We start from the raw sequence: 72089 nt of genomic DNA, 5'->3' as shown, positions 1-72089 counted from the left end.
TGCTCATTATAAGCCTAAAAAATAAAAGACTTGTTTGAACCTGGACTTTGGGTCCTGCAGGTTCAAATATATATATATATATATATATATATATATATATATATATATATATATATATATATATATATATATATATTTTTTTTTTTTCTTAACTTGGAACATCCTGCGGGCCAGATTGTGGACACTGGCGGGCAGGAGCCGTAGTTTGGGGACTAGCAGCAACACAACAGCTAACCACACAAAGTAGACATTTTTAATAAATGTCCTTGATTTTAAAGGGAACTGCACTTTTTGGGGGAATTTTGCCTATCGTTCACAACCATTAGGAAAGACATGATGACGGACATTATTTTTTTTTTATGCATTCTAAATATTAAATATATGCAATCAAAAGTCCGCTTACAACGGAGCCTATGGGTGCCACGCAATTCCGCCTACGAAGCCCTTGAAAAAGCATCCAAACATCTCCATTGAGGTTATATATACATGATGTAATTATATAAGTACTGTATAGAATTTATTATTTACGTATTAACTCAAGGCTCCAATATTGGTAACGTATTGAAAGTGGAAACTTGTACTGAGACAGCCCTCGTAAATACAGCATTACCATCACAGCCATATTAAATCTAGTATTGTGTTTAATCAATAAATCAATAACTCTCCACAGATCAGTCAAAAGTGGTAATTATTATGTTTGGTAAGCTTATACACTGGATGCTGTCAGGTTACGCAATCATTTTGGGGTGCTTGGGGGGGAGGTTTTAATGCCATCACAAGAAGGTTTGTCCAGCAGATGGCACTGTGGGACTGATTTTCCCACATTGTGGAATTTACTTTCAGAGCACAGTCAACCTCAACCCTGCTGAACAGCAGTGAAGAAACAACAGAAAAATCCTGCTTTTAATTCATGAGGCAACATTTCATGGCAGGTGAAATGTTCTTACAAATGTGTGAGCGTTGCTGTCGGGGTGTGTGTGTACGCATGTGTGTGTGTGTAAGATCTATGTGAGCTTTGTACGACGAGGGCGGGTAAGGGGTCCGTGTGCTGGGTCGGGGTGCGTTTGCAATTTTGTTGCCATCATCCGCCTCGCCATTTAGACTTGGACGACAGCCAGTCGCAAAGATGCGGCGTCTCTGTGCCGCTCTTTCTCTCGCTTTCTCTTTGGACAATTGGATTAGTGCACAGTGATGGAGACCAAAGCCAGAATCGTACTCCCTCAGCCAGCTTCCTGTCCCCGTGCCATGCATTATAGAGTCGCACAAACGGGGACGCACACACAAACCACTGCTGTCGCATCCCGGGGCTGAGCGAGCGACAGTAGTTTGATATCCAGATGGCTTAATTACCGCATGCGTACGCAAAAGTCACACTCGTGTTGCTGGGAATTGAAGGGGACCGTTTTGTTTCGGGCCTTGGCATAAACATTACTCTCTAGAATGTTCTCTGCCTTTGCATTCATTGTTAAGCGTTATTCATGCCCAGAAAAAAAGACATTTACAGTATAGGACACATAAATTGAGTCATATTTTGGAACAGTGCTGTATTTTCAAAGACTTTTAACAATCCTCGGTCTACGTACGACAGGGATATTCAACTAAATTGTTTTGGGGGCCACATTTCCAGAAAGCTTGTAGCATTCCAGTGTTTTTGAGAATCTTCTGCAAAAATATGAATTTTAAACTGAACTCGCGGGCCACCAGTCGAGTAGCCCAAATGATGAAAAACATCCATCCATCCATCCATTTTCTACCGCTTGTCCCTTTCGGGGTCGCGGGGGTGCTGGAGTCTATCTCAGCTGCATTTGGGCGGAAGTGTTATGTACGGAGGGAGTAGACGGCACAGACAGCAGGGGGCATGTTTTGCATTTCCTCAGATGCCTAGAGGGCGCTAACTTTCCAATGTATTTTAAACAATATATCCCGCACTCGTACGGCTTCTAGGAAGTAATGATGTAACTACGTATGTACGAAACATCATCACCTCCATTAGTTGTGGGTGTTGTTAGATAATGGACAGTTAGTGTTAGCGGTCATTAAATGTACAGTAGGAAGGGGATTCATATGGTCACCAGTTGAGTAGCCCAAATGATGAAAAACATTCATCCATCCATCCATCCATTTTCTACCGCTTGTCCCTTTCAGGGTCGCAGGGGTGCTGGAGCCTATCTCAGCTGCATTTGGGCGGAAGTGTTACGTACGGGGGAGTAGACGGCACAGACAGCAGGGGGCGTGGTTTTAAGTTCTATGTTTTATTATATATATGTATAAAATAACAAACAATAATATTAATTAAACAAGGGTATGGAGTGTGACTATATCCAAAAGGGGTGTATGGTGTGTGACTATGTGTGGAGCTTAGCTGTTGTGTTGAGCGAGAGGCGGAAGTCCCGGAGGGGAAAGGCAGGCTCGAATGTTCGTGAGACAGGCAGGTAGTCGGGCAATATAGCGAGGCGTCAACAGGTCCGAGTGTCGGGGATCAAGGGAGGCAGTCAGAAATCCAGTAGGATGTCGAGGCACACAGCTCGATCACGGGAGACAGGGGAAGCACTGCGGGAAACACAAAGGACATAAGACACGGGAACTGGGAAGTCACAGAGAGAGATAATGTACACGGGAGGGAAGCCAGAGACCGGATGCTTACTACGGGAACAGATGATTACGTTCTGGCCCGGGACACAGGTCTGCACCGGCTTAAGAAGGCAGGACCTCTGATCAACCATAGGTTCGCTGATTGATGGTGCTTAATTACAGCTGCCGGCTGCAGCAGGACTGACATGCGCCTGGCGCGCTCCTGGAAGTGCGTTCTTGGAGGTGCGCTCATCAGAGCGCACAGATGAGTGCGCATTGGCATGCCCCCAGGCCGTGACAGGAAGGTGGGGTACACCCTGGACAAGTCGCCATCTCATTGCAGGGCCAACACAGATAGACAGACAACATTTACACTCACATTCACACATATGTTAAGTCAAAATGTCAACAAGCTAACATGTGAACAAGTCAACATATGAACAAGTCAACATGTTACTGAGTCAAGTCAACGAGTCAACATGTTGACATGTCAACGAGTCAACATGTCAATTAGTTAACATGTCAATATGTTAACAAATCAACAAATTAACATGTCAATAAGTGAACATATCAACATGTCAACATGATGAAAAACAGAGGACCTAAAATGGAACCTTGAGGAACACCACTAGTCGCCATTTGTTTAACTTCTTTAGCTGAAGTCAAACAAATGACTGCAGTGTATAAGTTAACATTGTAAAGTTGTTCTCCCTGGTCTGATGTCATGTCACTTTTTACGGTGTGTTTGAGTGCGGTCATGTGACTGGAATGCTCTGTCTGATTGGTGAAATGGAGTCAAACGTCACTCATGGGGTACGTTGGATTGGTGAAATACAGTCATGTGACCATGGATGAAGTCTCTCTGGCAAGCCAAATGTGTTTGCAAGCAGTAATCGATAGATATAAATTAATATGATATAAATACATGTATCATCTTTGCTCTGCTGCTCAAGCACGCATTCGGCACGTCAACAAAGGAATCTACCTGCGAAACAGATCAGACGGCAGGCTCTTCAACCCCTCCCGTCTCCGGGCCGAGACCAAAACCTGCGACGTTCTCGTCAGAGACATGCTATTTGCTGACAATGCGGCTGTAGCAACACACAGAGCAACAATTACGGTTCCTGGTGATCCGCTTCTCCCAGGCCTGCAAGGACTTCGGTTTAAGAAGACCAACATCCTTGCACAGGAGTCAGAGTCACAGCCAGCCATCAACATTGACGACTACCAACTTGATGTCGTCCAGCAGTTCACATACCTCGGCTCCACAGTCACCGACAACCTCTCCCTTGACGCTGAGGTTGACAAAAGAATCGGGAAGGCAGCCACCACACTTGCACGCCTTGCAACACGAGTGTGGACGAGTGGTGACTGTCGTGACCAAGATGGTAATGCCTGTGTCGTCAGCACACTGCTGTATGGCAGCGAAACCTGGACAACTTATGCAAGACAGGAGAACCGTCTCAACACTTTCCATATGAAAAGCCTGCGACGCACCCTAGGCATATCTTGGCAGGACAGGGTGACTAATCCCGAAGTCCTATCCCGCGCCGGTTTCCCCAGTATGTACACCCTGTTGAGACATCGCAGACTCCGCTGGCTGGGTCATGTTCACCGCATGGACAACGGAAGAATCCCAAAGGATATTCTCTATGGGGAGCTGGAGTCGGGAAGGAGGAACATTGGGCACCCAAAGCTGCTCGACAAGGACGGGCTAAAAAGAGACATGAAGGCTGTTGGTATAAATACAAACTCTCGGGAAAACACAGCAGTCAACCGTTCCAAGTTGAAGTGCAGACGACGCAGTTCCAGTCAAGCAGTCAGCCAAGACTCGGACACTATCCATGGTCAACACTGACCGACAGAGGCCTTGAAATACATGTAGCTATCGGAATGAAACTCAATGTAACAAAGTAAAAGTAGCGTTTCTTCTTTCCAAAAATACTCAAGTAAAAGTATTTAGAGTAAAAATATTTTTAAAAAACCTGAAATTAATTGACATGTATTATTCATTTATAATTGGAATTAAATGCACAAATGTGTTATTATATGTGTCATTCATTTCTTTAGTACATTCAAGTACATTAAATCATAGAATTATCTAATTAGTTACTTCAAAATGTCATTATTTAATCATTGGATAAATGTGTTATGTTACAATTTAATTATTTCACAACTTAACTATTTCATGATTTCATGATTTATTAGATTTTTTTTATGAACCTATGTGTCAGTGCTTCATGAATTAATTATATCTGTCAAACTCAGCAGTCCAAGTCAGTGGGCGGGCACTTCCACTTGTCTGCGGAACTTCGACCAGAGAAGCGGAGGAGTACTGGATATCTTGGTCTGAAAGTGTGGAAATAACTCAGACAACTCGAATACATTTGTTTACTTGGTGCTCTGGATAAGCAGACATGGGAAGGAGATGACACCACGAGGAAGATCAGGTAAACAGGTTTATTTCAACCATTGATGAGTGTGTGGGAGGTGTATGCTACTCTAAGTGTTTGGTGCAGGACGATGTGTAATATTAACAATGTAAATGTTACCAAGAGTTTTAAGTGCGTGTTGGATGAAGAGGGGCGAGGCAAAGAGGGGGTCCGTGGGCAGGCGAGCGGTCAGGGGCTGGAGAGAAGCAACAAGGTCTGTGTCCAAGCGGGGGTCGAGGATCGAGGGAGGCCGTCCAAAATCCAGAGGGAGGTCGAGGTACACAACTCGAGCACAGGGAACATGCGAAGAGTTAACGACGTTACGGCGTAGGCTCCATGGGTCCACTGGTTTTTATGCTGCTGTCTTGATTAGCCCCAGGTGTACAGATTACAGATTGCCTGCAGCTTCGCCGTTGCCTGGGCGTGAAGCGCCCGGCACGAGCAGGGGCGTGTCCTGGCATGCTGCCAACATAGGTGCTGGAAAAACTTGCTGCCGATGAAAAGCGGGTTCGAGCCCGTGCCGTGACATGTCGCTTCCACATACTCCGCAAACTTTAAAATATCTACAACCCAACTCCCCAAAAAGCATACTGAAATAACTCATGATTACATTTATATGTACTTTATATAAGATACATTAATGGGAGATTTAATAAAACATCTATGTATTTAATTAAAATTATAATTAGAGGGTGTGTTTGCAGCCCTGCGATGAGGGGCGACTTGTCCAGGGTGTACACCGCCTTCCGCCCGAATGCAGCTGAGATAGGCTCCAGCGACCCCGCGCGACCCCGAAAGGGACAAGCGGTAGAAAATGGATGGATGGGTCTGTTTGCAACATTTCCACAGATGCCTAGAGGGCACTAACTTTCCCATGTTTTTTAAACAGTATATCCTGCACTCGTACGGCTTCTAGGACGTAATGATGTAACTACGTACGTACGTAACATCATCACCTCCATTAGTTTTGGGTGTTGTTAGATAATGGACAGTTAGTGTTAGCGGTCATTGAATGTACAGTAGGAAGGGGATTCATATGGCCCTGGTCGTTGTGGTTTACCTGACACATGAAACGTGGAAATTTGGGGCGATGCACTATCCACTTAAGCTGCCAGATGGCTTAAAATGTTTTTGTGTCAATTCCAACTTTGACCATCATTTTCAGCAGACTGCATTGCAAAATGATTAACGGGGCCATATGAATCCCTTCCTGATATTATATATATATATACATATATATATATATATATATATATATATATATATATATATATATATATATATTTTTTTTCTATCATAACAACAACATGATTGCACATTGTTCGTTGCTTCTCTTGGACTGCTTTTGTATGCGTGCCCGCACCCCCTGTGCACGTGTTGACAAGATTGGGTGAGTGACAGCCGTAAAAACCAATTATTTTTGCTAGGGTTGGAAAAAAAAAATTAATTCATAAACTTAGTAACTGTGAAAAATGTTGACAGTTTTAAAACAAATGTCTTAGACTTAGACAAACTTTATTGATCCACAAGGGAAATTGTTCCACACAGTAGCTCAGTTTCAAAGGATGGAAGGGTAAGGATGGAAAGGATAATGCAGGTATAAAGTAGACTAATAATATACCATAGTATATGTTCTGTTAAACCACTAATTCCTTCTTCAACAGTGGGGCGGGCCCCCCTGAGGGGGGCGCGGTGCAATGCCAGGGGGGGTGACTCGCGTGTGATCTCGGGGAACATGCTTTTTTTGCTGTACAAGAATATGATGAAGCGTGTGTAGCACTTGGCTTCACTGTAACCACAGTGGGAGATGAGGAACGACTGGTGTGTTCTTTCCTTTAATGTTAATAAGATTACAATGTTATGCGGAGGTATAGTTTAGACAAATTAAACTATTTATAGTCACTGTGGAGAGTGGGGGGACACAAAATATTTTCTTATTCCTAGGGGGGGCATAACAGAAAATATTTGAGAAGCACTGGGCTAGCTAGTTAATGGGGCTTTTGTTATTCTTTTTGTTATTCTATTGTTTGAAAATTCTAACTGAAATATTGCCTTTAATTAATGAAACGTTCAAGTACTTACTGAAAGGTGTATTTATTTATTGTTGCGCCATTTGACCGAAAAATGTATTATAAATACAAAACCCAAAACCAGTGAAGATGGCACGTTGTCTAAATCGTAAATAAAAACAAAATACAATGATTTGCTAATCTTTTTCAACCTATATTCAATTGAATAGACTGCAAGGACAAGATTCTTAACGTTCGAACTGGAAAACTTTGTTATTTTTTGCAAATATTAGCTCATTTGGAATTTGATGGCTGCAACATGTTTCAAAAAAGCTGGCACAAGTGGCAAAAAAGACTGCAAAAGTTGAGGAATGCTCATCAAACACTCTTTTGGAACATCCCACAGGTGAACAGGCTAACACATCTGTGAAGGCACCATTAATGCTGAAAAGTACATATAGGTTTGGAGCAACATATGTTGCCATCCAAGCAACGTTATCGTGGACGCCCCTGCTTATACCAGCAAGACAATGCCAAGCCACGTGTTACAACAGTGTGGCTTCGTAGTAAAAGAATGCGGGTACTAGACTGGCCTGCCTGTAGTCCAGACCTGTCCCCGTTGAAAATGTGTGGCGCATTATGAAGCGTAAAATACGACAACGGAGACCCCGGACTGTTGAACAACTTAAGCTGTACATCAAGCAAGAATGGGAAATAATTCCACCTGGAAAGCTTCAAAAATGTGTCTCCTCAGTTCCCAAACGTGTTGTTAAAAGGAAAGGCCATGTAACAAAGTGGTAAAAATGCCCCTGTGCCAACTTTTTTGCAATGATTATTTGCTAAAAAAAATGTAGTTTCTCAGTTCGAACATTAAAAATCTTGTCTTTGCAGTCGATTCAATTGAATATAAGCTGAAAAGGATTTTTAAATCATTGTATTCTGTTTTTATTTACGAATTACACAACCTGCCAACTTCACTGGTTTTGTGTTTTGTATATAAACGTAACACAAAGTGTCGTAAACAAGGACCGCATGTATACAATCAATGTCAGGCTTTGTAAGGTAACTAATAAACAAGACACAAGCACAAAGAGTTACCCGTCATTTTTTTTTTTTTTTAAAGAAACCAATAGAAATGAATGAATGACCTCGTTCAGGGTGATCGACAAAGGAGCAGAGAATAGTATGCAAAGCACACACACAGAAGAGGAAGATAAGGTGAAAAAGGAGAATGCGAGGAAAGAAGCAAACACTATTGAGGGATGGATACTGATGGGGGGAAAAGGTGCAGCAACTGCAACTGTTATTTCCCTGATGACCGGTCTCTCCCTTGTGACCTACTTCCACTATGGGTTACGTCAGATCCCATCCACTCAGTAATTCATCTCCCTTTAGAGTATATGCCCGTGTGTGGGATTGTTTCAGTTTGTGTGTGTGAGAGGAGGAAAGGACGTAACATTTTTTTTTACGATGCTGTGGACGTGAAAATAACTTTAGTAACAATGCATATACTTACTGTCTGTGTGTCTTATTGCATTCATACGAGTCCTCTCAACAATTACACTATTCAATAGGGGTGTCCCCAGTTTGATATCAACTTGCATGTAGCCACTTAATATTTAAATGTCCTCCATTAGGCACACAAGGTTGGTCTTTTCTTGTATTTTAGGGAAATTATTTACAGCAGAGGTTCTTAATCTCTTTGACCTCGGGGGCAAACTTTTCCTCGACAGAGGGGCCTGGGTCCCATTTAAATATTAAAGGGGAACTGCACTTTTTTTTTTGGAATGTTGCCTATCATTCACAATCATTATGAAAAACGTAGTGCATTCTTAATGATAAATAAAAGCAAATAAAAGCCTGCTTACAGCAGAGCCAATGAGAGATCCTCTATTCCGCCCATAAAATCCAATAATTAACCATTCAAAAAGAGCCAACAATACTCCATTAACATTTTGTAATTTGAATATTAATCAAGTATTAGTGATATTGTTATTATAAGCGATAATTAATTATTAATAGCGGCGCCGTGATCACTTCACATGTTTCCATCATCGAGTGGTCTGCTGCTTCCTTGCTTCCTTGCTCCCTGTAAGTTTATTGTAGATCATAAATCAAGCATCTCACCTGCACAAAAGGAGTCTGAGTAGGGACACTTTGACAGCCATTCAGGACCTGAAAATGGCCAGGATGACTCGAAAAGACGCTTGGTCCCCCTTTCCCCCTACTCCATTTCTTAGTGAGGATTAAGAGACATTCTTCACCTAAATGGGAATATATGAACATCCCAGCAGTGGACATCCTAATGACAGCAGAACTTGTACAGTAAGTGATGTTTTATTATGTTTGTTGGCTCTCATAAAGTCTGCAGTGAGTAATAATCAGTGATGAAGAAAAAACAACAACTCTGTGATGCGTTTTTGAAATGAAGCGTATGCTTAAAATGAGAAAAATACGTAAATATTAAATGCTATTATAAATGTGCCCGTTACCACATTACATATATACTTACATCATGTACTGTATAGAAAACCTCAATGGAGGTGTTTGGATGTTTTTTTAAGGGCTTTATAGGCGGAATTGTGTGGCTCCCATAGGCTCCATTGTAAGCAAAATTTTAATCGCATTTATTTAATATTTAGAATGCCAGAAAAAACATCCATCGTCATGTCTTTAATAATGATTGTGAACGATAGGCAAAGTTCCAAAAAAAGTGTAGTTCCCCTTTTTTGAATTAGTGATCTTACTCTTGACTTTAATCGTATTCAATAATTATATCTAACCTACTTACAGTTTACAACCTTGTCAAATGATATGAAACTGTGTTAATCACAATTTTTTTATTTTTTTAACACATAAACCTTAGGCTTAGGTCAGGCTGATTAGAAAAAAATAAAATAATCAAATGTTCTGTATAATAAGGAAATTATAAATAACTGACAAAAAAAATGATGTTGCACTTTAATAAATAAACTAAATTAATAATCAATTGTTTTCTTTTCTAAACTGTCAATAAAATTTAAGTGCACATTAAAATACAGCTTCACCACTTTAGTCTTATTTTTTGAGCTTAAGAAACTTCTCCAGACTTTTTCTGTTTGTTTGATACTGACATTACTGCCACAAGTGGTGGAAAAGTGTATTACAACTAAGTACCGCTGCAGCCCATTCGACAGATATTTTTTGGCAGCCCTGTAAAGCAGTGGTCCCCAACCTTTTTGTAACTGCGGACCGGGGGAATGGTATTTATTTATTTATTTTGAATTTTATTTTTGGTCATAAAAAAATACAATCATGCGTGCTTACGGACTGTATCCCTGCAGACTGTATTGATCTATATTGATATATAATGTAGGAACCAGAAATATTAATAACAGAAAGAAACAGTGTGAATGAGGGGAGGGAGGTTTTTTGGGTTGGTGCACTAATTGTAAGTGTATTTTGTGTTTTTTATGTTGATTTAATAAATAAAAAATAAAAATATATATATATTTTAATTTGTTTTAATTTTTTTTTATTTCTTGTGCGGCCCAGTACCAATCGATTCACAAACTGTTACCGGGTCGGCCAGGTGGTTGGGGACCACTGCTGTAAAGGACGCCCACGCCCCAAAAATGGTTAAGAAACACGGATTTACAAAAAAAAACATGGTAAGCTATAGACAACTAGGAGATAGCAGGATAAGTAACAATTACTGTATGTATTCATCTAACTATGCAAGTGCTGTATTTGGCTCTAGTGTCGCATAAAGAATGTACACCAATATCCTTTGGGTGCAATGTGTCCATCTTTGTAAATGAACAGGCTCAATAATGACAATCAAAAGCCACATTGATTAGTTGATGGCAGCAGAGGTCACCAATAAGCCCACATTAGCGTCACCTCGCCCAATAAAGATGTTATGGAGCACATAATTAGCATTAATTTATGTGGCTGCCTGACAAGCTAAGTTATTAGCTAAGAAATGTGGACTCAGATGGTCCATGTACATTTTCAATCTAACGTGAAGGCCTGTGTTTGAAGGTTTGCTGATTCCATCTCGAGTTCCGAACAAAACAGCAAATATGGAAAAACAGATGCAGTTATAAAGTCCAAAGTCTACGTCAGGGGCGTACATTTCAGTTTTACCCAGCATTGTATTGTTGGGCTGCCCCGAAGGAAAAGGAAAGGGAGGCGGCATATTCACAGCTGTGCTGTGCTTCCCCAGGAGCTCCGCCCTCAAGTGACAGATTCCAGATGACCCCAATAAGACTAGACCAGTCTGGCCGCCAACGTCGTGAAGGGTTGCTTGGAGCAGGGTCCTAGCCCCAGCCCATGTACCAATCGAGCCACGGAGCTCGTCCATTAATACAGCCCACTTTGCGTCAGGGGCCTCTTGATGGATGGCTGTCCTCCTGGCTGGCCTAAGAACTTCACCAGTCTCAGTCGATTCTTCATTCTTCACAATGAAATGGATGGCACTGGCATAAGAAGTTTCTTTATTGCCAAAGAAAACAAGAAGTAGAACTAAGAAATAGGGGTGCTGCAATGGAAGCAGTGACAAAACCCAGGAAACCGTTACATGTCTTAACGGTAATGTACAACATAGGAAGTTTAACGGTCTATAGTATGAAACTAGGAACAAAGAACAAAGTCCCCCAGGAAAACAACTATACCATCAATAAAACTGAATGAATAAAAAGTGTAAGGCATTATACAGTAAACTAAACTAAACAACTAGAGGCAGAAACACAAACAAAAACAAGCTATTGGCTGACAAACAAAGTGGGACAAAGGACCCTACCAAAGCCCCACCCAAAAATGAAAATAAACAGGGTTAAGCAAAACCTAATCAAACACTCGCACTGGGAAAAACTTTACACAAGAACAAGGTACAAGTAAAAAAAGCACCATTGTTCTATCCCATACCACTGCTGCGGTTAACAAGGTCTGTAAGGAAGACCTGATGAGGTGTGGGCTACTGGTATACCAAATTAGAGGACTAAGGACAAAGAACTGGAAGAATCCTGCCACACGCTCCCCAGGACAAACGTGAAAACAAGTGCCCCACAAACTACCATCGCTGAAATTCTAACCCTTTTCCTTAATCTTCTATGTGAAATAATAAATGTTGACTCCATTTGCACAACCTCTTTGAAATCGCCATAAATGTTTCAGAACTGACACCAACACAAAGTGGGGCCATGTTTACTAAAGACAAGGCTCCACGTGTGACGTCATGTTCTGTGCGTTATATCAATGAAACATTCAGTTCACATTAAACATACATAGAAGTTGCGTATTATTTTGGTTACGTGAACATAAAACATAAACATAAAAAGATCGGATTCATCAAAAATTCAAATTGGGCATTAAACCATACAGAATAGGGTTGGGTACAAATTAGGTACTTTTAAAGGAATCGACCCGACTTCCGTAGGTACTACTGGGCATACTTGCCAACCTTGAGACCTCCGATTTCGGGAAGTGGGGGGTGGGGGGCGTGATTGGGGGCGTGGTTAAGAGGGGAGGAGTATATTTACAGCTATAATTCACCAAGTCAAGTATTTCATATATATATACAGTATATATATATATATATATATATATATATATATATATATATATATATATATATATATATATATATATATATATAAGAAATACTTGAATTTCAGTGAATTCTAGCTATATATATATATATATATATATATATATATATATATATATATATATATATATATTTTTTTTTTTAATTAAATATATACATATATGTATATATATATATATATATATATATATATATATATATAAAATAAATACTTGAATTTCAGTGTTCATTTATTTACACATATACACACACATAACACTCATCTACTCATTGTTGAGTTAAGGGTTGAATTGTCCATCCTTGTTCTATTCTCTGTCACTATTTTTCTAACCATGCTGAACACCCTCTCTGATGATGCATTGCTGTGTGACACGCACAAAAGTGCTTTCATCAAATGCACTAGAGTCTGGAATCTTCCATCTCTCCCGAGTATGGCCCAAAACCGGTCAATCCTTGCTTCCTGAAAAAGATATTCACTGCCAAGCACTTGGTACTCCACTACTTCTTCCCTGAGGCTATCCAGGTCCAATCGCAGCTGCGGCTTGCAACTTACAAGCGTATTTCTTCATCTTACTCGTCGTCGGCGTCGCCATGGCTGTATCTTCCTCGTTCTTCTGCTTCGTCTCCTTGTTGTGTACACAGTTGTGCACTGCACTCTAGCGGACATGAGAACAGGCTGTCGACTGTCACTCAGGTCCGCGTGGAGCTGGAGGGGGCGTTGCCTCCATCGCCAGCTGGAAATCGGGAGATTTTCGAGAGTATATTTGTTCGGGGAGGTTTTCGGGAGAGGCGCTGAATTTCGGGTGTCTCCCGGAAAATTCGGGAGGGTTGGCAAGTATGCTACTGGGTATCGATTCACATAAAAACAAACGGTATCATATTTTGATAAGTTTGTTGCTAATGACATCACGTCCAGTTGGCAGGAAAAAAATCACTCAAGCACTCAAAACGTACTCATCCAAACAGCCTCTAGGTAATGTTACTACTTTTATGTTGTTGCTGTAATTTTCAATGCCAACAAATCAAGTATGCCTGATAGAAAAATGCTCAAACGTAAAGTAAGGCTGCACTTTTCTAAAAATGTGCTAGCTTGATGCGAAATTACCTCGGATATGCCATATACACGCTGCTGATTTCCATTAGCAATTTAACATGGCGATTTCAACACCTCCACATTTGATAATGAAAACTATAACTGAGATGTATGTTAGAATGAAATGGTGTGTAAAAAGTACAATAACACGTAGTAGGGTGCAACATAAGACCACACCTGTCAACATTTCCCGGGCGTGGCCACCGCTGCTGCTCACTGCTCCCCTCACCTCGCAGGGGGTGATCAAGGCTGATGGGTCAAATGCAGAGAATAATTTCGCCACACCTAGTGTGTGTGTGACAATCATTGGTACTTTAACTTAACTTATTAGCATTCCTTAAAATGGGACATTTCCCAGGAAAATGGTAAAAATAAGGGTTTTCATTTTCATCACTGCAGGCATTGCATCGCCGCAGTAGCGGAAATAATGATAAGGATTTTTTTTTTGGTGGAAACTAAAACTTGGGGGAAAAAAACAGTATTTGAAAGCCACCGGTAGAGAAGGAATCTCAGCGGGATTTCCCGGCAAAATTGGACAGCTTATTAGCAAAGACTAATTCCTCACTTGGTAACATATTGTAATCTATACTATCTCTACTGTAAGGTCTTGGAATTTTCAACTGCATGTAAAGTCTGCTTGCAAAAGAGACTCAGAAATGTGATAAGAAAACAAGATAGAATACAACAACTGGACAGCACAATTATCATATGCAGCTCATTTTTAAATGTTACATTAAAAAAAAATTAGGGGCGTCACGGTGGAAGAGGGGTTAGTGCATCTGCCGCACAATACAAAGGTCCTGAGTAGTCTTGGGTTCAAAACCGGGCTCGGGATCTTTCTGTGTGGAGTTTGCATGTTCTCCCCGTGACTGCGTGGGTTCCCTCCGGGTACTCCGGCTTCCTCCCACCTCCAAAGACATGCACCTGGAGATAGGTTGATTGGCAACACTAAATTGGCCCTAGTGTGTGAATGTGAGTGTGAATGTTGTCTGTCTATCTGTGTTGGCCCTGCGATGAGTTGGCAACTTGTCCAGGGTGTACCCCGCCTTCCGCCCGATTGTAGCTGAGATAGGCTCCAGCGCCCCCCGCGACCCCAAAAGGGAATAAGCGGTAGAAAATGGATGGATGGGCATTAAAAATTAGATGTTATTATTAAACAAATAACATTTACTAACACACAAAAGAACCAAGAATTGGTACTGTTGCGATTCCCAACGACCGAGAATCAATCGATCAATCAATTAATTTTTATTTATAAAGCCCTTAATCACAAGTGTCTCAAAGAATCAGTAGAGTATTGGTTCAAATGTGAAAGGTACTCATCCCAAAGTTTGAGCATAGCTGTTTAGATCTGTTTATTTGTGTGGATCCCCATTAGCCGTGCACTTGCTCGTATAAATGCTCGTATACAAAAATAACGTGTTGACAATGAAAATGCCTAGTCAAGGACACTTACAGAGATAATGATCTTTATCGTCCAACAAAAGTATTATTATGTACTGTTGGCGTTAACACACTTTTTGTGTCTTTTTACGCATTGAAATGAGAAAGGACGCACATTTCCGGAAGTCCGCGTGTCGCTGGGGAACAGATTTTTTTTTTTTTTTTTTTTTAGCAATCCGGCCTACTCTGCGTTTTCATTGGTTGTCTTCAAAATAATGAACTTTCAGGTAAAATTTCTTACATTTTGATTTGCCTAAAGTTTTATCAATCACAAATACTGCCTCAGTTTGCACTCGGGACAACTTTACCGCGAGAGGCTATCAAAATAAAGACTTCATATTAAAGACTAAGGTGAGTGTAAAGTCAACCTTTTTAACTTCATCCTGTGCCATGTCTCCAGTAAATGAATTATTTTAGTCTTTGGGAGTTCATGGAAACTTCACTTTTATCTACCGCTGGATCGACATCGTTTGAGGATGGAGACAGGCTAGCTGTTAGCTTCAAGCTAACCAGCACCCGACCAGACCCCTCCACCCCAAAAACATACTTTGTAGGTCAACAAACGGGGCAAATATGTGCCTTTTGAAGTGTTAATGTGCGAGGAGTGTTCAAAAGGAGTCTTTTGGAGAAGTGGCTGACAAGTTAGCAACTGTCGCTCGCATCAGTGACGTCATCACCGCCATCGTTTACTGAAGCAGATATGCTGACTGTGCGTTATGATAAACGCACATGCGTCACCAGGCTCTGCTTTTATCAGATTTAATGTTTTATTATCTATAGCAGGGGTGTCAAAAATGTGGCCCGAAGGCCATTTGCGGCCCGCAGCTAATGCTTTACAGGCCCACGGCACATTCTAAAAATAAACAAAAACATAACAAAAGTGGAATAGAAAAGCTTACAGGTGAAATGTAATTTAGAAAAAGTTGCAACGTTGACTAATACAACAAAGCTGTTTTTTTTCTTTAAAACAGTCATTGCTCAAAACATAATATTGAACCAAAATCCATGTTTTTATGAACTATTGACCTATCCAAGGCTCTGATAACTTCACATCAAATATTCCACTTTGAAAAATATTTTGTGTGTTATCCATAAAAAAACATAGTTTTCTTTGACAAAAAGGGCAGAAAACAAACAAACAAAAAAACAACGTAAAAAAACCCCCAACAACTTAGAATTGACGGATAGATCTGAAGTTGATGTAGACTCTAGAGATTTAAGCGTTAAATAAATAATGTATGTATGCCCTGGCACACCATTATCATCATTTCATGACCGTAGCAACAAACTTTTTACACTTTTACACTGAAATAAATACTTCCATCCATCCATTTTCTACCGCTTGTCCCGTTCGGGGTCGCGCAGGGTGCTGGAGCCTATCTCAGCTGCATTCAGACGGAAGGCAGGGTGCACCCTGGACAAGTCGCCACCTCATCACAGGGCCAACACAGATAGACAGACAACATTCACACTCACATTCACACACTAGGGCCAATGTAGTGTTGCCAATCAACCTATCCCCAAGTGCATGTCTTTGGAGGTGGGTGGAAGCCGGAGTACCCGGAGGGAACCCACGCAGTCACGAGGAGAACATGCAAACTCCACACAGAAAGATCCCGAGCCCGGGATTGAACCCAGGACTACTCAGGACCTTCGCATTGTGAGACACATGCACTAACCCCTGCTGCCCACCTACAACTTATTAAATAAAAATATAGAAAAAACTATCGGCAGCGGTAAAGTTTGGATCCAAGAAGGAAAGAAGAAAGTGAACGAGTGTTTATAACTGAATACATTCACGTATGCATAATAATTTGTTTTCTTTTGTATTTTGTTTTTTAAGAATTAAGTAACGTTTATGACGACCTTCTTCCAAAACACGATATAGAATGTGAGATATAACAGGACAATGCATACATTTATCATTTGTTTTCAAAACGCTTACAAAAAAGTGGGATCCCATAAATTGACTGTGGTACCCCATTTTCATGACTTGATGGGGTCCCTGGTACCCCATTTTGAGAATTCTTAGCACCCACACCGTTATGTATATGTTTGTTTGCCACGCTTAGTGTATAAAAAAAATGCTGGTGACACCTGACTGAATGATGTTAATAGTTTATGATAACAAAGCGTAAATTACATTTCCTCTTTCACATTATCTTTTTAAATGTGATGTCATTGTTTATTAAATTGAAAAACAAATGTCTTAATTGTAAAAATTGCCGTAAATGTTCTAATATCACTTACTACACTCACTTGTCAGGCTGATTGTTTACTCCAGCCTTAAATGTGGAAGATGAAGAAAGTGCTATTACCTTGCAAGCCCTCTTTCTTGCTCACTGCTGTCAGAAATATTCCCTCAAAGTATGTCAGAAAAAAAAGGGATGAAGCGTGGAGGTGGTAATGGTGGCAGGTGTTATATTTGAAGACATGTTTGCCTGTCACTGGGGTACAGGTGTGAGAGCAGTCAGAGAAAACAGCAGTCTCAATCTGCGATCGGCTGATTGGCCAATTAGGGACTGTTTCCATGCGATACACAGCAGTCAATTTACTTTCGCTTTTGACTGTCTCTCACAGTCGCTCTTTTGCTCTCAACCTTAAGTGCCTCCGTCTTAGCCACTATCCCATCTGTCTCTTCCAGTATTTCTTCCCCTTTTTCTTCTTCTCCTTCCATTTGTTCTTGCTCCTCACTTGCCCCCCAGCCGACTCGATTTCACCCCCCCGACAGAACCTTAGACCCCCGACTTGCCACAATCTCAGGGGGTGGTTTCTATTTTTAACCCGTCATGGGCGAAAACCGTGTTGTTTGCCACTTTATTTTGTCCGAACAGCACTAGTTCAATGGGAAAGATTGAGCAAACAACACCCTTACAGGAGTTAAAAATTTGAGAACATGTAATAGCGGTATTTATATCGGAAATCGGTCCGATATCAGCAAAGTATTGGATTGGGCATTGACGTTTACCTGAGCCAAGTTGTACAGCCAGTTAACATCTAAATGTCCTCCAAAGAGTACACACAATTGGTATTTTCTTGTATTTTAGTCAAGTCATTTACAAGGTATGTAGGTAGGTAGTTATATTTATATAGCGCTTTTCTCTAGTGACTCAAAACGCTTTACATAGTGAAACCCAATTTGTAAGTTACAATTAAACCAGTGTGGGTGGTACTGGGAGCAGGTGGGTAAAGTGTCTTGCCCACTATGGACTGGACTCTTACTATTATGTTGGACCCACTATGGACTGGACTCTCAGACCCACTCGACATCCATTGCATTCGGTCTCTTCTAGAGGGGGGTTACCCACATATGCGGTCCTCTCCAAGGTTTCTCATAGTCATTCACATTGACGTCCCACTGGGGTGAGTTTTTCCTTGCCCTTATGTGGGCTCTGTACCGAGGATGTCGTTGTGGCTTGTGCAGCCCTTTGAGACACTTGTGATTTAGGGCTATATAAATAAACATTGATTGATTGATTGATTGAAGGACACAACAGCATTGGGCTAGGTGTTTTGGTTTGGACAGAGGGAGATGACGGCTCGGACACCAGGGGGCTGTAATGTTCAATAATGTATTATATATATATATATAGTCAAGATATATAATAATAAACAATACTAACTAATAAACTACACTAAGGAAATGGAGAGTGTCAAAAACCCAAGAGTGTGTGAGTGTGAGGCTATGTGTGTGATTAGCTGTAGTGTGTGTTACCTAGTATTGTGTTGGACGAGAGGAGGGACAAGGCAGGAAGATAGTCCGTTGGGCAGGCAGATGATCCAGGGCGAGAGAGAGGCGTCAAGAGATCCGTGTCCAAGTGGGAGGTTGAGATCGAAGAGGCAGTCCGGGAAGCAGGGGAACGACGACGAGGAATGACGAGACACACAGCAACGTCAATACGGGAACGGAGGTCTGCAATAGTATCGACACGACACAACAATGAAACACGGAGGGGAAAACAGAAAGAGAGCAAGATTGCATCAAGCATCCGATGATCGCTTACTGTACGCCAACAGAAGATTATATTCTGGCGCGGGATGGCAGGTTGAGCTGGCTTAAGAAGGCAGCTCGCTCATCACAGGCAGGTGCGCTGATTGCCGGTGAATGATTGCAGCTGGCGGCTGCTGCAGGGCGGAGACGCGCCCGGCGCGTCCCTGGATGTGCGCGGCCGTGGGCAGAGCGCAAGGATGAGAACGCATTGGAATGCGCCCTGGCCGTGACACTAGAATGGCATAGAATGGCAGAAGCGGGGATCCAATCTGGAACCCTCAAGTTGCCTGGCACGGCCGCTCTACCAACCGAGCTATACCGCCCAAAAAATAAACATGGTAGGCTATTGGCTACTAGGAGCTGGCAGCTACACAACAGCAAAGCACACAATAGCACACAAGCTAGACATTCGTAATAAGTGTCCTTAATTGAAGAATATTGCAGTTTAGAGCAGCACATTTGCCGATACAAACAAACATCAATTAGTTATAGTTACATATTAGTTACGCATACAAAGTCTCCAAGGCAGAATAGTATTAGAAAGTATCCAGTAACAAACGTGTCTACATCATTCAATTTACTGCATCGTCAAATTACCATAATTAATTATTGTGACATACCTCTCTACTTGGACTGTTTTCACTGCTGGACTCTGGAAAGAGGTTCCACAGCCTCCGTAGCAGAACCTCCAGGTTCTGTAACAGCTTCTTCCCTCAGGCCATAAGACTCTTGAACGCCTCATAATAATCCCCTCAATTTCCCCCCAAAAACGGGTTAACTCGCTGGACTATAAAGACAATATAACATACATCCATAAACCTTGGATGCATATGCAAAAGTGCAATATATTTATCTGTACAGTAATCCATCTATTTATATCTGCACTTTCGTTTGTAAATGCAAACACTCTGCACCTTATTGCTTTTTTTTTTCCTGCACTACCACGAGCTATTGCAACAAAATGTGATTGATTGATTGATACTTTTATTAGTAGATTGCACAGTCTTGTACATATTCCGTACAATTGACCACTAAATGGTAACACCCGAATAAGTTTTTCAACTTGTTTAAGTCGGGGTTCACGTTAATCAATTCATGGTACAAATATATACTATCAGCATAATACAGTCATCACACAAGTTAATCATCAGAGTATATACATTTAATTATTTACATTATTTACAATCCAGGGGTGGGATGTGGAGGGGGTTGGGGCAGGGGGGGGTTAGGTTTGGTCATACTTGCCAACCCTCCTGAATTTTCCGGGAGACTCCCAAATTTCAGTGCCTCTCCCGAAAATCTCCCGGGACAACCATTCTCCCGAAAATCTCCCGATTTCCGGCCGGACAACTATATTGGGGGCGTGTCTTAAAGGCACTGCCTTTAGCGTCGTCTCTCACCTGAAAAGGAGACTATTATAAATGTCTCTGTTATCAATAGATTTATCTATAACCTATAAAGTAGGTAGGCACGGAGCTTTTTCTCAGCGTGTGTTTATTCCAGCCGGCACGTTAATACACTGACACAACAGCCAAATTCCCATCATGCATTGCTTCAAAACTACGGCAAGTTGTAATATCCAAAATTTCTAGCCGGACAAACAATATTGGGGGCGTGCCTTAAAGGCACTGCCTTTAGCGTCCTCTCACCTGAAAAGGAGACTATTATATATGTCTCCGTTATCGATAGGTTTATCTATAACCCATAACACGGTGGCCGAATGGATATAGTCACTCATGAACGGTCAGAGAAGCGAAAGGCGGCGGCAGTGCCGCGGCAACGCAGTATTATGGGCCACCTTGCAAGCAACATTCCGTTCTCATTTGCGGATGTTTTCAACAAATCCGTGAAGGATATGTTCCCGGATTTAGAGATCGCTCGCTAGTACTCAAATGGCAGAACAAAAGCTACTCAAATAGTGAAAGGTAAGTGTTTTTTTTTTTTAAGTAAGCAGCAAGTACAGTACAGTTAGTAGAACAACTGTGTTTTCATTACTGTTTACTGTACTATATATATATGTATATATATGTATATATATATACATATATATATATATATATATATATATATATATATATATATATATATATATATATATATATATATATATATATATATATAAGAAATACTTTAATTTCAGTGAATTCTAGCTATAAATATACTCCTCCCCCTTAACCCCGCACCCTCCAACCCCGCCAACCCCCCAATCTCCCGAATTCTGAGGTCTCAAGGTTGGCAAGTATGGGTTTGGTTGATATCTGCACTTCAGTCATCAACAATTATATCATCTGAGAAATGGACATTGAAACAGTGTAGTTCTGACTTCGTAGGATATGTACAGCGAGCAGTGAACATAGTGAGCTCAGAAAGCATAAGAACAAGTATATACATTTGATTATTTACAATCCGGGGAGGTGGGGTGTGGTGGGGGGAGGGTGTTAGTCTAGGGTTGTAGTTGCCTAGAGGTGTATCTGCACTGTAAAGTTCGAATTTCAATGACAATTAAAGCTGCAAGCAGCGATGGACGGGACCGAGTTTGACGGCACATAAAATCCAAACCAGAGCAGTAGTTAAAACTCTTTGGTCAACTTTTAATCAGAAGGGTTAAATCTGTCTCCTGTGCTAGTTTGAAGCCGACACGACAAACGCGCTCAGAGGAGATAATGTTTGAAAAAAGGTGACCGGTTTTTACAAAACTTTTGTTTTGAAGGGGGAATTGCAAACTTTTTGTTGATTTTTGCTGGGGGTTGCAATATATGAAAGAGGTTTTTGTTTCATGTCTCTAAGACATTCCTACTGGAAGTTACAGGCAGTTTTGTCTTAGTGTTCGTCCTAGGAGCAGTTGTGTCCGTGTTTCTGTATTTTCTTCCTAAGGGGCGCTAGAGCGCAATTTTGAGTTTTGGGGTTGGGTTTTTTATTAGATCGCAATTTTTGCCAGTCCTGATGTGTTTGTCCAGTTTGGTGAGTTTTGAAGCATGTTAAAGCGGTCAAATTACAGCTCAAAGAGGCAAAAGTGACAGTTTTTACTAAATCTTTGTTTTGAAAGGGGAATTGCCAACTTCCTGTTGACTTTTGCTAAAAGATGTTAATGTATAAAATCTAGGTCTAAGGCAGACCTACATAGAGGTTTTTGTTTCATGTCTCTACGACATTCTTACCGGAAGTTACAAGCGGTTTTGTCTGTGTTTTGTCCTAGGGGGCGCTAGAGCGCAATTTTGAGTTTTGGAGTTTGTTTTTTGTATTGATGGCAATTTTCACCAGTCCTGATGTGTGTGTCAAATATGGTGAGTTTTGAAGCATGTTAAGGGGGTCAAATTACAGCTCAAAGAGGCGGCGGAATAATAATCATAAAACCTTACAATTACAATAGGGTCCTCTGTCCCAAAGGGACATTGCGGTCCCTAATAAAAGAAGTCTAAGTCTAAGTTGGTCTAGGTCTAAGTATAAGTCAAGGTTTCTCATTGTAATACCATTGAGTTGAGTATTTTCTTGCCCTGATGTGGGATCTTAGCTTGTGCAGCCCTTTGAGACACTTGTGATTTAAGGCTTTATAAATAAACCTTGATGGATTGATTGAAGGACTTTGAAGTCTAAGTCTATTCCATAAATAGGATAGTATTTGTTATACCTACCATTGTTCTCTGTTTGACTAATTTCACTTTATCATTTTATGTCATGATCCGTGGCCCGGATCATGTTTTTGTTATATTCTGTTAGTTTTGGACTCCCTTAGTTCCTGTTTTTGTGCACCCTTGTTTGTTTTTGGTTGCCATGGGTGATTATTGTTTCCACCTGTCTCTGATTGGTGCTCGGGACGCTCACCTGTTTTCCGAGCACTGATCAGAGGTACTATTTATGCCTACCTTCGCCGATCAGTCGGCCTGGCTTCATTGTTTGCTTCATGCAACAAGTTACGTGAGTATTCCTTGTCTTTTGCCTATGCTAAGTGGTAGCCTTAGCTTCGAGTGCGATCGGCACGTTGTTCCGTCGGCTTGTTTTCTGTTTTGGCACTTGTTTTGTGAATAAATCATGTTCCTACCTCACGCTGTTGTCCAGAGTTGTCCGTCTGCATCTGAGAGGAACGACCCCGCAGTGAGCTGCGACCCCCCTCGTGACACTATAACATTCCACACTAATACTTGAGGCTCCAATATCAGTATCGTATTGAAGTGAAAAAGTTGTAAAAGAAGACCACTATACGATATGATGATGTCCACTACGGATAGAAGCTTTGCATCGCCACACATTCCTGCAACATGGCTGGGAGGCTGTGCAACGTATTAACAAAGACATAAATACATTCACATTATCTGAGGTGACGAGGTTGCACAATCTTCCAAGGACGAGGGCACGTTAAACCAACAATTAACTTTACAGCATTTAATTCAAGCTTCTGCAATGTCATATAATACAGCATAAAGCTGCAGGTACCACATTAACACGGCAATATTCATTATATTAATGCTCTCTTCAAATGCACAATAATGCTGTGATAATACCACAACTTTAGTGTCATTTAGCATTCATGACTCTTATTACGGGGACACAAACAGTGTCCCGAATGACCTTACGGTTCACACATATTATTACATCGAATGAGCATTTGCATTAAAAGTACACTGATTTAATATTCCACTTTGGTGTCAAACCAAAGAAATCAAACATCATGGTAATGCACGTCAATTTTGAGCGATCAACCATATAATTGTTATTCTAATCAGTTGATGATGACTCATTTTCTTACACTATTTAATTGTTTACACTGTGGCACTACGCCAACACGAGACTCATCTGTACTGTAGCTCATCCCTGTGAGTCATTTAATAGGGGTTGCTGATACTGAAATGTTGGTATCGGTACCATACCAAGTAAATACAGATTATTGCCGATACTGTCACCTTTTACTTGAATTCCTGGACTAATATATTTGTCCAATTTACCTAGTCTACTTTTAGTCTGGGTGAAGCACAGGAAGTTTTCACTTCAGAATCATATGTAACCACATGAATAAATGTCTGAACTACATCTACCAGCAGCTATCGTAACCCCATATGCCTTAACTCAGTGATTCTCAAAATGTGGGGTACGCCAAAGATGATTAAAGTACAGCGTGTTATTTTTCTATATTCAAACAGTGTAACTGTTCAAACTGAGTGTAATGGTACAGTGGCCAAACATATTAAATATACTTGTTAAATAAAACATCTGCCTTTTTTTTTTAATGATTACTAAGGCCTACTACGCTACTTTTTTAAAATGTTGGTCATTATGGTGGTAATTGGACAGCAAAGTCATTATAAATGTAACATTGAATGTAAATATTTTGTATTTTGACTTTGACCGGATACAATTCCGCTTGCTTAACATACGTTTCTCTTTGTGTTATCTAATGATAAACACACATTTAATGTGTGTTTTTATTGTCAACCTGGATTGTAGCGGGATTGTCACAATATATTTTATTATTGGCCATCAGTTAGGCAAAGGGCCACAAAATATACAGTCGTGGTCAAAAGTTTACATACACTTGTAAAGAACATAATGTCATGGCTGTCTTGAGTTTCCAATCATTTCTACAACTCTTATTTTTTTTGTGATAGAGTGATTGGAGCACATACTTGTTGGTCACAAAAAACATTCATGAAGTTTGGTTCTTTTATGAATATATTATGGGTCTACTGAAAATGCGAGCAAATCTGCTGGGTCAAAAGTATACATACAGCAATGTTAATATTTGGTTACATGTCCCTTGGCAAGTTTCACTGCAATAAGGCACTTTTGGTAGCCATCCACAAGCTTCTGGCAAGCTTCTGTTAGAATTTTTGACCACTCCTCTTGACAAAATTGGTGCAGTTCAGCTAAATGTGTTGGTTTTCTGACATGGACTTGTTTCTTCAGCATTGTTCACACGTTTAAGTCAGGACTTTGGGAAGGACAATCCAAAACCTTAATTCTAGCCTGATTTAGTCATTCTTTTACCACTTTTGACATGTGTTTGGGGTCATTGTCCCTGTTGGAACACCCAACTGCGCCCAAGACCCAACCTCCGGGCTGATGATTGAAGGTTGTCCTGAAGAATTTGGAGGTAATCCTGCTTTTTCATTGTCCCATTTACTCTCTGTAAAGCACCAGTTCCGTTGGCAGAAAAATAGGCCCAGAGCATAATACTACCACCACCATGCTTGACTGTATGGATGGTGTTCCTGGGATTAAAGGCCTCACATTTTCTCCTCCAAACATATTGCTGGGTATTGTAGCCAAGCAGCTCAATTTCTGTTTCATCTGACCACAGCCTTGCTTCCAGAAGGTCTTATCTTTGTCCATGTGATGTCTGAACTGCACCAATTTTGTCAAGAGGAGTGGTCAAAAATCCAACAGAAGCTTGCCAGAAGCTTGTGGACATTGCTGTATGTGTACTTTTGACCTAGCAGGTTTGGTCAAATTTTCAGTCGACCCATAATAAATTCTTAAAATAACCACATTTCATGAAAGCTTTTTGTGACCAACAAGTATGTGCTCCAGTCACTCTATCACAAAAAAATAAGAGTTGTAGAATTTATTGGAAACTCAAGACAGCCAGGACATTATGTTCTTTACAAGCATACTTGCCAACCTTGAGACCTCCGATTTCGGGAGGTGGGGGGGTGGGGAGTGGGGGCGTAGTCTGGGGGGTGGGGCGGAACGTGCTTGGGGGCGTGGTTAAGAGGGGAGGAGTATATTGACAGCTAGAATTCACCAAGTATTTCATACACACATATATATATATATATATATATATATATATATATATATATATATATATATATATATATATATATATATATATATATATATATATATGTATATGTCTACATCCTGAAAATATGCAAACAAATCTGTGTTTAGATAATTGATACTTCAAACTTGCATAAATATAACATGAATATAAGATAACTTGGCTTCTGAGAGCTTCAAATTGTAATTAATAAAATGGTAAAGTTGTTGATAAACAAGCAATTATTTTAATAATTAAATAAGGTCATTTTAAATGAATTATTATGATAATTTAAAATTAATTTTTTCAAATATGTTTATTTTAATGTACCGGTATAATTCTATGGCTGGATGTAATAAGGGGTCAGAAAAAATACAAATAAAAATACAATTAATTTTGATGTTTTTAGCAAAATATAGTAAAAATTTATTTATTTTTTTAATTTTTTTTAATTAATAAATATATTTATTTAGATAAACATAATAATACAATATATCTCTAGTCTGGATGATTTAGTTCTTGTCACCCTATTGTCCTCCCGTCGTGAAAAAAGGCTGTCCTCACTCAGGTCCGCATGGAGCTGGAGGGGGCGTGGCCTCCAGCTCCGGCTGAAAATCGGGAGATTTTCGGGAGAATATTTGTCCCGGGAGGTTTTCGGGTGAGGCGCTGAATTTCGGGAGTCTCCCGGAAAATTCGGGAGGGTTGGTAAGTATGTTTACAAGTGTATGTAAACTTTTGACCACGACTGTAGTTCAGCGGGCCGAAAGCTTGAGACCCCTGTTTTAAGCATCATTTGTGAACAATTTAAAAACAGTGGTACTTAAATACAGGGGTATATTTATGGCGGCAATCGTTTAACTGCTTTTCTGATAAAGCAAAAAGTTGTTTTAGGAAACTTTGTCACCTATTAAAATAAAACAAAATCCATGTATCTGTGCTTCGCGACGCAAAACCAATTCCACTGTGACGATCTGTCACCTCACTTCTGGTGGTGGTTCCTTGTTTGGTGTTTGTTTCCTGTCTGCGCTCTTATATTTGTTCCCCTTCCTGCTTTTCTCCCTGAGTGCTGTATCCCCCTCACCTACTGCTGATTGGCAGCCCGGGCACAACTGATGTTAATCAGCAGGCTGCTATTTATCCCTGCCTCACCTGTGCCTCGGTGATCGAGGATTGATTGTTGTTTGAAAAACCTCTGTTGTATACATGACTGCTTCTCCTCTGCTAAATATATTCAAATCCTCTTACCTTATTGTTTTATCGTTCTCCTGGTTCCTGCATCTTGGGGTCACAAATACCGCAGCCGTGCGAGTTTGCAACATTAACATGCCTGTTAAAAACAACAACTTTTAGAAAAACATATACATCATGCTATTTTTTAGGACAAAATATATAATGTAATAATAACGTGCAGCATTTACCGTGGAAAGTGGATGTCTATGGTATCTTCTTCCGGTTGCTTACCGGTCAAACACAACATCGGCAGCTTCTCTTTATTTTCCTGGATAAATGTCCACCATTTTGATAATATTTTAACATTTTTGACTGGCATTATTGACTCGATTTGCTTTCGTATGGTTCAAACTTGCAGTGCAATGCTCAAACCGCTTCACTCTTTCTTTCTTCCCATGCTTGTAAAAACAAATCTATGTCCATTTCTAGTTATTAAGTTAAAGTTAAAGTACCCATGATTGTCACACACACACTATGTGTGGCAAAATTATTGTCTGCATTTGACCCATCACTCTTGATCACCCCCTGGGAGGTGAGGGGAGCAGTGAGCAGCAGCGGTAGCCGTGCCCGGGAATCATTTTTGGTGATTCAACCCCCAATTCTAACCCTTGATGCTGAGTGCCAAGCAGGGAGGTAATGGGTCCCATATTTATAGTCTTTGGTATGACTCGGCCGGGGTTTGAACTCACGACCTACCGATCTCAGGGTGCACACTCTAACCACAAGGCCACTGAGCTAATGCTAGCGAGAAAGACCAGATGTTTTGGTCGAATCTTACGTGGTTCACTGTGACGTTGGCTTCGCCAACTTGCAGTGGAGAGTCTCGTAACCCCAATTTTTGCTCGCAACCTAAAGCATACCAAACAACTGAGGGACAGCTTGTATCCCAGAAAAAAACTGTATTTATCTCTAAGCACCCGCTGTTGTCGTCTCCACATTCCAAGAGTGACAGCCAGACAAAAGATGACAAGACATCAATTTGTGATATCAAAGCGGGTCAGAGGGATCCGTAACGATATCAAGACCTCAAACAGGGAGGCAACAAAGATGTCTGCATGCCAATGTGTGTACAACAATCCTGTGAATGTCTGATAACTGTTGCTTTTGAAGTGTTTGAACACCTGTCAACACGCATGTCAGTCGGTGTACTTTCACGAGCATGTGTGTGGATGTAACATCGGAAAGTGTTGAGGCACGTCAGCGCTCTCGTTTTCATATGCACTCATGTGTGCTAAAGGCGAAGAAACCAACACATGTTGAAAGGAGACCTTTACATTGGGTAGACTGTGTGTGTTTATCCATTTTCTATCCCGCTTATCCTCACTAGGGTGCCGGGATAGCTGGAGCCTATCCCAGCTGACTTTGGGTGAAAGGTGGAGTACACTCTAGACTGGTTGCCAGCCAATCGTTACACACATAGAGAGAAAAAACATTCACACTCATTTTCATTTAATTTAGAGTCTAAATGCATACTTTTGGAATGTGAATGGAAGCCGGAGTACCAAGAAAAAAACCCACGCACACACAGGAAAACGGAGATTTGAACTCAGATCTTGTTTGTCCTACAAGTTACATACAAAAGAACACCTCCCCCCACCACATCCCACCTCCCCGGATTGTAAATAACCAAATGTAAATAATCAAATGTATATACTTGTTCTTATGCTTTCTGAGCTCACTATGTTCACTGCTCGCTGTACATATCCTACCAAGTCAGACCTACACTGTTTCAATGTCCATTTCTCAGATGATTTAATTGTTGATGACTGAAGTGCTGATATTAACCAAACCTAACCCCCCCTCCACATCCCACCCCCCGGATTGTAAATAATGTAAATAATTCAAAGTATATACTCTGATGATTAACTTGTGTGATGACTGTATTATGCTGATGGTATATATTTGTACCATGAATTGATTAACGTGAACCCCGACTTAAACAAGTTGAAAAACTTATTCGGGTGTTACCATTTAGTGGTCAATTGTACGGAATATGTACCGTAATGTGCAGTCGACTAATAAAAGTCTCAATCTATCAATCACAATCTACATATTGGAGTGTTGAATGGGTTAATAATGTTTTTTAGTTGTGGATGTCAAGAAATGCTAGCACTCTGCATGACAACAGCCAATTTTAATGATCATGTTAATTTAGTACACACACACTCACAAGTGAATGCATTTGTACATAGTCAACAGCCATACATGTCACACTAAGGGTGGCCGTATAAACAACGCCAACACTGTCATAAACATGTGCCATATAGTGAAACCATACTAAACAACAATGACAAACACATTTCAGGAGAATATTTGCACCACGACACAACATAAACACAACAGAACAAATACCCAGAATTCCCTGCAGCACCAACACTTCCGTATAATATAGTGTATACATACATACATACATACATATGTATATTTATATTTGTGATGTAACATTATCAGGTAATGAGAAGGGACCTTTATTTTAAAGGCGAGTTGCTGCCTCCTCTAGTTTCCGGTAGTAGCCGTACGGCAGTCAGACGCACATTAGTTTACAGCATGTAGCATGTAGCTTCTTAGCTCGCCAGCTCACTCGTCTAAAAGAGGGTGCAATGTTTGTGTGTGTGTGTGTGTGTGTGTGTGTGTGTGTGTGTGTGTGTGTGTGTGTGTGTGTGTGTGTGTGTGTACCAAACAGAACATCAATTTCCACACTTCTATTAGCCCCGGGTCCAGTGGACCCGGACATCTTATACTGTATGTAATAGAAATGTGTAGGGGGGTGTATGGCGTGTGGTCATTAAATATGTATTCTGATATAGTTTTTTCACAGAAAATGAGCCAAAGTCAGTGAGTCAGTAGAAGCATTTAAGTCCCATCTTAAAACTCATTTGTATACTCTAGCCTTTAAATAGCCCCCCTTTTTTAGACCAGTTGATCTGCCGTTTCTTTTCCTTTCTCCCCTGCTCCCCCCTCTCCCTTGTGGAGGGGGAGACACACAGGTCCGGTGGCCATGGATGAAGTGCTGGCTGTCCAGAGTGTGCATCGGTTGGGAACATCTCTGCGCTGCTGACCCGTCTCCGCTCGGGATGGTTTCCTGCTGGCCCCACTATGGACTGGACTCTTACTATTATGTTGGATCCACTATGGACTGGACTCTCACAATATTATGTCAGACCCACTCGACATCCATTGCATTCGGTCTCCCCTAGAGGGGGGGTTACCCACATATGCGGTCCTCTCCAAGGTTTCTCATAGTCATTCACATCGACGTCCCACTGGGGTGAGTTTTTCCTTGCCCTTATGTGGGCTCTGTACCGAGGATGCCGTTGTGGCTTGCGCAGCCCTTTGAGACACTTGTGATTTAGGGCTATATAAATAAACATTGATTGATTGATTGATTGATTGAGTCTCAGTTTGAAAAATTAATTAATTGTATAATTTTTCTTTTAATAAAAAATGAAAACGGGTCCGGTAGAAGCATCTGGTCAGGATGCCACCCGATCGCCTCCCTCGGGAGGTGTTTAGGGCACATCCGACCGGTAGGAGGCCACGGGGAAGACCCAGGACACGTTGGGAAGACTATGTCTCCCGGCTGGTCTTGGAACGCCTCGGGATCCCCCGGGAAGAGCTGGACGAAGTGGCTGGGGAGAGGGAAGTCTGGGCTTCCCTGCTTAGGCTGCTGCCCCCGCGACCCGACCTCGGATAAGCGGAAGAAGATGGATGGATGGATGGATGGATGGATGGATGAAAACGGGTCCCACAGACCCGAACACCACACAAGGGGTTAATCTGGATTTAACCTTAAGTAGGACTTCACACATAATAGTCATATTTACAAAACTGAAAAGTACAGTAGTCTTATGAATAATACAAAAACATTCATCTCGAACTAGTTCATCATCAGGTCAGCTGAATCATGCCTCAAAGTTTCAGCATTCTCCACTCATTCTCATAGAGAGAGAAACTTAACAACACTGCCTACGCTCTAGACATAGTAATGTATTTTACTGTACCAACCAACAGGGAGTCAGCAGTTCCTTGTTCTTTTTAAATGATATTTATTTCATTGTGTTCTCTGACCAGTAAGTATGGAGACACTTGCAGTGTGAGGAAGTTCACATTGACGCAAATAATGGTAGCTGACATATTTGTTTTCATCACCGTTTGAACAGGAATAGCAACTTTTCGACGAAACAGCTCATTTTGACCGAACACCTGAAGCAGCCAATACACGCAGCTTCAACTTACAGTCTGTAGATGTCGATGACTCGCCTGCTAATGGCATCTTATAGTGTCAAAAATAAAAATGTGTCCTCTTCACTTTCTCCCAGGTGTTCACATATTACGATATAGAACACATTAAATTTTTTGTTTTGGCGCTGCCGGTGAGAAATACAATTTGAGCTGTCTCATCACAGAGGGAAAAGCATCTGATTGGCCCACCTTCGTCACTAGCACCCACCCTCTCTCATATAGTACGCTATTAAAGAACTGTGATTGGATTAGCGTTGTCCCGATATTAATATTTTAGTACCAGTACCGGTACCAAAATGTATTTCGGTACTTTTCTAAATAATAGGGACCACAAAAAATTTCATTATTGGCTTTATTTTAACAAGAAAATCTTACGGTTCATTAAACATATGTTTCTTATTGCAAGTTTGTCCTTAAATAAAATAGTGAACAAACAAGACAACTTGTCTTTTAGTAGTAAGTAAACAAACAAAAGCTCCTAATTTAGCAGCTGATGTATGCAGTAACATATTGTGTCATTTATCATTCTATTATATTGTCAACATTATTAATGACAAGTGGTAGAAAATGAATTATTAATCTACATGTTCATTTACTGTTAATATCTGGTTATTTTCTCTTTTAACATGTTCTATCTACACTTCTTTTAAAATGTAATAGTCACTTATTCTTCTGTTGTTTGATACTTTACATTAGTTTTGGATGATACCACAAATTTAGGTATCAATCCGATACCAAGTCGATACAGGATCAGACATTGGTCATATTCAAAGTCCTCATGTGTCCAGGGACATATTTCCTTAGTTTATAAACATAACATACATTTTAAAAACACGAAATAAGATTTTGTGATGCTAAAAAATATCAATGTAATCATATTAGTATCGACGAGATAAGCTGTTGTACTTGGTATCATTACAGTGGATGTTAGGTGTAGATCCACCAATGGTGTTTGTTTATATTGTAGCGTCCCGGAAGAGTTGGTGCTGCAGGGAATTCTGGGAATTTGTTCTGTTGTGTTGCAGTGCAAATATTCTCCCAAAATGTGTTTGTCATTGTTGTTTAGTTTGATTTCATGATATGGCACAGCTTTATGACGGTGTTGGTGTTGTTTAGACGGCCACCCTTAGTGTGACATGTATTTATCCACTTGTGTGTAGTGTGATTAAAGTTAAGACAGTGGTCTTAACACAGTGGTTCTTAACCTTGTTGGTGGTACCGAACCCCACCAGTTTCATATGAGCATTCACCGAACCCTTCTTTAGTGAAAAATACAATGTTTTTGTTTTTTTTTCAAATTCAAGACAAAGTTATGTTTTTGGTAACACTTTAGTATGAGGAACATATTCTAAGTAACAGAGACTTAATTTAGCGTTATTTGGTTAGGGTTACGGCCAGGGTTAGAGGGTTAGGGTTATAATAAGGCCATGACGAATAAGGCATTAATAAGCACTTAATAATGACTAGTTAAGAGCCAATATATTACTAATTTGCATGTTAATAAGCAACTAATTAATGGTGAATATGTTCCCCTTACTAAAGTGTTACCATGTTTTTTTACTGGTGCACAAAATGAACCGTGCATGAACATCACCTTGTTCAAAGAACAAAACCAACACAGTGTCTAAACTCACAACAAATTACACACTTGCAAATCAGTGTGCCTTCTGCTGTTGCCGTATCCGTAATACACTGATAGGGAGAGGTTTTTATTTACACGATGAGTCGGGTGTGTTTTGACCTCCGCCGAACCCCTGAGGCCGACTCACCGAACCCCTAGGGTTCGATCAAACCCAGGTTAAGAACCACTGTCTTAACGGTTAATGATCAGACATATTGTAATCTTGTCTTGACTTTGCCGACTATAGATCAATTTTAACACATCATATATTAGGCTCCGGTAAGAAGACGGGTGAGGGACAGGTACCTTTTAGAGGCGGTATAGTACCGAATATCAGTGCTGGCCCAAGCCTCCATGGGGCCCTAAGCAACATTTGATTTTGGGGCCCTCTATTTCTGCCAATAATATTGATTGTTGATCATTCACACACCTACTATAAACTCATTGCGGCTCTGGCAGTGTTTTTTACATTATCCTATTGTCAGCCTGGCATGTACAAATGACATGTCATTTATAAAGATATGGGGGTGGCCCAGTTAAGAACATAAATAATACCAATGAATGAACGAATGATGTCCAAAATGCCACATATGGTTCCTAATCTTAAAATGTAGAAAACATTCAGCTACAAGAGTGGCCTGGGGTTGAACAGTCCAAGTGATAAAGCTTTGTATTTACAGTAAAAGTGTCATCTTGTCTCATCAGTCTTGTACATATTAGTCTTTAATTACTAGTTTATATTTGTAGTTAATTGTTCATATTTAATGTTTACTTTGTACAAAGAGAGCGCAGTCTACTGAAGTTAAATTCATCAATAGTTTTTCCCTTTGAAAGACGCAAGGCAAATTCCTTCCATTTCACCATGTTGCTACAATGATCTTCACTGTTTTCATGCTGTTTCAGCAGTGCACCTATGTTGACCCAATCCCGCTGTCCCTCGGCTGCCAGTTTTAAGGACTTTTTGGAAAATAATTTGCAGCAAAAGCAATAGACTGCATCTTTACTTCTTGAATAAGTCAGCCAGCTACGCTTGACTTTTTCCCCATTGACTAGCTGTCTGTAGGTATAATGATAATGAAAACTTCGGCCATCATGCTGTTTGGGGAATGAAAAGTTCTCCTTAATAGACAGTGGTCCTCTGATCACCTGCTCAGTCCTGTCTGAATCTGAGAGGAAAGAAGGCCACTTAGCTGGGTCAACTGGCGGAGCTGATGATGGTCCATGGTGTGAAGGGGACGTTGTGGTGGAAGTTGCTGAGGAAGTGACCAAAGAAAGACAATGACTAAAAAAGAAGGACATATAAGGTCATTAAATTGCACTGTTGGACATGAATATTAATCTCAGAATGTTCTGCAGTACAATGAGCAATTATAAAGGGTGTTTTGCAGTTAACTTACTAGATAAATCAGCTGTGGTTTCAGACATGGAGGGGACAGTGGGCACAGAGGATGGAGGTGTGTGAGAGAGCACTGTAGAGGATGGAGATGGACCTAAGATGAAATACATACATATAGGCACACATATTAATGGGATACTTTGACTATATTAATTTCCCTTCAGGTGTAATGTTTATACTAAGAAATTAAATGTATACTGTATGGTGACAGTCTTTTCCTCACCTGATTCATCACTCACAGTTGAGCCTGAGGATGTGAACTGGCTCTGGGCTGATTCTGTGCCTCCAAAGTATTTTAACAATGCTCCTGGGGAAGTTTCACATAACTTATGAGTTGATGTAAAAAATAATGTTTATTTTACTCACATACATTACCGTGCTCTGCTGCAAACAACATATCTCACTAGTAACCTGATGCTAAATACATATTGCTAGCACCGCACTAGCTAGCTAACGTCACCTAGCTAAAGCTAATTACAGCTACAAATCTCTTTGATAAACGTTTTATTATCAAGTCATGCAAACATACCTTTATCATGGCATTTTTTCTCCTCTTCCACTTTCTTATTCGTCCTTTTTTCTGCACCTGAAGGATATGTCCTTTTTTGTGACATTGTTTTGCCGCTATCTGCGCTTTTGATGCCCAGTGCGCACTGGCATTGCACGGCAGGCGGCAAACGTCACAGGTGCAGCAGAGGCAGCTTTACATTTAAAGAGAGGCAGGAAGAATCACTAGGCCTAGATCAGCAGCAGCACTCTGTTGACCTAAAATTGTGTTTTTGTACAATAATATATCTTTGATCATTTAGAAATCATCAGTCAGACTCGTACATGCAAAAAATAAAAAATAAGAATTTTTTGTTTATTGCTTTTGGGGGCCCCCTGGTGGCCCCCTGGTGGCCGCGGGGCCCTAAGCAAGCGCTTAGTACGCTTATGCCTTGGGCCGGCTCTGCCGAATATGATTCATTAGTATTGCGGTACTATACTAATACCGGTTTACCCTACAACCCTAGATTGGATATATTCCGAACTTGTCTTTTACAAGAAGAAATTCAATATATTTGGATTTTGTTACTGACAAACACAGGTGATGGACAGAAAGGAGAGAAGATGATATCATACAAGTGTTGAATAGCGTGTCTCTTTTTTTGCGGATTTCTCTGCGACTGCGGGTAATTTTGTCAACTTGTAATATATCCATTTTGTGTGTTTATTAAAATTTACTTTTTAAACTTCTAACATTTTAATTGGGGGAAGGGGGGGCAATACATTTTTTGGAGGGGATTCTGCCCCCCTCTTGCTCCTACGTAGAGCCAGCCCTGCTACTGGTCCAGATTCCCCTAGGTTTGGCACTGGTAACACTAGCATTAGATCATGGCTAGAGATGGACATAACTTTGTTTTTCCAAGCATTGGAAGGAAGAAAGTGAGTGTGAAGAGCAGTGCTGAGAAGAATTTGGATTGTATTCATTGAATTGAGGAAATATATTATCAAAAACATGACAGAGAATGTAGCGAGTTAACTTGGGGAAACAGTTGGAGCGTATCACTGCTAGTCTGAACCATACTAAAGCAGAATGAGTCGATAAGGCCAGCCAAGGACTTTAAGAAAGATCGAAATCTGAACAGCGGACATTTATCTATGAAAATACGAAGAAACGGCTGACGGTGTATGACGGAGAAGCAGCTGGAAAGAAATACTGTAGAAGTGTACTCTCCAAGGTAAATACTGAACATTATTATTACATTACTTTGTAACTACTGTAGTTGTTTGTACTAATTTCAATTGTTTTGTTTTATACAGTATTTATTGTGTAAAGCAGGGGTCGGCAACCCAAAATGTTGAAAGAGCCATATTGATTGATACAAAAATAAAAAAATCTGTCTGGAGCCGCAAACAATTAAAAGCCTTATATCAGTGTTATAATGAAGGCAACACATGACGTAAGTGTCTATATAGGCTATATAAGCCTAATATCAAAGGCTGACGCAAATCTTCATTGACAGAAATGTTGTATTTTAATTTTTATTCTACACATTTTGCAACATTGGATATCATTAGTAAAATGGAGGCTTCTCACAGGATGAGATAACTTCTGGAAATTACTGGCTCAGAATGACCAAAGATATAGATGTGTGTGTCCAAGTTAAAGGAAACGGCAGGCTGTCTTCTTCTAATGGATTTATTTCAATCTTTGCAAGCTGGGTAATGTTTGCTGTGGTCTGGAACAACATGGCACACAAACAACTATGAGAAATGCAGCAAATATTACATACAGATAATGTGTCATGAGAGATGCAAATATAAATCAAATACACAGAGGACATAAGTAAAGGAAATTAAATGAGCTCACATATATCTACAACCGAGGCATAATGATGAAATATGTACATACAGCTAGCCTAAATAGCATGTTAGTATCGATTAGCTTGCAGTCATACATTGACCAAATATGCTTGATACGCACTCCAGCAAATCAATCAAATCAACAAAGCTCACCTTTGTGCATTCATGCACAGCGTAAAACGTTTGGTGGACAAAATAAGACAAAGAAAGAGTGGCATAAAACACGTCTTTCTGTGGCAGCATTGGAGAAGATGTGCATGTAAACAAGCTATGATATAAAATGAATAAATGAAATGAAATGAAATGATGAGTTCAAGGATCGCTGGGTTAGTAGGACACAACGGTGCTTGCCAAATACTCTCATCAGTGAAGCATGTATAACATAAACAGTGGGATTTATAACAATTAGGAACATTGTTTGTTTTCTTACAGAAAATATAATAAACCAAAAAATATATGTTTTCGGGCGGTGGGGCAGTGTTTAAATTGATCGTAAATTGTATGAGGTGTATCACAGAACCTTTGGTTCTGTGATACACAGTGGTTTCTTTGTGTTTGAGTCAAGTCATTTCCAAAAGTTAAACACTATAGTCTACTAGGAGCCAGCAGCTACACAACAGCTAAGCACACAATTGCACAAAAGCTAGACAGTGTTCTTAACTGAACAATATTGTAATCTAAAAACAGGACATTGTTCAATATAAACTAGTATCAAATAATTATATTTGTATATTACTCACACAAACAAAGTCGCCAAGGCAGAAACATATTACAAAGTAACCAGTAACAAACGTGTTCACATCATCAGGAGCTTAAGTTAATTAATTATTTTGGCTACTAGATGTTGCCAAAAAACAATTACTTCGCTTCTACTTAATGACAGCATAAGTCAAAGTCGATTGATAAATAGTTCAGCGTTTTCCATACCTACATACAAATAATTTCACTTGATTACATTTTTTCTAACATTCCACAATACAAAATAATAAATGTATGTATAATTCTGTCTGATATCATATCAATCAATCAATCAAAGTTTATTTATATAGCCCTTAATTACAAGTGTCTCAAAGGGCTGCACAAGCCAGAGCGATCCGACATCAGGGCAAGAAAAAAACTCAACCCAACGGCATACAATGAGAAACCTTGGAGGGGACCGGGGCGGCCGGTGCAATGGATGTCGAGTGGATCTAGTTAATAGTGTGAGAGTCCAGTCCATAGTGAGGCCAGCAGGGGATCATCTTGAGTGGGGACAAGTCAGCAGCGCAGAGTCGTCCCCAACTGATGCACAGATGAGTGGTCCACCCCCGGGTCCAGACTTTGAACAAACCTAATAACCGCTCCACACAGGAAAGGGGGGCAGAGCAGAAAAGAAATGGCAGATCAACTGGTCTAAAAGGGGGGTCTATTTAAAGGCTAGCTTATACAAATGAGTTTTAAGATGGGTCTTAAATGCTTCTACTGAGGTATGCATCTCTAACTGTTACCGGGAGGGCATTCCAGAGTACTGGAGCCCGAATAGAACACGCTCGATAGCCCACACACTGTTTTTGGGCTCTGGGAATCACTAATAAGCCGGAGTTCTTAGAATGCAAATATCAAATCATTATTGGTAATGGACAACATTCAAGGCTCCAATATCGGTAACGTCTTGAAAGTTAGAAAGTTGTAACGGGACACCCCTAATAATTAATATTTGCATTGATAAGGTGGGGCCAGCTTCACACTGGTTTGGACGAGTGACTAAACAAAATACTGCAATGACCATCCATTGTGCTAACACATGGACTGGAATGTAGAATTACAAAAATATAATACAACAGATAAAAAGGAAAATAATATTTGAAAATGATTGAATGAAAACTGGAGAGATGACAAAAAGCTGCCTGTTTTTTCATACACTAAAGGAAAGTAATATCCACGGACAAGCTGTTTATGAACAACATTATTAATGTGTGTGTTTGTGCGCTCACTCACACTTGATAGTTCATCAGGCAAATATCATTTGGACTTCTTTCCTCGTTGTCTGCAATGTGACCAGCTGTTAAAAGCAAGCCGTGCGTACCCAGGTCAGCAAGTAATTCACCAAGGTTATTATGCTGGTCTCCACATAATTGCTTTATTATATGAGAGTGGACAGGTAATGGGCCAAAATGATCCAGCAACACTTTTAGCAGGAAAGTAGGTTGGGGGTAGATTGTAAAAATCGAAAACCTTTTTTTTTGTAAAAATCATACAGAAAGCCTTTTTCTACAGACGTGCTTGTTTCTCTGTGTTGTAAGCGACTGAGCCGGTAAGTTCATTTATGCATATCCCACTTAAAGGGGAACATTATCACAATTTCAGAAGGGTTAAAACCATTAAAAATCAGTTCCCAGTGGCTTATTTTATTTTTCGAAGTTTTTTTCAAAATTTTACCCATATCCCTAAAAAAAGCTTCAAAGTGCCTGATTTTAACCATCGTTATATACACCCGTCCATTTTCTTGTGACGTCACACAGTGATGCCAATACAAACAAACATGGCGGCTAGAACAGCAAGGTATAGCGACATTAGCTCGGATTCAGACTCGGATTTCAGCGGCTTAACACTGTCTGATAAGATAATTACTAACAACTATGAACTAGGTTTACAGCATATGAAATACATTTGGCAACAACATGCACTTGAGAGTGCAGACAGGCCATTTCAGGCGCGCTAAGAACATATATTTTTCCACGATTTCAGCACTCAGGTTAACCATACCTAAATAGACACAAAATACTGCATTACACAAGACTATCGGAATGTACTCGAATGATTGAAAAAAATAAATGTTTTTAAGCTAAATTATTGGTAAACACAGTTTATGTATAATAATTTTCGTAAAACCGCGAGTAATGAATAAAGTTTTCATCAATTAATATATTCTGTAGACATACCCTCATCCGTTCTCTTTTCCTGAAAGCTGATCTGTCCAGTTTTGGAGTTGATGTCAGCAGGCCAGGGAAGCTAGGGTCGATATTCTTCTCTTGATCAACTTCGGTGGCATAAGGGACGGTGTGAGCCAAGACATCCAGGGGGTTTAGCTCGCTCGTCTGCGAGAACAAACTGCCGCCATTGCTTGCCGTGCTACCGAGGTCCGTTGTCCCTGAATAGCTCACACACTCCGGCAGATTCAATGGGGGTCTGGCAGCAGATTTCTTTGACTTTATCATTGGAAATGCATCTGCTTTGAGTGTCGCAGGATATCCACACATTCTTGCCATCTCTGTCGTAGCATAGCTTTCGTCGGTAAAGTGTGCGGAACAAACGACTGACCATTTCGTCGGCTTTTCCCACACCCTCGTATTTTGAACAAATTTCGTCCAATTTCTTGCCACTTTTGCATCTTTGGGCCACTGGTGCAACTTGAATCCGTCCCTGTTCGTGTTGTTACACCCTCCGACAACACACCGACGAAAGTGAGAAAATGGCGGATTGCCTGGCCAGGATCTTCAGCTCTCACTGGATCGGTTCGCAGCCGAGTGTGAAGCGACTGGGATGAGAATCAGCACCTCCAAGTCCGAGTCCATGGTTCTCGCCCGGAAAAGGGTGGAGTGCCATCTCCGGGTTAGGGAGGAGACCCTGCCCCAAGTGGAGGAGTTCAAGTACCTAGGAGTCTTGTTCACGAGTGAGGGAAAAGTGGATCGTGAGATCGACAGGCGGATCGGTGCAGCATCTTCAGTAATGCGGACGCTGTATCGATCCGTTGTGGTGAAGAAGGAGCTGAGCCGGAAGGCAAAGCTCTCAATTTACCGGTCGATCTACGTTCCCATCCTTACCTATGGTCATGAGCTTTGGGTTATGACCGAAAGGACAAGATCACGGGTACAGGCGGCCGAAATGAGTTTCCTCCACCGGGTGGCGGGGCTCTCCTTTAGAGATAGGGTGAGAAGCTCTGCCATCCGGGGGGAGCTCAAAGTAAAGCCACTGCTCCTCCACATCGAGAGGAGCCAGATGAGGTGGTTCGGGCATCTGGTCAGGATGCCACCCGAACGCCTCCCTCGGGAGGTGTTTAGGGCACGTCCAACCGGTAGGAAGCCACGGGGAAGACCCAGGACACGTTGGGAAGACTATGTCTCCCGGCTGGCCTGGGAACGCCTCGGGATCCCTCGGGAGGAGCTGGACGAAGTGGCTGGGGAGAGGAAAGTCTGGGCTTCCCTGCTTAGGCTGCTGCCCCCGCGACCCGACCTCGGATAAGCGGAAGAAGATGGATGGATGGATGGATGCTTCCCGATGTGACGTCATGTTGTGACGTCATCGCTCCAAGAGCGAATAATAGAAAGGCGTTTATTTAGCCCAAATTCACCCATTTAGAGTTCGGAAATCAGTTAAAAATATATATCTTTTTTCTGCAACATCAAGGTATATATTGACGCTTACATAAGTCTGGTGATAATGTTCCCCTTTAATAAGTCAGCTGTTGTGCTGGCTTTTCATTGATTGAGCAGACTTTGGAAAATGCTTCACATTGTGTTGTTAACTGTGATTTGTTGATATGAAGCCGGGTCAGAATTTTTTTTATATAAATGCACATCTTTAGGTTGTTAGGAGACACATGTATAAGTGCACACAAACACACACACACACACACTCACACACACACACTTAGTGGACGCTCTCAGCGATAATAACTGAGCAGAGGTCTTGGCACTCTTTATGAAAATATTCTGGCCGCAGGATTCTAATCAAATTGTTGAATTTTCAGAACGATTAGAGCCACAATAGCTTTAATTGGGGCCTCAAGCTTTGGGTTAATGGCACCGATGCATGCCAATGGCAAATTTGTGTGTCGATTTGTTTGCCATAAACTCATTTGCAATTTGTGAAGCCAGCGTAGAATCGCTTATCTGATCTTGTAGTGTGGTAAAGGTGATGGTAATGATTTAGTTTATCTTAAATATGCATAAGAACATTCCAACAGGGAACATATATATGATTATACTTACACAAAACATGCACATTTTTTTATTGAGTCAGGGGTACCTTTTTTTTTTGTTTCCTGTTAACTCACTCACCCCTTATGATCGCTTGCTAAATCAAACATGTAAAATTTAATTAAACACCAACAATTCATTCACTCAGCCCACAAGTTTCACTGAATCATACGTACTCAAAGAATACTTGAGTTTTTCCTGACTCACCAGTTGACGAAGACTTAAGTTTTACTGAATCATGGGTACTCAAGCCTCGAATTTCACTGATTCACTGGTTGACGTAAACTTGAGCTGTACCCAATCATAGGTACTCCAAGAAGATTCAGGTTTACCGACTCACGGGTTGACATGAGCTCAAAATTTTCTCAATATTAGGTACTCTTAAGAATATTCAAGTTTCAATGGGTTGACGAAACTCCAATTTTACTGAACCATCAGTACTTAAAGGTGCCATATGTAGTAATGTGGCCAGACATGGTATTGCCATCACGGTCAAAATTCTGTAGTCCCCTCCCACACTCCATGACTGAGGTTGCCAGATACGCAGCCAAATCCGAATCCTACTCAAAGGAACTTCAAATGGCAATCGACGAGTCCTACGCTTAGGTTTCTTTTGTTAATGCTTCTTGCAAGATGGTTTACTAAAAATCATGCCACATTTTACTAATGTTGATTTGCCAAATGTATTTGTAAAGTTCCGCAGCAATATTATAGTCGGGAGTCGGGACAGATTATTGGCATTACTGTCACAGCGCGGTCTCGAACCCGCTTTTCTTCAGCAGCAAGTTCATCGAGCACCTATGTTGGCAGTATGCCAGGTCACGCCTCTGCTCACACCGGGCGCTTCACGCCCACGCAACGGCGAAGCTGCAGGCAATCGGAAATCAGCACACCTGGGACTAATCAAGACAACAGTATAAAGACCAGTGGACCCTTGGAGCCTATGCCGGAACGTCTTTAACTCTTTGCAGTAAGCATTCCATCGCTGGCTTCCCTCCCGTGTACTTGCTCTCTTCTTGTCCTCCTTGTTTTCCGCGTCTCATGTAATTTCTGCTTCCCGCAGTATCCTTCCTGTTCCATGTGCTCGAGTTGTGTACCTCGACCCACCTCCGAACTTTGGACTGCCTCCCTCGATGCTTGGGCACGGACCGCTCGCCTGCTCTCCTGCCCTCTTTGCCTCGCCCCTCTGGACTGCTGAAGGATTCATCCAACACACACAACAACTCTTGGTAACATTTACATTGTTAATATGTACCAAACACTTAGAGTAGCATACACCTCCCACACACTCATCAAAGGTTGCAATAAACCTGTAAACCTGATTTTCCTCGTGTTGCCGTCTCCTTCCCCTTTCGTACGTAGCAATTACCCTGCTAAAATGTCTCGTTTAAATGCATGGACCACCGTCAAAATAATTACAAGTGATAATATATAATATATTATATATCACATAGGCCTACTTTGATGGCAAGCCAAGGCCAACAGTAAAATTACCGCCACATCTCGTTCAGCATAACAACCTGACGTGTTAAGGTTTGCAGGGGAGGTGACGGCAACAGACACTAGAGTGCAGTACTGTTCAACCATTTATTATATATATAGTCCAAATATATATAATAATAAAACAATACTAAATATACGAACTAAGGAAATGGAGTGTGACAAAAATCCAAGAGTGTGTAAGGTGTAAGACTATGTGTAGTATTTAACTGGAACGTTTTACCGTAAGTGTTGGAGGTGCGTGTTGAGAGGAGCGGGGCTGTCAGACAAGGGTGGTCCAGGGGCGGAAGCGTGGTCGAGAGGCAGGAGCGAGTCGTCGTAGTCCGGGGCGAGCGAGGAGTCGAGAAACCAGGAAGCACGGGGCAGGCAGGGAAGATCCGGGAGCACAAGACGCACAGCTTGACTCGGGGATGCACACAGGGAACTGCGGGGTGAGGGAGGACACAACAATCAACGCAGGGAAAGCACAGAGAGGACAGGTAGAGAGCATAAAGCGAGTTGCATCAAGCATCAGAAGAATAGCTTACTGAACACCAACTGAAGACTATATTCCGGCGGCGGCATGCCAGGTTGTCCAAGCTTATGAAGGCAGCTACTTCATTAACGGCAGGTGTGCTGAAAGATGATTTCCGCCAGCTGTGGAGGTGCGTGGCCGCGGTCTGCGCGGTGCGTGTGGGGGCGTGTCCTGCGGTGCTTGCATCGCGCAAGGATGAGGACGCATTCCAATGCGCCCTGGCCGTGACATGACGCACTGCATTATTTTCCATTTTCCATTCTTTGTTGTTTGATGTTTTCCTCTTACATGTGTGCTATGGCTATGAGTTGTTTTTAGAAATACTCAAGTGTTCCTGACACACAGGTTGACAAAAGCTTGAGTTTGACTGAATTATAGTAGGTACTTTAGCAAGACTCAAGTTTCACTGACCCACGGGTAAAGTTGACATGGATTTCACTTGTTTAGTGCTTTCTGCCTTCAAAGTAGACAACATTACCCCATTCACCTACCGGTGATGAAGCCGCATCAGGAGCAACTCAGGCTACTCAGTGAGGATTTGCCGAGCTGTAGATGTGAGTCATAAACACATTGATCCAAAGTGAACGACCGTGTGAGCTTGTTTTCCTAAATGCCAGTGTGCGAACAGACTGAGAATGGATTCATTAAAAAAATTAAGTTACATTTAAAAAAGCTAAAGTTTCTCAAGTCCAAGTGAACTTACCTTTATATTTTCCACAATGTGATTAAAGGCAGGAACGTCAATGAGTACCCAATTCACTTCTTGGAGTGACGCCTTAGAACTTGATACAAGTCTTCCATCACTATTTGATACGCCAGGAATAGGAATAGAAAGAAGCCAGACCCTTTAAATTATATCTTGTCCCTTTTTCACATCTCAGCCTTGATAGTCTGTTCACTTCCTGTTGAACATGTTCAGACTTACAATAACTTATGCGTTCACCATTTTCCAAAAAAGAAAACAATAAACAATAAACAATAAAAAAGGTGAAGAGAAGCAGGCAGTTTGTTCAGTGAATGAGACAAATGGGCAAATTGAGATTCCTGAATTAAACAAAGCCCACTGATCTTTTGGTTCCTGCCGCTGGCTGACCCAAACTGGGTAACACTCATAACCCAACCTTACCTCCTCCTGACAGCACTGGACTTGTGAGGACATACAGATGTTTCAAATGAAACGTTCACTGACGTTAGTGTTTGCCTGACTCTAGCTGTTTGTACCAGATCTTCAGTTTAATAGTTTGTGGGAACAGAGGGAAGGTAATGCTCAAGATTTGCAAGTCATGTGCCTGTGGTCATAGGTATTGCGTAGGGACCAATGGAGCAAAATTGTGGGTACTGGCGGACCAAATTTATTTCCTGTGCATGGTGGATGGACTCACACTATGGGAGAGAATGAGGAACTCGGTCAGGCCAGAGGAGGTGTCAGGCCAGAGGAGCTCAAAGTAGAGTTGCTGCTCTTTCCCATAGAGAGGAGCCAGTTGAGGTGACTCGGGCATCTATTCCGGATATATCCTCGATACCTTCCTGGTGAGGTGTTCCCAGGATACGCTGGAAGGATTATGTCTTGTAGCTGGCCTGGGAACCCTGCTGCGTTCCTTTCGGTGGTAAGGGAAAGACACGTTTCTTGGACAGGTTGGGGCGCTCATAAAAGGAAACAGGGACTTTTCAATCAATCAATTATTGAATCAATCATTTTTTATTTGGAACATGTTAAAAAAGCTTCACAAGCACATATTTTGCTTTAGTAATTAACCGTCCAAAAAGAGCACAGCTTGTCTGGACCCACCCCTGTGCCATAATCAGCATTCTAAAGAGAGAAAGAAAAATGGAAGAAAAAAAGGAAGGAACCAACTAAACCCCATATGACCAAGCACTAAGAATCTTGGCAGAGGAGGCAAGGAAAAACTCCCCTGTGGAAAGAAACCTTGGACAGAACCCAGGCTTTGTGGGGCGTCCGTCTGTCTTGACCAGTTGGGTAAAGAGAGAGGGACAGGGTAGAGGGACAGAGGGTAGCAATAACAAGAAATAACACATACTTCAGTTCCAAGGAGTAGGATAAAGCACATCCTATTTGTTTCTACCCGTGTCCCATAACAGGTTTTCCATAATCATATCAGATACTTTACTTCAACAGTTCTTTTGTAAACACCATCTGCTTGAGTTCTCTACTCAATCCATTCCATATTTTAATCCAACATACAGATACACCAAAGGCTTTTAAAATAGTGTGTGTATATAAATGATTTGGGTTCCATTCGATTGTAGCTGAGATAGGCTCCAGCGCCCCCCGCGACCCCGAAGGGAATAAGCGGTAGAAAATGGATGGATGAATGATTCCTAAGATTGTATTTATCTCCTTTTGTTGCGAATACCGTAGCACATTTTTGGGCATCCTGTTATTTGCTTTGTTGAAAAGGTACACGATCAGTTATTTTTCAATATTTGTAGTTGTTTAAGTTTATTTTCAAAAATGTGACTATTTGGTAATTTATTAACAGATTTGTGTGTACTCTATATCCAGCCTTTTGTATTATTCCGACTGATCTTTTCTGCAGTACTGGTGGCAAATCAAGTGTACCGCATCGGATTATAAGGCGCACTGCCGATAAATGATATATTTTTGATACTTTGTTCATATATTAGGCGCACCAGATTATAGGGCGCATTAAAGGAGTCATATTATTCACATTTTTTTCTAAATGTAAAACACTTCCTTGTGGTCTACATAGCATGTAATGGTGGTTCTTTGGTCAAAATGGCGTGGCGCAGTGGAAGAGTGGCCGTGCGCGACCCGAGGTTCCCTGGTTCAATCCCCACCTAGTACCAACCTCGTCATGTCCGTTGTGTCCTGAGCAAGACACTTCACCCTTGCTCCTGATGGGTGCTGGTTAGCGCCTTGCATGGCAGCTCCCTCCATCAGTGTGTGAATGTGTGTGTGAATGGGTAAATGTGGAAGTAGTGTCAAAGCGCTTTGAGTACCTTTGAAGGTAGAAAAGCGCTATACAAGTACAACCCATTTATCATTTATAAATGTTGCATAGATTATATTTTACAGTTAAAGTTAAATTTCATGATCATCTTCAAGCCGCTTTCTGACAGTCGCTTCCGGATTCGCCGTTTCATGGGCGGTCTTATTTACGTGGCTCACCTTTGGCATCGTCTTCTCCCCGTCATCTTTGTTGTAGCGGTGTAGCGTGCAATGACGGGAGTGGAAGAAGTGTCAAAAGATGGAGCTAACTGTTTTAATGACATTCAGACTTTACTTAAATCAATAACAGAGCAGCATCTCCTCATCTGGAAACAACAACAGCGCAAATGTGTCTCGTGAAAAAACGTCCGACCGGAACTCTAATAACTAAAGTTCCTTGGGAGAATAATGTAAACTCACTACGCCGTTATGTTTTAGCGCTTTCATGGCGAGTTTACTCACAGATATAAGTAAGAACTTTACACTACTTTATATTAGAAATGGCAACATATTAATACTCGTATGTTTAATGCACCGACAATCCATCAAGAGGTGCGGCTTCATAGCCTACCAAAGTCGTACTAAAACATTTTGATGGATTTTGGCGCGCCGTGTGTAATGTTCTATATTTTCAATGGAACATTTAAAATGTTGGTGTTGTTTACTTGAGACATATTGCCGTCATAGTGCAGCCAACACTTATCTCTTGTGTTTGACTGCCATCTACTGGTCACACTTATCATTACATCATGTACCAAATAAAATAGCTTTGAGATGGGTAAGCTCAACCAAACTTTTCCTTACATTAGGCGCACCGGGTTATAAGGCGCACTGTTGAGTTTTGAGAAGAAAAAATTATTTTAAGTGCACCTTATAGTCTGGAAAGTATGGCACTTTTATAATTGTACCCCCATATCTCCACACAGTAACTCAGGTATGGTAACACCAAAGAACAGTACAAAGTGTGAAGTGATTTTTGATTGGGGAGTTATTTTGCCTTAATCATATTGAAATATTTCTTGCCACTTTTTTGTTGTATGTGCTTAATGTGTGGTTTGCAGCTCATTTTATTATCAATTAAGCCTTCTAAATTGTTTGTTCTTGCACCGTCAATGTCTACACTATCTATTTGTATTTGTTTTTAACTATTTTCCTAATCTTTTCGAAAAAACATCATTTTAGTTTTACTCAAATTCAAGGATAATCTGTTTTTGGCAAATAATTTCTTTAGTTTGATCATTTCTACCTGCACCGTTTTTATTATTTCCTGTGTATTTTCCCCTGAGCAGAATGTAGTTGTGTCATCTGCAAATAATAATAACTTGAGGTCGTTTTGTGCTTGCACACTATTGTACTACTTTTAGTGGCACTATTTTAATATAAGTAGGCCTGTGTACTTATATAAAAAAGTCCACATACTCAAGAAACAACTAACCGACCCAAAGATCCAAAAGTAACCCAAATTGCACCATCCTTCCCTAAATGTCCCAAATAACCCCTAATAGTCATAAGAGTACCCCAAAATTAACTCACCTCTAAAAGTCCTGGTGCTTCAAAAGGTCTAAAATGAACCCAAAATAGATACAACAATTAAGTTAAGGTTATTAAAAAAAATACAAAATACCTTCTTACCCTACAAGTGGAACTGGATGAGATGGACAAAGACCAGGTTATCTGAGCTTCCCACGCAACCCCAACCTAGATAAGCGAAAGAAAATGGATAGATGGAATAGAAGTGTTGGTGTCTATAATCACCATAATGACTTTTGCCAATCAGGCCTTTTTGCGGTATGGTTAGTAGTGGGCTTTTATAATTATTTTCAGATATTTTCATACCACTGACACAACATCTTAGTTACACAAATCACTTCACAAAAAAAATGTGTAACCGCCTAAAACAAGAGGACTTAAAGCCTTGAGGAACGCCTCAGTTATCACAAGTTTGGATCCCAGTGTTACATGTCAATGCAAGGATCTGCCAATGTGTTTACATTAATAGAAGGAGCCTGAATTTTTTTTACATTAATACATTGAAGGATGTTCCTGTCATATTTTGATGGATGTTCCCGTCATGTTTATTATTAAATTGTCGAACAGAAAGCAATAATTGTCATTTTACCTCCAGCAAGACCACAAGAGAGCTTTGCATCCTTTTAAGTGTTTTGGTTTCCCCATGAAGAGTCTTTCATACTAAAGGAGTTTGTTTCATTGATTTTGGAATGTTTTCTTTTTGGATGGATGGATCTTTATTGTCATTGCACATGTACAAACCTCGTTTCCATATGAAATCCTTTTCAACCCATATTCAGTTGAATGCACTACAAAGACAAGATATTTGATGTTCAAACTCATTATTTTTTTTATTTTTTTGCAAATAATAATTAACTTGCTGCAACACATGCCAAAGTAGTTGGGAAAGGGAATATTCACCACTGTGTTACATCACCTTTTCTTTTAACAACACTCAATAAACGATTGGGAACTGAGGAAACTAATTGTTGAAGCTATGAAAGTGGAATTATTTCCCATTCTTGTTTTATGTAAAGCTTCAGTCGTTCAACAGTCCGGGGTCTCCGCTGTCGTATTTTACGCTTCATAATGCGCCACACATTTTCGATGGGAGACAGGTCTGGACTGCAGGCGGGACAGGAAAGTAACCACACTCTTTTTTTACGAAGCCAAGCTGTTGTAACACGTGTTGAATGTGGCTTGGCATAGTCTTGCTGAAATAAGCAGGGAAAAGACGGCACTTAGATGGCAGCATATGTTGTTCCAAAACCTGTATGTACCTTTCAGCATTAATGGTGCCTTCACAGATGTGTAAGTTACCCATGCCTTAGGCAATAATGCACCCCCATACCATCACAGATGCTGGCTTTTGAACTTTGCCTCCAAAACAGTGTGGATGGTTCGCTTCCCCTTTGCTCCGGATGACACGATGTCGAATATTTCCAAAAACAATTTCAAATGTGGACTTGTCAGACCACAGAACACTTTTCTACTTTGCATCAGTCCATCTTAGATGGACCAGAGAAGCTGGCGGCGTTTCTGGATGTTGTTGATAAATGGCTTTCGCTTTGCATAGTAGAGCTTTAACTTGCACTTACAGATGTAGCGACGAACTGTATTTAGTGACAGTGGTTTCCTGAAGTGTTCCTGAGCCCATGTGGTGATATCGTTTAGAGATTGATGTCGGTTTTTGATACAGTGCCGTCTGAGGGATCGAAAGTCACGGTCATTCAATGTTGGTTTCCGGCCATGCCGCTTACATGGAGTGATTTCTCCAGATTCTCTGAACCTTTTGATGATATTATGGACGTAGATGTTGAAATCCCTAAATTGCCTGCAATTGCACTTTGAGAAACGTTATTCTTAGACTGTTTGACTATTTGCTCACGCAGTTGTGGACACAGGGGTGTACCTTGCCCCATCCTTTCTTGTGAAAGACTGAGCATTTTTTGGGAAGCTGTTTTTATACCCAATCATGGCACCCACCTGTTCCCAATTAGCCTGCACACCTGTGGGATGTTACAAATAAGTGTTTGATGAGCATGCCTCAACTTTATCAGTATTTATTGCCACCTTTCCCAACTTCTTTGTCAAGTGTTGCTGGCATCAAATTCTAAAGTTAATGTATATTTGCAAAAAAAAAAAATGTTTATCAGTTTGAACATCAAATATGTTGTCTTTGTAGCAAATTCAACTGAATATGGTTTGAAAATGATTTGCAAATCATTGTATTCCGTTTATATTTACATCTAACACAATTTCCCAACTCATATGGAAACGGGGTTTGTACAACCAAATACATTTTTTTGAACAAAAACCCCATTCAAGATTAGACACACACTGGAAGGGGTAGCAGTACAGGAACGCTTATGGGTCGCCATTACGGCGCCCTGTAAAAGGTGGAAAAAAGGTAGATAGGGAAGTTTTCAAAAAAAAAAAGTCAGACTGGGCTCCTACTGGAGGGTCTCAGCCTGGAGAGAGAAAAAAAAACCTTGATAACAAAGCACATATACATATTATGACATACAACTCGAGACTTGCAACGAGTGGTGAGGTTGCCCGAAGCTGCCAGCCACTAAGGGCGCTGCTCCAGTTTCCGTCATACCACGTAGGGTGAAGCGTCGAAGGCTTGGAATGCAGGGTGGGGAATGTGTGTGTGTGTGGCGTTTGTTTTTCACGGATGCATATGTGTGTGTAGACCTGCAGCGTGTCTCTGTTCCGCAACCTTGGTGCTCTCGCAAATGCAATAACACAGCCAGTCAGTCTTACAAAAGTCATCAAACAAAAGGTGTATGTCTATGAGAGACAGGGAAGGAGTTTGTTGCGTCTTCATTGCACTGTCCTCTGGGAGAGTCTTAACTTTGCCAAGTCGCTTGCAGCCAGGGAAAACAATCCAGATTAGAATGTTTGTGTTTGGGAGAGCGAAAAACTAATTTAAACTTTTCACTCAAATTGTCTATTTCTGGTCCTCAAATGTATCAATACTTAGTCCCAAATAACCCTTAATAGCCCTTAGAGTACCACAAAATGACCTCACCACTAAAAGTGCAAGAAACCTGCAAGAAAGTTGAGTATTTCCTTTGTCGTCTTCTTCTTGTCACTGCTGACCAGACCTGAAATTCCCACCAAGATCAACAACAAATGCAAGAGGAAAATACGGCAAAAATTAAAAATAAAATCTGCATGAAAGAAACACTGCAAGTACACGGAAAAAAACACAGATGTTATTCAAACTAACAAGGAAGCCCACTTTTAAAAAGACACAAATGAGATGCCCATAAGATAGTTTGTGGAATAAAAAAAAAAAAAAATTCAAACACCTGGCCATAAAAATATTTTTATGTTGTTGTATTTTTGTCAAACAAATAAACGTTGAAAAAGGTATAAAAATAAATCCTTTGTCATTTAAGACAACTATTACATGTATTGCTCAATCAATCAATTAATCAACCACAATTTATTTAATTAGCCCCTAATCATGCGTGCCGCAAAGGGCTTCACAAACCACAACGACATCCCTCGACTTCAAAAGCCCGAGCTGGGAAAAAGAAGAAAACTTGGGACGGAGCCAGAGATGTGGGAACCCCCTCCTGGGTGCAATGGATGCTGAGTGGGTGTAGTTATTGAATCGTTACATTAATAGATAATGTGCGAGTCCAGTCTACCGTCAGCCAGCAGGGGGTCGTAGAAGGATCTTCTTGCATGTAGACAAGTCGGCAACGCAGACACGCCACTAGCTGTGCGTAGAAGAGCGGTCCACCCCGGACCTCTTCATGCAGGAGAGGGGAGACAGAACAGAAAAGAAAAGCGGCAGGTCAACTGGTCTAATCAGGATCTATCCAAAGGCTAGAGTAAATACATTTTAAGGTGGGACTTAAATGTGTCTACTGAGGGGGCATCTCAAATTAGCGGCAGAATATGATTGCTGGAAGGTGCAGGGTCAAGTTCCAAACATTGTGGAACTCAAGTGACCTTAACATGCTTAGAGGTCAGGTTGTTATAAGAAACATTGTGTCCTTTCAGTGAGATAGAAGCTAAGCCAGGAAAAAGCTAATTCTTACATACTGATGTGTGATTTGATGCGTTTTAATATACAAACCCCGTTTCCATATGAGTTGGGAAATTGTGTTAGATATAAATATAAACGGAATACAATGATTTGCAAATCCTTTTCAACCCATATTCAATTGAATGCACTACAAAGACAAGATGGTTCGCTTCCCCTTTGGTCCGGATGACACAATATCGAATATTTCCAAAAAACAATTTGAAATGTGGACTCGTCAGACCACAGAACACTTTTCCACTTTGCATCAGTCCATCTTAGATGATCTCGGGCCCAGAGAAGCCGGCTGCGTTTCTGGATGTTGTTGAAAAATGGCTTTCGCTTTGCATATAGAGCTTTAACTTGCACTTACAGATGTAGCGACCAACTGTATTTAGTGACAGTGGTTTCCTGAAATGTTCCTGAGCCCATGTGGTGATATTGTTTAGAGATTTATGTCGGTTTTTGATACAGAGCCATCTGAGGGATCGAAGGTCACGGTCATTCAATGTTGGTTTCCGGCCATGCCGCTTACGTGCAGTGATTTCTCCAGATTCTCTGAACCTTTTGATGATATTATGGACCGTAGATGTTGAAATCCCTAAATTTCTTGCAATTGCACTTTTGAGAAACGTTGTTCTTAAACTGTTTGACTATTTGCTCACGCAGTTGTGGACAAAGGGGTGTACCTCGCCCCATCCTTTCTTGTGAAAGACTGAGCATTTTTTGGGAAGCTGTTTTTATACCCAATCATGGCATCCACCTGTTCCCAATTTGCCTGTTCACCTGTGGGATGTTCCAAATAAGTGTTTGATGAGCATTCCTCAACTTTATCAGTATTTATTGCCACCTTTCCCAACTTCTTTGTCACGTGTTGATGGCATCAAATTCTAAAGTTAATGATTATTTGCAAAAAAAAAAATGTTTATCAGTTTGAACATCAAATATGTTGTCTTTGTAGCATATTCAGCTGAATATGGGTTGAAAATGATTTGCAAATCATTGTATTCCGTTTATATTTACATCTAACACAATTTCCCAACTCATATGGAAACAGGGTTTGTAATTTAGCAGCAACACGGATGGCGCATCAGCATCCATATTTAACAACAAATCATTGGTCACTTTTGTGAGGGCTGTCTCAGTAGAGTGATTTGCTCTGAAAGCCAACTGAAAGGGTTAACAAAGACTGTTAGACACTAAGTGTTCATTTAGCTGCTGTGCAAAAAATACTTCAGGATTTTTGAGATAAACGGGAGTTGAGCAGGAGGTCAGAATCGAGGTTAGGTCTTCTAAGCAGAGGATGAATAACCGCTGTTTTGAATGTTAGGGGAACAGTACCGCAGTCTTTTTCAAAGTGTGCCGTGAGATACGGTCTGGTGTGCCGTGGGAGATTATGTAATTTCACCTAATTGGGTTAAAAATATTTTTTGCACACCAGTAATTATAATTCGCAATTAATGTGTCGTTGTTGAGTGTCTGTACAGCGCAGGTAGCTAATTGCTTTGTCGTGTGAGACGACGACGATGGTTTGTCGTGATCACAACATGAAGATGACAGCGGGAGGCAGCGTGCAGGTAAAAAGGTATCTAATGCTTAAACCAAAAATAAACAAAAGGCGAGTGCCGTTAAGAAAAGGCATTGAAGCTTAGGCATGGCCATGCAAAACAAAACTAAAACTGAACTGGCTGCAAAGTAAACAAAACACAAAATGCTGGACGACAGCAAAGACTTACAGCGTGTGGAGCAGAGACTGCATCCACAAAGTACACCCGTACATGACATGACAATCAACAATGTTCCCACAAAGAAGGATTGAATCTGCACTACAGTAGATAGTCTCGATTGCGAAAACAAAGCAGGTGCGGAGAATAGCGCTCAGAGAAGGAATGAAACTGCAACAGGAAAATACCAACAAAACAGGAAAAAACACCAAAATAGGAGCGCAAAACAAGAAGTAAAACACTACACACAGGAAAACACCAAAAAACTCCAAATAAGTCACGGCGTGATGTGACAGGTTGTGACAGTAGACCTACTTTGAGACAAGAGCTATAGTGATGCATGCTTGGTTATGGTTTGAATTCATATCCAACAATTGCGAGAACGACTTTTTACTGTCAAAATTGGCTACTGAGTTTCGTTTTTTTATGATTTCTGCTTGTGATGTGCCTCTGGATTTTTTTCAATGAAAAAAATGTGCCTTGTCTCAAAAAAGGTTGAAAAACACTGCAGTACCCTACAGTATCATATTTAGCACTGATGGTCCTAAAATTACAAATACACTCCTTATTTTTCCGTGAATTTACAGATTTTCTCCCATGCAGTTGATTCTAGGGTTTGTTTTTGGCATTGGATTTGTATTTTGAATGTGTTTTTTGGTTCTTGGTTGGAATTCTCAAAGTGAGGAAGAAAATGTGAACTATTGAAGATGCCAGAGTGTAGAATTCACACCACTATAATTACACACGTTTATGGCATATTTTAAAAGATGCCTGCGCAATGAAGGTGAGGCAATAGTTACAAGAAATGTTCCTCACTTCTTCTCAGATCACTAAAAGCTGTACACAAGTCACGCGGTAGTACAAAATAGGATTCTGCAAGTGGACGGAAGCGCACATTTCATGCTGTCGCCATAGCAACAGTACACACATAACATGCTCACACACAGTGTATTCATCATATAGATATTGTTGTTTAAAGTTAAAGTTAAAGTTAAAGTACCAATGATTGTCACACACACACTAGGTGTGGCGAGATTATTCTCTGCATTTGACCCATCACCCTTGATCACCCCCTGGGAGGTGAGGGGAGCAGTGGGCAGCAGCGGTGGCCGCGCCCGGGAATCATTTTTGGTGATTTAACCCCCAATTCCAACCCTTGATGCTGAGTGCCAAGCAGGGAGGTAATGGGTCCCATTTTTTTATAGTCTTTGGTATGACTCGGCCGGGGTTTGAACTCACAACCTACCGATCTCAGGGCGGACACTCTAACCACTAGGCCACTGAGTAGAAACCCCAAAAAGTTACTTTTTTTGCATTAAATAATTGTTTCGGTTGAAAACAATACAGAACTTTAGTTTTCCTGCCAGATACTTTAGTTTTATTGCACTACCAACAAGTGAAAGTAACCAATCAGGTACTAGGACCTGCCCACTGACACAGCAAAACCTAAGTTACACAAATCCCTGCCGGAGTGTGAACTTGCAGAATTTTTCTCAAGCAGTTTTTTTTAAATTTTGCATCAATTATATCATTTAGTTGTGTGTGTGTGTGTGTGTGTGTGTGTGTGTGTTTGTATGTGTGTTTGGCATTTGCAGTCCTTTTCTCATGCATTGTTTTTGATTTTGCAGCATCTCTCTCATGTAGTTTTTAGTGTGTGTGTGGGTGTCAGTTTGACATTTGCAGCATTTTTGTTAAGACTTTCTTTTTTACGTAGCAGCATTTATGTCTTTGTTGCATTTGTTATTTGCAACATTTTACTGTTGCACGTGTTTTATGGCGCATGTTTTTGAGTAGTTTCCATATTTGATGTTGAATGTCATAAATGTTAGTATTTCTTAAAAGTAACAAAGGGATCATTTATTTGGGGGAGCATGGCTCGGTTAGTAGAGCAACTTGAGGGTTCGAGGTTCAATCCCCGCTGCCGCCATCTTCGTCACTGCTGTTGTGTCGTTGTGCAAGAGACTTTACCCACCTGCTCCCAGTGCCACCCACACTGGTTGAAATGTATACTAATGGGTTTCACTGTGTAAAGCGCTTTGAGTCTCTAGAGAAAAGCACTATATAAATAGAATTCACTTATTTTATTATGTAAATCTTATTTTTTTGCATTTGGATTGCACTTTTACTTTGAAAAATATAATTTTATTGACATTTCATTGTATTTATTCGGGATGTACTAAAAGTATGTAACTGTAATAAGAACATTCCTGTATTGTAAATAAAATTGCTTTACTTAATTTTATTTTATGTTAAGATTTTCTGTTTAAAAAAGGTAATAACTTACCCTTTTTTTAAGTTGTTTAAATAAAATATTGCATACAAAATGCATTATTAAATAACTAGACTATATATTTGTATTACTCCATAATATGCATCAGATTAAATTCAGTTTGAGTCAAATAGTTTAAAAATGCATTCCACCAAATTTTTAAAGTGTGGCATTCAATCGTCATCAGCCTTTTTTTGGTGTTTTTATTCGTGAGTGCATACACTTTTAGTGAAAGAAGAAGAAATGATTAGAGAATTATAGCTCACCTCAGGTTAGAAATAGGGATTGGAGTGCATCGGAGTGATGCACTCAGGTCAGCAAAGTGTGCCAAGAATGAATGGCAAACAGGACAGGATCAATAAACAACCATGTATCGACTACAAATTGACTGATGTGTGCGACGTGTGTGTGTGTGTGTGTGTGTGTGTGTGTGTGTGTGTGTGTGTGTGTGTGTGTGTGTGTGTGTGGGCATAGTGTGTTGTATTGTTTTTACTTTGTTTTTCATGATTCCATCATTTTCAATTTTCAGAATTGAATGACTGCATATTTTCTCACTCTGCTTAATGTAAACATGTAAAACTGTTATTGACAACCACCATTTATATTTTGATATCTTTTAGTGTTTCTTAAAACCAGAAAGTTGCCATTTGAAATTACTATATGACTGAGAACATCTTCCAAGTCTGGTGATTCTGTAATCTTAGTACAAGTTGTGAGTAATGTAGTAGAACACAGAGTCTGATGCTCTATTTCAACTTCATTGCCGACATTTACGCGCCACAACAACAACACAGCACTTCCTCATAATGCACCAATGACAGTTACAGCAAGCAATGTTGCATTCATGAACACCTGGAATTATGAGTGTGTATCATTACAAACCCCGTTTCCATATGAGTTGGGAAATTGTGTTAGATGTAAATATAAACGGAATACAATGATTTACAAATCCTTTTCAACCCATGTTCAGTTGAATATGCTACAAAGACAACATATTTGATGTTCAAACTGATAAACTTTTTTTTTTTTGCAAATAATCATTAACTTTAGAATTTAATGCCAGCAACACGTGACAAAGAAGTTGGGAATGGTGGCAATAAATACTGATAAAGTTGAGGAATGCTCATTAAACACTTATTTGGAATATCCCACAGGTGTGCAGGCTAATTGGGAACAGGTGGGTGCCATGATTGGGTATAAAAGTAGATTACATGTAATGCTCTGTCATTCACAAACAAGGATGGGGCGAGGGTCACCACTTTGTCAACAAATGCGTGAGCAAATTGTTGAACAGTTTAAGAAAAACCTCTCTCAACCAGCTATTGCAAGGAATTTAGGGATTTCACCATCTACGGTCCGTAATATCATCAAAAGGTTCAGAGAAGCTGGAGAAATCACTGCACGTAAGCAGCTAAGCCCGTGACCTTCGATCCCTCAGGCTGTACTGCATCAACAAGCGACATCAGTGTGTAAATGATATCACCACGTGGGCTCAGGGACACTTCAGAAACCCACTGTCAGTAACCACAGTTGGTCGATACATCTGTAAGTGCAAGTTAAAACTCTCCTATGCAAGGCGAAAACCGTTTATCAACAATACCCAGAAACGCCGTCGGCTTCGCTGGGCCTGAGCTCATCTAAGATGGACTGATACAAAGTGGAAAATTGTTCTTTGGTCTGACGAGTCCACATTTCAAATTGTTTTTGGAAACTGTGGACGTCGTGTCCAAAGAGGAAAAGAACCATCCGGATTGTTGTAGGCGCAAAGTTGAAAAGCCAGCATCTGTGATGGTATGGGGGTGTATTAGTGCCCAAGACATGGGTAACTTACACATCTGTGAAGGCGCCATTAATGCTGAAATGTACATACAGGTTTTGGAGCAACGTTACCATGGACACCCCTGCTTATTTCAGCATGACAATGCCAAGCCACGTGTTACATCAACGTGGCTTCATAGTAAAAGAGTGTGTGTACTAGACTGCCCTGCCTGTAGTCCAGACCTGTCTCCCATTGAAAATGTGTGGCGCATTATGAAGCCTAAAATACCACAACGGAGACCCCCGGACTGTTGAACAACTTAAACTGTACGTCAAGCAAGAATGGGAAAGAATTCCACCTGAGAAGCTTAAAAAATGTGTCTCCTCAGTTCCCAAACGTTTACTGAGTGTTGTTAAAAGGAAAGGCCATGTAACACAGTGGTGAACATGCCCTTTCCCAACTACTTTGGCACATGTTGCAGCCATGAAATGCTAAGTTAATTATTATTTGCGTAAAAAAAATAAAGTTTATGAGTTTGAACATCAATATCTTGTCTTTGTAGTGCATTCAATTGAATATGGGTTGAAAAGGATTTGCAAATCATTGTATTCCATCTAACACAATTTCCCAACTCATATGGAAACGGGGTTTGTACAACACAAGTAAGTCATTTGTTTCCCAGGATCTTCAATGTTTTTCAGGCCGAGGACCCCCAAACTATAGTGAGATGGAGCGAAAACCCCCTATTAATATATCTTGTACAAAATTGTGTTTTAAATTGAACTGGTCATAAAGGTACATTGTTATTGTACTATCATAAGATATTCAAATAATACATTAATTATAGCTAGCTGACAACTCGAGCGTTAATCCTTAGCTGTCGTAAAGGCTAACATGAATAAACTTAAATAATTATTTATTCATGTTTTTATTTGAAAAACCTGGAAGGTACAGTGAATAGGGGGACATGCCACTGCCGTTTATAACCTACCAGTGGTGTGCCGTCAGGGCCAGCAAGGCCTTTTTTGCTGGCCTAACTTAACCAGAAATCATGATCATAATTAAAGATAAAATTATTTTTTAATTTGCTTTTTCTAAATATCTAAAAGTCTTCATATTCTCTTCATGTCATATTATGCTCCTTCCAGTGCTCTTGTTTTTAGTTTTAGTTTGTATCCAATCAGAATTCAGCTAGCTTATGTTGCCATGCTGTACGAAATCTGCCCGAGGCCTTCAGAATTGACAATGCGGGCATCCGTGCACTGTAATCAGATCACAAGCTGTTCTGCCGATGAAATGGGGAAATTTCCACTCGAATAAGCCGAAGACGAGGGGTACCACTGACTTATACGACGTCGAATAGGTTGTTTGCCATTTTTATTTTGACAGTACCACATAAGTTTTAATTGCTGATGCGTTTTATTTGTTTTTTAAATGCGCCAGAAAATAACCTGTTTTTTACACTGTTGATGTGATCCAATTTCCAGCAGGGCGTAAATGTGTTCCTGTATAGTATTTCTAAATGTGTCCAGTGGATGTCGCAATAGCAATTCTGTTAGGCAAGCAAATAGTTTATACCAAACAAGAGTTACACGGTAAAGCAGGGCTGCGACTCCTTCCCCCCCGACCCGACGTAAAACAAACAGGAGTAAAATAAACATTCGGTAGCTCCACTTATGATATACTTCTGTGAAAATTATAGTCTTTTGTGCATATTTACAGAAAGTGAAGAGAGGAAATGACAAATGAGATATTTGATACAGAGAACAATTTTTATTGATGCTTTATTTTGTGTTTTGTTCGATCTTAGATGGGCTGTGACTCAGTTTAATTGCTTTGTAGATACACTGAGATCAAGTCTAAATTCATTGTGTTCTTCATGGTGTTTTTTGAAACTGCACCAATTTTTTTCCTCATAATATTCAACTAACTTGAAGTGTTTTGTCACAAAGGATTATTTGTCATGTGTACATTTTCTGAATGTGCTTGTTCTATTTTGGGCCAAAGCAAAACAAAGAAAAGAACCCGAAGTGGCTGTAGTTGTATTTTTAAGTCATCATGCCATGATTTTACTCAACCGGCCCTCGTGGGAATAGATTTTCCTCAATGCAGCCCCCGAGCTAAAATGACTTTGACTCCCCTGTACTAGACTGTTCAACTTGGAGGTCAAAAATTCTACTATATACAGTCGCGATCAAAAGTTTACATACACTTGTAAAGAACATAATGTCATGGCTGTCTTGAGTTTCCAATAATTTTTACGACTCTTATTTTTTTGTGATAGAGTGATTGGAGCACATTCTTGTTGGTCACAAAAAACATTCCTGAAGTTTGATTTTTTTATGAATTTATTATGGGTCTACTGAAAATGTGACCAAATCTGCTGGGTCAAAAGTATACATACAGCAATGTTAATATTTGCTTACGTGTCCCTTGGCAAGTTTCACTGCAATAAGGCGCTTTTGGTAGTCATCTACAAGCTTCTGGCAAGCTTCTGGTTGAATTTTTGACCACTCCTCTTGACAAAATTGGTGCAGTTCAGCTAAATGTTTTGGTTTTCTGACATGGACTTGTTTCTTCAGCATTGTCCACACGTTTAAGTCAGGACTTTGGGAAGGCCATTCTAAAACCTTAATTCTAGCCGGATTTAGCCATTCCTTTACCACTTTTGACATGTGTTTGGGGTCATTGTCCTGTTGGAACACCCAACTGTGCCCAAGACCCAACCTACAGGCTGATGATTTTAGGTTGTTCTGAAGGATTTGGAAGTAATCCTCTTTTTTCATTGTCCCATTTAAAGCACCAGTTCCATTGGCAGAAAAACAGGCCCAGAGCATAATACTACCACCTCCATGCTTGACGGGAGGCATGGTGTTCCTGGGATTAAAAGCCTCACCTTTTCTCCTCCAAATATATTGCTGGGTATTGTGGCCAAACAGCTCAATTTTTGTTTCATCTGACATCACATGGACACAGATAAGACCTTCTGGAGGAAATTTCTGTGGTCAGATGAAACAGAAAATTGTTTGGAGGAGAAAAGGTAAGGCCTTTAATCCCAGGAACACCATGCGTACAGTCAAGCATGGTGGTGGTAGTATTATGATCTAGGCCTGTTTTGCTGCCAATGGAACTGGTGCTTTACAGAGAGTAAATGGGACAATGAAAAAGGAGGATTACCTTCAAATTCTTCAGGACAACTTAAAATCATCAGCCTGGAGGTTGGGTCTTGGGCGCAATTGGTGTTCCAACAGGACAATGACCCCAAACACACGTCAAAAGTAAAGGAATGACTAAATCAGGCTAGAATTAAGGTTTTAGAATGGCCTTCCCAAAGTCCTGACTTAAACGTGTGGACAATGCTGAAGAAACAAGTCCATGTCAGAAAAACAACAAATTTAGCTGAACTGCACCAATTTTGTCAAGAGGAGTGGTCAAAAATTCAACCAGAAGCTTGTGGATGGTTACCAAAAGCACCTTATTGCAGTGAAACTTGCCAAAGGACATGTAACCAAATATTAACATTGCTGTAAATCATCATATTTATGTATTACTAAATTTAAATAGGTATTGATCAATCTTTGAGCTTTGTGTATTTGATTTCAGTTTGCTTTTGACATCTTATTTAGAATTGTAGTTGAAACTTTTACAACCTTGTGTTGCGCTCATGATGGCGTAACCAAACTAGATTTCATTGAATGATCTTATTTTGAATATTTAATTCCCTTTTTTACATTTAGTATATTTAAATATTCATTTATAAACATTGAATACATTTCAAATATCAATAAAATGCAATTGCCTACATCTTATAGGGTAATGTTTAGTTACACCAAGTCATGAGCGTAACACTGAGCTTCATCACTTTGACTTGTAATATCTCTAATTCTGGTGGTGTTTTATGTTTTTTTTTTCTTTTTTGGAAAATGTACTATACATATAATACAATAAAGTGCCATATAAAATTATGTTTCTAGCAATACTTTAATTTTGCCCTTGAAAGTAACACTCCAATGTCCATTAGTGGAGCTGTACTCACACACACATATATATATATATATATATATATATATATATATATATATATATATATATATATATATATTTTTTTTTTTTTTTAAATATATATATATATATATATATATATATATATATATATATATATATATATATATATATATATATATATATATTATATATATATATATATATATATTAAAAAAAAATATATATATATATATATATATATTCCCCACACATACATATATATATATATATATATATATATATATGTATATATAAAATTGAATTTATTTATTTATTTTTTTTCATTTTTCTAAGCACCTGCACCAATTTTCATCCAGCAATTTGGTACAAGAATTGGTCAAAATGTAAATGATACCCATAGTTATGAGTCCACATTTTACAGCATTGATTTTGATCACCAAATAAGACAAGATAATAATGCACTTTTTTTTTTATTGCGTGGATAAAAATGTGTGTCCTTCCTTTCACATCTGCTTCTCCCCTCTGTATGGTCTTACCAGAAGATGGCAGTAAAGTCTTTCCTCACAGAGCAAAGTAGAGCAGCTCCAGAAAAAAAAAAAGAAAAAAAGATCAAAATAAAAGCTTTTCTGTCACGGACACATATTTCATAAATGTGTGTATCAAAAACATGTTCCTCTGTCTCCGCCACCCCACTTGTGCGTTCCCTCTGCTCCGTATTTCTTTCTCTGGACTTTCTTCTAACATGTAAACTAAAACTATACAATCACACCACTATAATTATAAATGTTCATGTCATATTTCAAAAGATGTCCGCGCAGTGAAGATGAAGCAATACTTACAGGAAATGTAAGTATTGTACAAACCTACTCAGTGGCCTAGTGGTTAGAGTGTCCGCCCTGAGATCGGTAGGTTGTGAGTTCAAACCCCGGCCGAGTCATACCAAAGACTACAAAATGGGACCCATTACCTCCCTGCTTGGCACTCAGCATCAAGGGTTGGAATTGGGGGTTACATCACCAAAATGATTCCCGGGCGCGGCCACCGCTGCTGCTCACTGCTCCCCTCACCTCCCAGGGGGTGAACAAGGGGATGGGTCAAATGCAGAGAACAAATTTCGCCACACCTAGTGTGTGTGTGTGACAATCATTGGTACTTTAATGAATGGTCCACACGTGTTCTCGTTGCACTAAGTGTACACAAGACACTGCAGGTGGACGGGCACACATTTCATGCTGTCGCCATAGCAACAGCACACACACAAAATATTCACTCACAGTGTCTTCATCATGTAAATATTGTTGGAAGGCACACTCACACATTATTTTCTGTGGCTTGTTTGTTAACCTCCAGAGACCCAAAAAAGTAACTTTATTATTTAATTTTTTGCATTAACCCTTGTGTGGTGTTCGGGTCTGTGGGACCCGTTTTCATTTTTTATTAAAAGAAAAATGATACAATTAATTAATTTTTCTAACTGAGGCTCACTGGCTTTGGCTCATTTTCTGTGAAGAACATGTATCAGAATACATATTTAATGACCACACACCATACACCACCCCTACACATTTCTATTACATATAAGATGTCCGGGTCCACTGGACCCGGGACTAATAGAAGTGTGGAAATTGATGTTCTGTGTACCACACACACGCACACACACACACACACACACACACACACACACACACACACACACACACACACACACACACACACACACACACACACACCAGGCCAAAACAGGAGGAGGACAGTGTAGGTACACAGAACATCAGAGGGTCAAATGTGCGAGAAAAGGAGAGCAGACAGTGTTGACAAACAATGTTGCAACCTTGTGTGGGAACCGCAGGTGCAGAAACACAAAAGAAGAATCCCTGTGGGATGCAGAAATTGGCAGATAAATTTCCATGCAACGTTCATATTGTTGTTACTCAGCCAGCGTTTGTGGGTCTGATGGACCCGTTGCATTTTGTGGCTTTTAATGCCTCACAATCAAACACTTTTATGTTAAAATACTGAACAGATGTTTACCTTATCCCAATAAACATCTGTTTAGTATTTTAATAAATTTAGTAATACATAAATATGATGATTTACAGCAATGTCAATATTTGGTTACATGTCCCTTGGCAAGTTTCACTGCAATAAGGTGCTTTTGTTAACCATCCACAAGCTTCTGGTTGAATTTTTGACCACTCCTCTTGACAAAATTGGTGCAGTTCAGCTAAATTTGTTGTTTTTCTGACATGGACGTGTTTCTTCAGCATTGTCCACACGTTTAAGTCAGGACTTTGGGAAGGCCATTCTAAAACCTTAATTCTAGCCTGATTTAGTCATTCCTTTACTTTTGACGTGTGTTTGGGGTCATTGTCCTGTGTTTGTGGGTCTGATGGACCCGTTGCATTTTGTGGCTTTTAATGCCTCACAATCAAACACTTTTATGTTAAAATACTGAACAGATGTTTACCTTATCCCAATAAACATCTGTTCAGTATTTTAACATAAAAGTGTTTGATTGTGAGGCATTAAAAGCCACAAAATGCAACGGGTCCATCAGACCCACAAACACTGGCTGAGTAACAATAATATGAACATTACACAAGGGTTAAATAATAGTTTTTTATCGAAAACAATGCAGCACTTTAGTTTTCTTGCCAGATACTTTCAGTTTCGGTTTCAGTTTAATTCGAACATACATACAAAACAATGTAATTCATCACACAGTTCCAGTTGTTTCATTACAGCACGTCCGAAAAGGAGTAGGAAGAAGTTGAGCTTATCAAAAAAAAAAAAAGTTAAAGTATCACACACTAGGTGTGGTGAAATTACTCTCTGCATTTGACCCATCCCCTTGTTCCACCCCCTGGGAGGTGAGGGGAGCAGTGAGCAGCAGCGGTGGCCGCGCCCGGGAATCATTTTGGTGATGTAACCCCCAATTCCAACCCTTGATGCTGAGTGCCAAGCAGGGAGGTAATGGCTCCCATTTGTATAGTCTTGGTAGAACTCACAACCTACTGTTCTCAGGGTGGACACTTTAACCATAATCCTACCCCTTTTCATACCATAGCAATTGTATCCTATTTCCTTGTTCTCTGTAACAGAACAGTGAACAAATAAATAATAAATAAATAATATACCATAGTAAGTAAACAAATATTAAATATATAAATTATCTTTGTCTCAATAAAAAAAATAAAAAAAGAGTTCTAGATGTTCATCACAATTAATGTTCTGCATACTTTTTGAACACTTGTAGTTTGAACAGTCTCTTAAACTGAATCATATTGGTGCTTTGTTAGATTTCTTTGGTTAATACATGTTGTGTTTACTGAGAGAGGTGACGGCTCAGACACCAGGGGGCAGTATATACAATAATTTATTATATATAATAAATATATATAATAATAAACATTTACAACTAAACTATAGAAATAGAGTGTGTGACTAAAATACAAGAGTGTGTGTGTAGTGTAAGACTATGTGTGTAGATATCTGAAGTGTGTTACCAAGTGTTGATGAGAAAAGGCAGACAAGTCCAAAGAGGGCAAGGCAAAAGGGGTCCAAGTTCAGCGAGGGGTCCGTGGGGCAGAGAGAGACGTCAGAGTCCAGGGGCGAGTGAGGAGTCGGGAAACGAAGAAGGCAGTCCAAAACACCGGGGAAACAACGGGAGATCTCGAGGAGGGAAGACTCGGGAAGGCACTGCGGAAAAGCAACAGACGTCAGAATCACGGAGGGAAAAACAACACAGTAAGAGCGCATAAGGCTTACGGTACACCATGAGAAAAACTTAGTTCCCGCCACGATCCTTGGGTCCACTGGTCCTTTATTGATCTCGCTCTGATCAGTCGCAGGTGTGCAGATTGCCAGCGAGTGATTGCAGCTGGTGGCTGCAGCAGGGCGGAGACGCGCGCGGCACGTCCCTGGATGTGCGCACCCGTGGGCGTGTCCCGAGGTGCGCACAGACGGATGAGCGGCGTTGGCAGGAGCCTGAGCCGTAACAGTATCCCCCCCCTATGGACAGATTCCAGATGTCCAACATACTCACGAAACAAGGGAGGGTGGAGGGGAGAACTGGTGGTGGGTCGCCGGCCCCAGTGTCCCCGAATCCACCGAGGACGAGTCTGATGGCGGCGGCGAGAAGAACGCCGCTGAAGCCGGCGAGGCGGGCGACCAAGGGACGGCCACCATCTTGGCCGTCGGGAAGGCGGACGTGATTGGCGCCATGGTGCGTCTCGCCGGAAACGAGGATATGACATCGGCGGCGGTGTGGAGGAAGACGTCATCGGCGAGGCAGGCGTGGAGGAAGACGTCATCGGCGAGGCAGGCGTGGAGGAAGACGTCATCGGCGAGGCAGGCGTGGAGGAAGACGTCATCGGCGAGGCAGGCGTGGAGGAAGACGTCATCGGCGGCGTGGAAGCGGCAGACGTCATCGGCGGCGTGGAAGCGGCAGACGTCATCGGCGGCGTGGAAGCGGCAGACGTCATCGGCGGCGTGGAAGCGGCAGACGTCATCGGCGGCGTGGAAGCGGCAGACGTCATCGGCGGCGTGGAAGCGGCAGACGTCATCGGCGGCGTGGAAGCGGCAGACGTCAAAGGCGTGGAAGCAGCGGACGTCAAAGCCGGAGACGAGGAGGGCAGCTGAGGAGCTGGCCGAGGTGCTGAAGTCGGCGGAACAGGCCGAGGTGCTGGAGTCGGCGGAGCAGGCCGAGGTGCTGGAGTCGGCGGAGCAGGCCGAGGTGCTGGAGTCGGCGGAGCAGGCCGAGGTGCTGGAGTCGGCGGAGCAGGCCGAGGTGCTGAGGTCGAGGCCAGCCTGGGAGCTGGTGGAGACGTGGGGGCCAGCCTGGGAGCTGGTGGAGACGTGGGGGCCAGCCTGGGGACTGGTGCTAGCTCGGAGACTAGCCGAGGGGTTGGTGCTAGCTCGGACGCTAGCCGAGGGGCTGGTGCTAGCTCGGACGCTAGCCGAGGGGCTGGTGCTAGCTCGGACGCTAGCCGAGGGGCTGGTGCTAGCTCGGACGCTAGCCGAGGGGCTGGTGCTAGCTCGGACGCTAGCCGAGGGGCTGGTGCTAGCTCGGACGCTAGCCGAGGGGCTGTTGCTAGCTCGGACGCTAGCCGAGGGGCTGTTGCTAGCTCGGACGCTAGCCGAGGGGCAGGTGCTAGCTCGGACACTAGCCGAGGGGCAGGTGCTAGCTCGGACGCTAGCCGAGGGGCAGGTGCTAGCTCGGACGCTAGCCGAGGGGCAGGTGCTAGCTCGGACGCTAGCCGAGGGTCAGGTGCTAGCTCGGACGCTAGCCGAGGGACAGGTGCTAGCTCGGACGCTAGCCGAGGGACAGGTGCTAGCTCGGACGCTAGCCGAGGGACAGGTGCTAGCTCGGACGCTAGCCGAGGGACAGGTGCTAGCTCGGACGCTAGCCGAGGGACAGGTGCTAGCTCGGACGCTAGCCGAGGGACAGGTGCTAGCTCGGACGCTAGCCGAGGGACAGGTGCTAGCTCGGACGCTAGCCGAGGGACAGGTGCTAGCTCGGACGCTAGCTCGGGGACAAGTGCTAGCTCGGACGCTAGCTCGGGGACAAGTGCTAGCTCGGACGCTAGCTCGGGGACAAGTGCTGGTAGCGTGGTTGGTGGGTGCGGCCAGGCAAACTGAAAGATCGATGGTAGCGGTCTTGCTGGCCGCAGCTGTGCTACCTCACCAGCACGGCTGTCGGTACCATTCCCCCCCTCCAAAGGCGGATTCCAGACGCTTCCTGCTGACTGAGTCTCTAAGGGTGGGAGGAGGGTGTCCAGGCGACGAGAAAATTCCTCCTTGCTTATCTCGCTACTGAACATGCCTTTCCAAGACTGCTCGGCAGGACAAGACAAATCCTCTGGTTTGAAGCGAAAAAAAGAAAAAGACATGGTGAATGGGGCAAGAGGCAGAGAAAAAAAAAAAAATTCACAGGGGGCGGAACTAAAGTCACTGGGGGCGGGGCTAAGGAACTGTGCCGTCAGGTCCTTTAATAATTTTGGCGGTAACTTACTGTTGTGTTTACTGAGAGAGGTGACGGCTCAGACACCAGGGGGCAGTATATACAATAATTTATTATATATAATAAATATATATAATAATAAACATTTACAACTAAACTATAGAAATAGAGTGTGTGACTAAAATACAAGAGTGTGTGTGTAGTGTAAGACTATGTGTGTAGATATCTGAAGTGTGTTACCAAGTGTTGATGAGAAAAGGCAGACAAGTCCAAAGAGGGCAAGGCAAAAGGGGTCCAAGTTCAGCGAGGGGTCCGTGGGGCAGAGAGAGACGTCAGAGTCCAGGGGCGAGTGAGGAGTCGGGAAACGAAGAAGGCAGTCCAAAACACCGGGGAAACAACGGGAGATCTCGAGGAGGGAAGACTCGGGAAGGCACTGCGGAAAAGCAACAGACGTCAGAATCACGGAGGGAAAAACAACACAGTAAGAGCGCATAAGGCTTACGGTACACCATGAGAAAAACTTAGTTCCCGCCACGATCCTTGGGTCCACTGGTCCTTTATTGATCTCGCTCTGATCAGTCGCAGGTGTGCAGATTGCCAGCGAGTGATTGCAGCTGGTGGCTGCAGCAGGGCGGAGACGCGCGCGGCGCGTCCCTGGATGTGCGCACCCGTGGGCGTGTCCCGAGGTGCGCACAGACGGATGAGCGGCGTTGGCAGGAGCCTGAGCCGTAACAATACATTCCATAATTTAATTCCACATACTGATATACTAAAGGTTCTAAGTGTTGTATGAGCATACAAATGTTTTAAATTAGATTTTCCTCTAAGGATATATTTCTCCTCTTTTGTTGAGAAGAATTGTTGTACATTCTTGGGTAGCAGGTTATAGTTTGCTTTGTACATCATTTTAGCTTTTTGCAAATGCACCAAATCATTGAATTTCAATATTTTTCATTTAATTAAAAAAAGGGTTTGTATGTTCTCTATATCCAACATTATGTATTATTCTAATTGATCTTTTTTGGAACACTTTTAGTGAATGAAGCGCACATTTGTAGTTGTTTCCCATATTTGTTCACTCTTTAGTCTCTTTTTAGTCCATACTTGCCAACCCTCCCGGATTTTCCGGTAGACTCCCGAAATTCAGCGCCTCTCCCGAAAACCTCCCGGGACAAATTTTCTCCCGAAAATCTCCCGAAATTCAGGCGGACCTGGAGGCCACGCCCCCTCCAGCTCCATGCGGACCTGGAGGGTCTGCATGGAGCAATGTTGTTGTAATATATTGAGTTGGAGGCAATAAACAGGCTAGGTGATGAAGTACGTCTCTTTACTGTAGACTTCAGAACAGACTCACACACTTGACGTCAGGTGCGCAACACCATGTAAATCGTTGGCCAACCAAAAAGTAACCCCAGTACGCTATAGCCAACATTCACCAGGAGATGGCAACAGACAAACATAGAACACCCAAACAACCCAACCAAAAAATGCAGCAGCTCAATTAAAAAACTGAACTTAAGCCACATTCTTTTTTTTTTTTTAGTACTGAACTCTTAACCCTCATTTGTAAACAATAACATGCTTATTATACAAACAGTATGTGTACACCTTTAACACAGATTTTTATACTGTCTTCAGAGATTCAGTTTTTTTGGTGGTACTCGAAACCTTTCTGGGTATCTGCGGATCACTGGTGGGGTTTTTGTTGTGGGTGATCTGGGTTCTGATGATGGCAAATCAGCAGCCCTTGAATCTGGTTCAATGATGAGACTAGTTTGTGTCTGACTCACTGATGGTCCTGGTTATGGAACTGAAACAGCACTGTCCAGTTGTACTGATGGCACATTTTCTGCAACTGGTGGAGACTAGATAACTGGCAGTCTCTCCATGTAATTCTCGCCATGTTAACTTGTAATCCACATGCACTGTGCACTGTCTCTGTCCCTCTTGATATATATATATATATATATATATATATATATATATATATATATATATATATATATATATATATATATATATATATATATATATATATATATATATATATATATATATATATATATATATATATATATATATATATATATATATATATAGAAAATACTTCACTTTCAGTGAATTCTAGCTACATATATATGTATATATATTTATTTTATTATATATATATACATATATATACAGTATATATATATATATATATATATATATATATATATATATATATATATATATATATATATATATATATATATATATGTATATATACTGTATATATATATGAAATACTTGACTTGGTGAATTCTAGCTGTAAATCTACTCATCCCCTCTTAGCCACGCCCCCAACCACGCCCCCGACCACGCCCCCCCACCCCCCGAAATCGGAGGTCTCAAGGTTGGCAAGTATGTTTTAGTCTGCAATGGATGCTCTTTTCTACGGTCCTATATACTGTACATTTGACAAGAAGCAGTTTCCTCCAATTTCCTCATTGGGTACCGATACTGATTTCGGTTAGATATCAGCAAAAAAAACAAAAACAAGTATCGGATGATATACAAGCAGTCCTGCAGCGTGTTTATTTGTGCAAAGCTGGACAGCCAGTTAACATCTAAATGTCCTCCAATAAGCACACAAGGTTAGTCCTTTTTTGTATTTATGTATTCAAGTCATTTACAAAAAGGTAAACATGGTGGGCTATAAGCTACTAGGAGCTAGATGCTACTCAACAGCCAAGCACACAATAACACGAGATTAACATACGTAATAAGTGTTCTTAATTAAGCAACATTGTAATCCAAAAACAACACATTTAAGTTAAAAGTTAAAGTACCAATGATTAGGTGTGGTGAAATTTGTCCTCTGCATTTGACCCATCCCCTTGTTCACCCCCTGGGAGGTGAGGGGAGCAGTGGGGAGCAGTGGGGAAGGGGTGGTGCTGCGCCCGGGAATCATTTTTGGTGATTTAACCCCCAATTCCAACCCTTGATGCTGAGTGCCAAGCAGGGAGGTAATGGGTCCCATTTTTATAGTCTTTGGTATGACTCACAATCTACCGATCTCAAGGCGAACACTCTAACCACTATGCCACTGAGTAGGTTTGTTAGTATAAACAAGTAAGATGTATATTACTTACACAAAGTCTCCAAGGCACATGTATATTAGAAAGTATCCAGGAACAAACGTGTCCGCATCAATCAACTTACTGAGTCATTAGTTTAACATAATGAATTAACATATTGACTCGCACATTACATAACATAGTTGTCACGATCCGTTGCCCGGATCATGTTTAGTTCAGTTTGTTTGACTCCCTCAGTTCTGTTTTCAGCACTCCTACTGACAGATATAAGTTAGACCTATACGCTTAATTTTGTATTCGAAATGACAACAGCAGAGGATGCATGTCCATGTAAGAGCCAGTCTGCCCCACAACAAGAGAGAGAGAAAAAGAAGGGACCATTTTACCATATATGGAGGTATTCTGACGTCACATGTGGCAACAACGTCACAATTGGAGCTAATTCCAAATGGCTCGTTTGGAGGAAATATGAAGGAAGGCAAGCTTGTGTTGTAAAATTCTTCACTATGCCTCCATGGTTTGATTTTAAGTTTACGGGATGTATGTAAATCCCAAATACACAAAAACAAGTACCAATAAGTGAGAAAAGTTGTAAAAGGTCCCCTTTAAGATATTCAAAGAATACAGTATAATGCTGCTTTTAGCACACTAATTGTATTAATTGTATTGTAACTGTTAACATGAATATAATAAGTATTCATTCATGTTTATTTTTTAAACTTGCAACGAACAGAATAAACAGTCTATGCCATTTTTACTAGCGGGGCCACATGATCATTCCCTGGGCTTTTGTAAGGATTTGAACATTATTTTTCTTTCATTTAAATTATCCAGCTTTGGAAGATGACATCATAAAAATTGAGATAAATTCAATTTTGCTGCCAAAGTTTGATATAATAAGGTTGTTTGAATCAAATTAGAAATGTGCATCACTACCTACACCCCCTTGAAAAAAATGCAAAAAGGTTAATTCCTTATGGTAGAGGCAAACTGCGATTCGATCCCTTCACTGTTCACTCAACACAGACGTCATAAGGTCATCAAACATCACATTTATGCATTCACACACATCGCC

General features: G+C 41.0%; 1 long non-coding RNA gene across 1 annotated transcript; it reads right to left on the bottom strand.

Annotated features, from left to right (window-relative positions):
* Positions 1–34083: 34083 nt before the first annotated feature.
* LOC133622008 (uncharacterized) lies at positions 34084–34673 on the bottom strand. The gene is made up of 3 exons (XR_009817733.1): positions 34596–34673; positions 34374–34466; positions 34084–34229 (listed from the first exon to the last, which is right to left on the bottom strand). It is a non-coding gene; the product is annotated as an uncharacterized lncRNA (long non-coding RNA).
* Positions 34674–72089: the final 37416 nt, after the last annotated feature.

This window comes from Nerophis lumbriciformis, linkage group LG25, assembly GCF_033978685.3.
Source record: "Nerophis lumbriciformis linkage group LG25, RoL_Nlum_v2.1, whole genome shotgun sequence".
NCBI classification, from domain to species: Eukaryota; Metazoa; Chordata; class Actinopteri; order Syngnathiformes; family Syngnathidae; genus Nerophis; species Nerophis lumbriciformis.
This window is presented reverse-complemented; position numbering and strand designations above follow the sequence as displayed.